The sequence below is a fragment of the Oncorhynchus mykiss genome, chromosome 12, assembly GCF_057628025.1.
Source record: "Oncorhynchus mykiss isolate SJ-2025 chromosome 12, ASM5762802v1, whole genome shotgun sequence".
In the NCBI taxonomy this organism is placed as follows: Eukaryota; Metazoa; Chordata; class Actinopteri; order Salmoniformes; family Salmonidae; genus Oncorhynchus; species Oncorhynchus mykiss.
In genome coordinates this window covers 69,326,936-69,378,660 of record NC_143033.1, presented here as the reverse complement: position 1 = coordinate 69,378,660, position 51,725 = coordinate 69,326,936, and the positions used below count along the sequence as shown (strand labels likewise).

At 41.9% G+C, this 51,725-nt stretch overlaps 3 protein-coding genes and 1 long non-coding RNA gene across 4 annotated transcripts; all 4 read left to right on the top strand.

The window, feature by feature from the left end:
• Positions 1-2,143: 2,143 nt before the first annotated feature.
• LOC118937892 (interferon a3-like) lies at positions 2,144-6,669 on the top strand. Its single transcript, XM_036939663.2, has 9 exons — positions 2,144-2,804; positions 3,000-3,071; positions 3,160-3,296; positions 3,426-3,515; positions 3,621-5,373; positions 5,532-5,603; positions 5,765-5,914; positions 6,054-6,152; positions 6,267-6,669. The coding sequence occupies exons 5-9, from the start codon at positions 5,224-5,226 to the stop codon at positions 6,354-6,356; spliced, it is 561 nt and encodes a 186-aa protein (XP_036795558.1). The 5' UTR covers positions 2,144-2,804; positions 3,000-3,071; positions 3,160-3,296; positions 3,426-3,515; positions 3,621-5,223; the 3' UTR covers positions 6,357-6,669.
• Positions 6,670-23,004: 16,335 nt separating this feature from the next.
• On the top strand, positions 23,005-24,598 carry LOC118951915 (interferon a3-like). Its single transcript, XM_036973858.2, has 5 exons — positions 23,005-23,300; positions 23,452-23,523; positions 23,983-24,135; positions 24,277-24,375; positions 24,493-24,598. The coding sequence occupies exons 1-5, from the start codon at positions 23,151-23,153 to the stop codon at positions 24,577-24,579; spliced, it is 561 nt and encodes a 186-aa protein (XP_036829753.2). The 5' UTR covers positions 23,005-23,150; the 3' UTR covers positions 24,580-24,598.
• A 2,901-nt stretch (positions 24,599-27,499) lies between these two features.
• Positions 27,500-31,721, top strand: LOC118937713 (uncharacterized). Its single transcript, XR_016485204.1, has 2 exons — positions 27,500-29,666; positions 29,992-31,721. It is a non-coding gene; the product is annotated as an uncharacterized LOC118937713 (long non-coding RNA).
• Positions 31,722-44,807: 13,086 nt separating this feature from the next.
• On the top strand, positions 44,808-46,388 carry LOC110538059 (interferon a3). The gene is made up of 5 exons (XM_021624617.3): positions 44,808-45,361; positions 45,520-45,591; positions 45,753-45,902; positions 46,035-46,133; positions 46,248-46,388. The coding sequence occupies exons 1-5, from the start codon at positions 45,212-45,214 to the stop codon at positions 46,335-46,337; spliced, it is 561 nt and encodes a 186-aa protein (XP_021480292.3). The 5' UTR covers positions 44,808-45,211; the 3' UTR covers positions 46,338-46,388.
• The last annotated feature ends 5,337 nt before the right edge of the window (positions 46,389-51,725 follow it).

Sequence of the window (51,725 nt, the reverse complement as noted above, 5' to 3'; positions counted from 1 at the left end):
AAGGAAGGCCAGAGAACACATACTTGGACTAGCTAAGGAGCAACACCAGACTGGAGGAGGAAGATGTATCTGCAGTGTAGGACAGGCACCTCCGGAGGACCCACCTTTCATCCGGTCGACCCAAATCCATAAGGTGAAGACTGTGTGTGTGTGTGTGTGTGTGTGTGTGTGTGTGTATGTATATATATATATATATACAATGTTGTTGGAGAAGAAAGGATGATGTTTTTTTTTAATCACACTGATGAATCATAAGTGGTTTGAATGATTTATATTACACAGATGTAGGACATTGAAATAAATGAGGCACACACCCATCTTTTAAACCCCCTGTGACAACGATTATGAAGCACTTGACTAACAAACCAATGGTTTAGCAGTGGAGAGATGTAAAATTCCCTATTTCTACATACAGTAGATTCCATCTATAGATTTGTAAGTCAGACAAGGCACAGCGGTGGGTTGAATTCCATTAGGGGGGAAAGGGCAGGTGGAAATGGCAGTCCTGTCCAGAAACAACCCCTACCCACTACAAACATATAGATCTGAAAGGCTTGGATAGGTAATTAACGTTAATTAATTAATTAATTGGATCGGTACAAGCAATGTTCCCTCAAATCTGAGCACAGCTTCCCTTGGGCTGCCGAGCAGAAGAAATATAAGCCTGCTCAGAGAAGTACTAGATTGAACATCACTCAACCTTCTAGAATTTTCCCTTTTAGTGACCTCTATTAACGTTTCACTCTACTGTGGGAATGCTCGAATCAACGGACTATGCAGAATCTAGACTGTCCGTTGCCTTTAATCTGAGTGCCTTTATAAACTGTCAAGTTGAGAAGCCACTTTCAATGTAACATACCGAAACAAAACGAACTATGCAAGACTTAGTATGCAAAACTAACTGTGCAATATATTTTCTTGTAGGCAGAGCGCATTGGAGTATGAATCTATTGTATTGACAGGCACGACGCAGGACCATACACTACGCAGACCAGTGCACCATAACCAATCAGAGCTGCATTAGACATATTTGCAAAAAGCCATTGCCATACATGGCTCTGAGCCATTCACTTTGAACTAGGGAAAATGCGCTTGCTTTGATATCGACGTGAGAGCTGCATGTAGCCACCTGTGTACATTTGTTCATATTCTTTGCTAGTTATTGAGCGATTATCCCAGTTTTAGCCAATGTCTGGTCAACAATGGGGGAGTAGTTGCTTCCTACAAGAGCACACAATGTGTGCATTTCTATCCATCTTTGAAAAGCCAGTCAGGTTCAGAGATTTTTGTATTCCTTAAAGGGGCAGTGTTGCATTTTGTTGCATTTTGAATGCGTCTTGAATAAGCTAAGTAGCCAATAGGTGGAGGGTAGCATAATGTGCATATTTCTCTCTAATAATGGTATGGGAATAATAATGCATTTTATTTTTTATGTAACAACACAACATTTTCAGTCACCTCCTTGTCTGATGGACAAGTGGATTAACCTTAACCTAAAGCCTTGCATGCTTTTTTCAAAATGTAGGCCTACTTTGAACACCACCCATTGGCTGCTATTAACAGAACATGCAATAAGCATGTAATAATGTTGAGTGAGCTAGCCTTGCACGCAAACAATGTTGTACCTGCTGGGAAAGATAGATGACGAAATGCAGTAATATGTAAAAACGTTGGTTTTCGAAAGTGAAAGCAATTATGGTGTGTAATCACCGATGTCATCATCTGCCGAGACAGAGGCTGGCCCACGGTCATGGCTATAAGGGTTCCTAATTGTCAAATTAATGTACAACGTTTTGGGGGGCATTTTACCTATCCCTAACTCTTTTCCTAAATTGAACCTAAAAATCCTAACCTGCTACGTTAATTATCCTAACCTGCTGCGTAATTTCGGTTAAACCTGCTAAGAAAAATCAAAATTGACGTTAACGTTAACTTGGCCAAAGCTGGATCCCTTCTAGTCATGACCCTGTCCCACGTGCAGTCATACAAAATAACAAAGGACTTTAATCTGTATAGTAGCTCGCTGACAGTGAGCACTGAGCAGTCATTGTTCATGTTATTTTATTTGGCCTATAGAAACTGTAAGGAAAACACCTTCATGGCATTGTATCTAGCTCTTAACAATAGATTTACCTTTTTATACTCCAATGTCACTCTGTTTTACAATAAATAATGAAATGCCATGGATGCTACATGTAGTATATTAAGATAACTGCATTGGAGCAGCTGTGTGGAGTCCAACTATTATAATCATGTTCTTCTTTCTGAAACAGAGTAGCTATGCAAATAGTTACACGTTCCATCCCTTGAGAGAAGGGATGTTAAAAAAGTATGCTTTTAAACGCTTATACTGTAGGCTATCAACCCTACTCAATAAATATAAAATTGAAGTACAAAATGGATAGGCTACTGTGTTGAAAATACATTGCGTGATGCACAATGTGTATATACACACAGAAGACAAGAACGCAAAATGTCGTCAACAGCTTTGCAAGGTGGAGGAATGGAATTTTCAATGCTCTTTCACTTTCCCCAGTTGAACTTTCCTTGTTTAACAAATTACCTCATCCATGGCATATCAATGGGGGAGGCTATGAAGGTAGGGTAGGTAGCCGAACGTTTAGAAGCAGTGTTCAGGGATTTATCAACTCACCGGACACATGGCCACTCTTAATGTCTCCTTTGTGGTACATCTTCTGTGTGTTATTGTTATTTACCCGGTTGTTTATGCTAAATGCAGTGACCAAAAAGAGCAAATGCATTATCTTCATCAAACTCGCCAGACCCTCAATGATCTTTCCATGGTAGGTCAATTTATGTAACCTGTTACAAAGTGACCTTATAGGCAGACATATTTAGAAATATGGGTCTGAATATAGGCTTTAGCATACTGTGATATCACAATTTATTTATTCTAGATGACAATTGATTATTGGAGCTTAATTCATTCATATATTTTGTTATTTTATTGAGATATGTGTATTATGTGTGTGGTATAGGAGAGGAGACCAAGAGGCTATATCCCAGAGGAGGAAATGATAATGGTCCAAAGTCCAACGCTTTCAAAAGAGGTGATGCTCAGGAGATCATGAGTGTCTACAATTTCTGTGTTAGTCACGTTCAATCGCATGGTTACACGAAGTGTTATTCTGATTACAGGAGGGGGAAAGGTTTAGACACGAGACTTGCGTTTCAACTAGCCAGCGAGCTCTTCCAACAAAACCTAACTCTTGTGAGTTAATCTCAGGGAGCTCCAAGACCTTCTCGCTCGACAATATATGACCTATTCGGAATGTGTACGTTCTTGGTTATGTTTCATTTGTTAACTGTAACTTGTTGCACAAGAATTTTTTTATTTCTACTATTATTATTCAAGTAATCACATGGATATTGATTTGAATGTTGTTTGTTGTTTACTATTTCAGGTCAGAGACATGCTACTGCGTCAAAACATTCCAATTGGTGATATGGTTAAGAACTACTTCAAACAGCTGGACGACTTTTTTTCACCTGAGGTAAAGCATCTTATAGGTTGCATTTTACTGAGAGGGCTGGAGTGGGCCTAGCCTATACCTATGGTGTATAATGTATTATTTTCACTTAAGCGTTTTTCATTTCAGCGCTTCAGCTTGTGCTCGTGGGAGGTCGTGCGAGCTGAAATGTGGAGCATCCCGAGGGATTTTTACAAAGAAATAAAAAATGCCAAGAACACACGTGTGATTTTGATGATTAAATTAAATGTACCACTGTAAGCTTCATATGTTTATGTTATTTATCCGTGATGCAAATTATTTCCATGTAGGCTAGGCTATTTAAATTAAGATACAAACACGCCTTACATTGGTTGAAATTGTGCTAGCAATTTTGTAAAATTCAATGGTGTGAAGCAACCTTGAAATACAACGACTTTTTCGTTTAAATGTTATACTAAATGAGATGTTATTCCTACTAACAATTGCATATCAACATCATCTTCAATGAAAAACAATAAACTCCTTTACAATACTCTGAATTCCAGCCATACTTTCCCGCCCTTTCAGACATCATCATATCACTGTAAAACATTGTTGATTCAGATAGTTATTACTTCTAGCAAGTGCATGATATCCAGTAAATATGTAACATAATTATAACTCCACATTCTGAATGTTAGTTCAATGGAGTATAGCAATCGCTAACCGTGCTGTTACTCTTCAGTCTCTACAGTGGAAAGATAATAGATGCAGAGGTAACATAAACTCACATATCTGGATAAAAGTCCAATAAAAACACATGAATACGGAATACTTTGACAAATGATCTACGTGATAGACATATTTTACTCACAAGTGCGTGTAGGCCCAGATTCAAAAGCACCCGAAATACAGTCTCCAATTTAAGCACTAATGTCAAGGTAAGCAGTATTGTCAAGGTCTATACTGCCTGTGCACTGCATAGGCTACCAGTGTCTTATTCTGAAAACCGGGTGCAGAAAGGAGCTCGTCTACGAAATTAAATAAGACCACTAAAACCCGTTTCTAAAACGAAATATAGTAATGTTGAATGTGTAGTTGATATAACCCATACAACGTTGATCTGTATCTTTAAAAAGGAAGTCGAGGTCCAGAAACCACGTTCACCCTTTAAGCAAGTGGTTCCAACGTAGTTGGATACCATAGTTTCCGTGTGTAAATGAAAAGGTGATGCGTTTGCGAAGACGAGATTTAAACACAAGGGTTTCCGAAGTGAAAGGACAACGAAATGTTTGAAAAGAAATGCATATTAATTTACGCTGTCGTCTGACTAAAATGGATTCACAAGTAAATGTTTTTAATCTAAAACATGTTCCTGGTTGGTAATCCAATATTTCAAAATAAAATAACAAATCAGTCAAGAATTGAACAAGTCTTCGAGAGATGCACCTGTCCTTTCCGTGCGTTGTCTCCAGGCCGAAAAATATACTGTCAGGTATGAAAGCGCCTGTCTACCGGGACTTCCACCTTTCACTTTCGGAACACCTTTCAAAATCTTTGTATAAAATATCGACACAGATTGCAGCATGACAGAACTCTGGATTTCGAGAAGAGGGTCGATCAGGAAGGACACTTTATCTCTTTGTCCTTTGAGGAAAACGTATTTTTTTCCGGAATTATACAAAGTATAGGCTGTCTTTCGGAAGTCTGCCTAATTTTGCACCTCGGTTGATAGCGAACAGTCAGCGAACTACAGTACACCTACGATAAAATGGGTTCAATAAGCTTTTGGATGTGCTTGATCCTGACGATTTGCACCTGGCATAAAACCTTCGGATGCACTTGGATGAGGACACTTCCTAAGTCTCGGAGCATGTTCCAAGTGTTCAGCAACAACACCATAACGGTGCTTCGGGAAATGGTAGGATACTGTAATGTTTATTAACTTGTTCCTGGTCATTGAGCAGTTGTCATCTATTCAACATTTAATGTGCTGCTGTGTTTCATTTGATTCAGTTACTCGTTTATGTATACAATAATAATATTGCAATCATTTGATTCTATTTTTTGCCATCTCAGGGTCATGTGGTCTCTCGAGAACCTCATATTACTTTCCCTTACGAGGAATACAGACATGTCGATCATTTCAAGGTAAGACATATGCATAGCCTACACTATTTCAAAAGGGTTTTGGTTCAACGTTTTTTCTCATAGTGTAGGCCATATAATTAGGTATTAACGAATATGCTAAATTTGCTATACTTTTCTGATATTCATAAGGCATGTACTAAAACAAATCACTCTTCTTCTAGGATGACGACAAGATTGTCTTCATTTCGCAAACTCTGAACGCTATAGAGAAATTGTACAGAAGTGATAACTATGATTCTTTCTGGGACCAGGAAGTAGTTGACGAGTTTATGATTGACCTGCATCGCCAGACCTTGGAGCTGGACCAATGTGTAAGTCTATGTGATTTGTGATTTTCTATTAACATTAATGCCAAAAGGCAAACATTATCCTATATTTTTTAGATTGCCGTATAATGTGATTTAAACGAATCATAACATAACATTAATGACTTATATTTTGTTCCAACAGGTAAAGGCTATAAGAGCTACACTACCAACATCTGACAAAGGAGTGAACAAAAATATGAGCCTTCACTTCAAATTCCTGAAGAATTACTTGAAACGCGAGGTATGTCAATTTGTCTTACCAAGAGAGTGCATTCACCAAATAAGGATATATTCATATGTGATGACACAACATGTGTCTATTCTAAAATATTACATGTGTGTTTCGTTCATGCAGGAATACAGCGCAAGCGGCTGGGAAGGCATAAGGAACGTGGTGCTGAAACACATGCTAAGACTAGTCACAATAATATTGACTAACCAATGAGCCTCGTGTGTGTGTAGAGATTATTTATTTATACTTCTATTTTTTCAACTATTTATTTACACGGTTATTTTTATATATGTTTTATTTATTTATTATGTGAATTCACAACTCGCGAAGTAAAACACATTTTATACTGAATAATGTATTATGTGCTAGGTATTTTTAGGCTATAGAAAATGTAACAACGTTTTCATGCATTGACTTTTGTATTTATGAAGACCATTGCATACTGTATTTATTATTGCAACAATATTGGAAACGTTCGTTATTGTAACGATTAAATACATTTGAAATAAACTAATGTGACCTCTAACAGCTGAAATATATTTTTAATCTAACATATTTACATATGGGCCTAATAAAAAGGTCCTTAGATAGGCCTGATAATGTCACACAGTGTTGTTGTGTCTTAACTTGAAGACTGATGATATCACACAACCCGTGCATAATGGCTGGGAAACCCTTTAAATGCGTCCACAGTGGAGGCAAGATAAGAAGACATTTCAGCACCATGGCAAACAAACAGACAGGAACGGACATGATTACAGCAATCCTGAATGAATCGTGAATAATGATTAGTGAGAAAGTTAAAGACGCACAAATATCATACCCCCAAGACCTGTTAACAGCATTACAGTAACTGCCGAGGTTTGCATTTTTTTGGAGATGGGGTATGATATTTCAAATCAAATCAAACTTTATTTGTCACATGCACCGAATACAACAAGTGTTGAACTTACCGTGAAATGCTTACTTACAAGTCCTTACCAACAGTGCAGTTCAAGAAGAGTTAAGAAAATAGTTACCAAATAAACAAGTAACAAATAATTCAAAGCAACACAATAAAAATAACAATAACTAGGAAATTTACAGGGGTACCGGTTCTGAGTCAGTGTGCCGGGGGTACAGGTTAGTTGAAGTAATTTGTACATGTAGGTAGGGGTGAAGTGACTATGCATAGATATTAAACAGCGAGTAGCAGCAGTGTACAAAACAAATGGAGGAGTGGGTGTCAATGTTCTGGCCATTTGATTAATTGTTCAGCAGTCTCATGGCTTGGGGGTAAAAGCTGTTAAGGAGCCTTTTGGTCCTAGACTTGGCGCTCTGGTACCGCTTGCAGTGCGGTAGCAGTGAAAACAGTCGATGACTTGAGCGACTGGCGTCTCGGACAATTTCATAGGCTTTCCTCTGATACTGTCTATTATTATATAGTTCTCGAAAGGCAGAAAGCTTTGCCCCAGTGATGTTCTGGGCCGTACCAACTACCTTCTGTAGCGTCTTACGGTTAGATAAAGACCAGTTGCCATACCAGGCGGTGATGCAAACGGTCAGAATGCTCTCGATAGTGCAGCTGTAGAAATGATTGAGGATCTGGGGACACATGCCAAATCCTTTCAGTCTCCTTAGGGAGAAAAGGTTTTGTCGTGGCCTCTTCACGACTGTCTTTGTGTATTTGAACCATGATAGTTTTCTGGTGATCTGGACACCAAGGAATTTGAAACTCTCGACCCGCTCCAATACAGCACCATAGATGTTAATGGGGGCCTGTTTGGCCCGTGTCAGTGATTGGGTGCAGAGATTAGCGGAGTCAGGCGCAGGACACAGGTTTGAGCAACACAACTGAGTTTACTCACAAAAATTCTAGCAATATTTCAAATAGGAAAATACATACAAACTAACACCTACAACAACCACTAAGACACCAACAATCATGGACAGAACAGAAATGTATGCCAGAGGGATAAATAAGGAACCTGATATGGGAATTGAAACTAGGTGTGTGTAATACAGACAAAAGAAAAAGAAAATGAAACATGGATCGGTGGTAACTAGAAAGCCGGTGACGTCGACCGCTGAACACCATCGGAAAAAGGAGAGTTGCCGGTTTCGGCAGAAGTCGTGACAGTACCGCCCCCAGACTCTAGATGTGAATTGGGGACCCCAATCAGAAACTATATCCTCAGGCGCCCCGTAGTGCCGGATTACGTGGGTGAACAGGGCCTCCGCAGTTTGTAGAGCCATTGGGAGACCGGGCAAAGGAAGGAGGCGGCAGGACTTAGAAAACCGATCCACAATGACCAGGATCGTGGTGTTTCCCCGCGGCGGGGGAAGATCCGTCATGAAATCCACCGATAGGTGTGACCGCGGTCGGTGTGGAATGGGAAGGGGTTGTAATTTCCCTCGGGGCAGATGTCTAGGTGCCTTGCACTGTGCGCATACCGAACAAGAGAAAACATAAACCCTCACGTCCTTAGCTGAAGTGGGCCACCAGTACTTCCCAGCAAGGCAGCACCCCGTCCGACCAATGCCAGGAATACCAGAGGAGGGTGACACGTGAGCCCAACAGATCAAACGATCGAAGACATCAAACGGAACGTACAGACGCCCAGCTGGACACTCAGGGGAATGGGCTCTGCATGTGACTTCCGCTCGATGTCTGCGTCCACCTCAACAGCCAACAGCTCCCGGTCCCCCACATCATAGTTTCGCTCCGCCGGGCTGAGCTTCTTCGAAAAGAAGGGGCGGAGCTTTGGTGGCGTACCCGAGCGCTGAGACAGCTCAGCTCCTATCCCAGCCTCGGACGCGTCCACCTTTACTATGAATGCCAAGGAGGGATCAGGATGAGGCAGTACGGGAGCCGAAGTAAACAGAGCCTTCAGGTGACCAAAAGCCCTGTCCGCCCCAGCTGACCACTGCAGTTGCACCGGTCCCCCCTTCCACAAGGAGGTAATGTGAGCCACTACCTGACCAAAACCCCTGATAAACCTCCGGTAGTAGTTGGCAAACCCTAAGAACTGCAGCACCTCCTTTACCGTGGTTGGAGTCGGCCAATTACGCATGGCTGAAATGCGGTTATTTTCCATCTCCACCCCTGACGTGGAAAAGAGGTACCCTAGGAAGGAGACGGACTGTTGGAAGAACAGACATTTCTCCGCCTTGACGTATAGGTCATGTTCCAACAGTCGACCAAGCACCCTGCGCACAAGGGACACATGCTTGGCGCGAGTAGCAGAGTATATTAGAATGTCATCTATATACACCACTACACCCTGTCCGTGCAGGTCCCTGAAAATCTCATCCACAAAGGATTGGAAGACTGATGGAGCATTCATTAACCCATACGGCATGACGAGGTACTCATAGTGCCCAGAAGTGGTACTAAGTGCCGTCTTCCACTCATCCCCCTCCCCCCGGATACGCACCAGGTTGTAAGCGCTCCCGAGATCCAATTTTGTGAAGAAGCGCGCCCCGTGCAATGACTCTGTCATACTGGCGATGAGAGGTGCTGTAACTGTATTTTACCGTAATCTGATTTAAACCTCGATAGTCAATACACGGGCGTAAACCTCCATCCTTCTTCTTCACAAAAAATAAACTCGAGGAGGCAGGTGAAGTGGAAGGCCGAATGTATCCCTGTCCCAGAGATTCAGCGACATATGTTTTCATAGCCGCCGTCTCCTCCTGTGACAGAGGATACACGTCACTCCTGGAAGTGCAGCACCTACCAGGAGATTTATCGCACAATCCCCTGTCGATGGGGTGGTAATTGAGTCGCCCTCTTTTTACAGAAGGCGAGTGCCAAATTGGCATATTCGGGGGGAATGTGCATGGTGGAAACCTGGTTTGGACTTTCCACCATAGTGGCACCTAAGGAAACACCTACACACCTCCCTGAACACTGACAGGCCAATCCCTTGAGAGCCCTCTGTTGCCACGAAATAATAGGATCATGAGAGGCCAACCAGGGAAGGCCCAACACAACAGGAAACGCAGGAGAGTCCTCGTTTCTCCTCGTGACCCCCCTGTGTTCCCATAGCAATGGGAGCTGTGACCTCCTTAATTAGCCACAACCCCAAATGACGACTATCTAAGGCATGTACAGGTAAGGGAACATCAACAGGAACAATAGGGATCCCTAATCTATGTGCCAAGGAGAGGTCAATAAAGTTCCTAGCTGCGCCTGAATCTACTAGCGCCTTATGCTGGGAATGAGGGGAAAACTCGTAGTCATCCAGAGTCGGGCCTTCCCTTCCGCAGATGGTGTTGGCCCACTCCAGGTCTTTTCCAGTCAGGCAGGAGATGAAGGAGCTCACGTCCCAAAGGGGCCGGCTGAACAGCTGTCAGGTAGAGCTCCAGCTGGAGTAGGAACCCCTGGCACCCGGCAGCTGTTCCGTGATACACTCCGGGGGCGAGAACCCAGGTGTGTGTAATACAGACAAAACAAAATGAAAATGAAACATGGATCGGTGGTGATTAGAAAGCCGGTGACCACACTGCCAGTTCTCTGACCTCCTCCTTAGACTGGTCGTTGTGGGTGATCAGGCCAACCACTTTGTGTCGTCAGCAAACTTAATGATGGTGTTGGAGTCGTTTTTGGCCACGCAGTTATTGGGTGAACAGGGAGTACAGGAGGGGACTAAGTACACACCCCTGAGGGGCCCCAGTGTTGAGGATCAGCGTGACAGTTTTGTTGCCTACCCTTACCACCTGGGGGCGGCCCATCAGGAAGTCCAGGATCCAGTTGCGGAGGGAGATGTTTAATCTCAGGGTCCTTAGCTTAGTGATGAGTTCCTGGGAAATCAGTATGTCTTTCTCGTCAGACTTGTTAAAGAAAAAAGCTTCTTCCAGTTCGTTGTGAGTAATCGCTGTTCTGATGTCCAGTAGATATTTCCGGTCGTAAGAGATGGTAGGGAGAGGGAGAGGGAGAGGTGTGGTGCCAAGACAAGTAAAAAAATAAATGACAAACAACGCAAAAAAACAATCTATTTGTGCATCTGGGTAGGCATATAACGTGAACGTCTAGCAAACGAAAGGCAGCGAGTTTGTATCTCATCACAGACAACCTTATCATTTTAAGTAACGTTGTAATGGTAAGAGTTTATTTTGTCCTTGTGGTATAATATTTTAGCTTCTGTAACTTTCTCACTTATTATTCAAAGATTCATACACGATTATCAAAAATTATTGTAGAATCCACATAAATGTAGAAGTGCTTAGAAGCATATTCTTCTTTTGTTTACAGTAAAAGTGACTCCAAAATGACACAAAACATGATCTACCATTAATTTCTATTGGACACAAAATAAATCTGAAACTTAACCAAAACAAACAGCAGATGCATCCAACTAGTTTGTAGAGTCGCAAACTGGATTTAGTCATTGGGAGCTATCAAAATGGGACCAAATACGTGTTACTACTTCAATACACATATAAGTTAATTTCTCCCAATACTTTTGGTCCCCTAAAATGGAGGGGGTATCTACAAAAAGTGTTGTAATTTCAGAAAATATGTCAGATCTCCCCAAGGAGATGTGGGTGTGGAGTCAGGCGCAGGAAAAACAAGTTCCGAAAGAAAAGGGCGTTTCATTTAACAAGTTCAAAATAACAGGACTCCGGACTACAACAGTAGCCACAAACCATACTAAAACACCTGTTAAAAAATGAACAAGAGAAAACGCAACCCAAAACTTACTGACAGTCAAACAAAAACAATCCCGCACATAACCCAAAGGAAATGGCGAGATTAAATATCCCCTCTAATTAACCAAAATGAAACCAGGTGAAACACAAAACAAACATAACCAAAAGAAAAGGAAAAAAAAAAGGATCGGTGGCAGCTAGTAGACCGGTGACGACGACCTGCCGAGCGCCGCCCGAACAGAGAGAGGAGCCACCTTTGGTGGACGTTGACGCAGGCCTCGAGGACGACCCAGAGGGCGAGGTGCAGGGCTATCAGGATGGAGGCGGTGGAACTCACCCAGCAGAGATGGGTCCAAGATGCCCCCCACCGGTACCCAACACCTCTCCTCCGGACCGTAAACACGCACTGAAACGGCGACAGGTCCGTGGAGGAGTGGCGAAGTGAATTCTGGAACGAACCTCGCCCATTCTCCAGGCCGGTCCTGTCAATACGACCGCAGAAACCTGCCCAGATCCTGGTTCACTCTCTCCACCTGCCCATTACTCTCAGGGTGAAAACCAGATGTCAGGCTGATCGAGACCCCCAGACGCTTCATGAACGCCTTCCAAACCCGGGAAGTGAACTGGGGACCCCGATCAGAAACTATATCCTCAGGCACCCCGTAGTGCCGGAAGACTTCTGTAAACAGGGCCTCGCAGTCTGTAGGACCTTAGGGACACCGGGCAAAGGGAGGAGACAGCAGGACTTATAGAACAGATCCACAATGACCAAGATCGTAGTGTTCCCCTGTGACGTAGGAAGATCACTAAGAAAGTCCACAGACAGGTGTGACCGAGGCTGCTGTGGAACGGGGAGGGGCTGTAACTTCCCTCTAGGCAGGTGTCTAGCAGCCTTACACTGAGCGCACACCGAACAGGAGGAAACATAAACCCTTACATCCTTAGCCAAGGTGGGCCACCAGAACTTCCCCCTAAGAGCACGCACTGTCCTCTCGATCCCCGGATGACCAGAGGAGAGTAGCGTGTGGGCCCACTTGATCAATCTATCACAAACACCAAGCAGGACGTACCTCCGACGCGCTGGACACTGTGGTGGAGGAGGTTCTAAACGAGACGCCCGCTCGATGTCCACGTCCACCTCCCATAATACCGGTTACACCAGACAAGAAGCCGGAAGTATGGGGGTGGGATCGATGGGCCGCTCCTCGGGTATCATAGAGATGGGACAGTGCGTCGGCCTTCGCGTTACGGGAACCTGGTCTGTATGAGATAGTGAAGTGAAATCTAGTAAAAAAAAACATTGCCCACCTTGCCTGACGAGGATACATTCTCCTCGCCACTCAGATGTACTCCAGATTACAGTGGTCAGTCCAGATGAGAAAAGAGTGTTTCGCACCCTCAAGCCAATGTCTCCACACCTTCAGAGCTTTTACAACAGCCAGCAACTCCCGATCCCCCACATCATAGTTTTTCTCTGCCGGACTGAGCTTCCTCGAAAATAAAGTGCAGGGGCGAAGCTTCGGGGGCGTGCCCGAGCGCTGTGATAGCATGGTGCCAACACCAGCCTCGGACGCGTCTACCTCCAATATGAATGGCAAAGAGGGGTCCGGATACACCAATACGGGAGCATCGGTAAACAATGACTTCAGACGACCAAAAGCTCTGTCCGCCTCCGCCGACAACTGCAAGCGCACCGGCGCCCCCTTCAGCAGTGAGGTAATGGGAGCAGCAACCTGCCCAAAAGCCCGGATAAACCTCCTGTAGTAATTGGCAAACCCTAAAAAACGCTGCACCTCGGAGTCGCACGGCCGCAATGCGGTCACACTCCATCACCACCCCAGATGTGGAAATGCGATACCCCAGGAAAGAGACAGGCTTGTTTGGAGAACATACATTCCTCGGCCTTGACGTACAGGTCATGCTCCAACAGTCGTCCAAGTTCCTTGTGCACCAGAGACACATGCGCGGAGAATGTGGCGGAATAGATCGGTATGTCATCGATGTAAACCACTACACCCTGCCCTTGCAGGTCCCTGAGAATCTCGCCAACAAAGGATTGGAAAATGGCTGGTGCTTTTTTCAACCCATACGGCATGACGAGGTACTCATAATGGCCAGATGTGGTACTAAACGTGGTTTTCCACTAATCTCACTCCTGGATTCGCACAAAGTTATACGCGCGCCTAAGATCCAGTTTTGTGAAGAAGCGTGCTCCGTGGAATGACTCCACCGCCATGGCGATGATAGGTAGCCGGTAACTGAACCCCACTGTGATGCAATTTATACCTCTATAGTCAATGCACGGACGCAGGCCTCCCTCCTTCATCTTCACAAAAAAGAAAGTCGAGGAGACAGGTGATGTGGAGGGCCGAATGTACCCCTGTCCCAGATATTCGATTTTTCTCAGGATTTCACCTGCAATATCAGTTCTGTTATACTCACAGACAATATTTTTACAGATTTTGAAACTTTTGAGTGTTTTCTATCCTAAGCTGTCAATTATATGCATATTCTATCATCTGGTCCTGAAAAATAGGTGGTTTAGTTTGGGAACGTTATTTTTCCAAAAATAAAAATAGTGCCCCCTAGTTTCAAGAGGTAAACAAGTTCAAAATAACAGGACCCCGGACTACAACAGCAGCCACAAACCCTACTAAGACAGTCCAGGGAAAAAAACACCTGTTCAAAAATGAACAAGAGAAAACGCAACCTAAAACTAACTGACAGTCAAACGAAAACAATCCCGCACAAAAACCCAAAGGAAATGGAGAGATTAAATATCCCCCTAGTTAACCAAAATGAAACCAGGTGAAACACAAAACAGACATAACCAAAAGAAAAGAAAAAAGGATCAGTGGCAGCTAGTAGACCGGCGACGACGACCACCAAGCGCCGCCCAAACAGGGAGAGGAGCCACCTTCGGTGAAAGTCGTGACAAAATACCCTCAAATTAAAGCTGACAGACTGCCCATTAACCTCATAGTCATGGATCATTTCAAATCCAAAGTGCAAGAGTACAGAGCCAAAACAACCAAACGTGTCACTGTCCCAATCCCTTTGGAGCTCATGGTGTTTGTTAAATTTCTCAAGCTCAGTCAATTTGGTTGGGAATAATTGATAGATAGCAGTATTCATACCTTGTCTCTAACTTGACCAATGAGGAACACTAAACATCTCTTGGAAAGCCATTCTGGTGTGTCTTTTGCGTTAAAATGTGTGTAATTGTCCCACTGAAAAATGTAGCGATAACCGAGTGTTAGGTCTTCAAAGGACTAAGGCATGTTTCCCTCTACTTTTTCCTCTTGGCTTTACTCCTTTCATATTTATTTTGATCCTGACAAACTCCCCAGTCCCTGCTGGTGACAAGTCTACACATAACATGATGCAGCCACTGTAAAACGTGAAAATACAGACAGCAAGTGCATCGGTGATGTTGTACCCACAGCGTTTATTAAAACATTCCCCAACCAGAAACCGTGGATTGATGGCAGCATACACGCAAAACTGAAAGCGCAAACCACTGCTTTTAATCAGGGCAAGGTGACCGGAAACATGACCGAATACAAAAGGGTATCTATTCCCTCCACAAGGCAATCAAACAAGCTAAGCGTCAGTATAGAGACAAAGTAGAGTCGTAATTCAACGGCTCAGACGAGAGGTATGTGGCAGAGTCTACAGTCAATCACGGATTACAAAATGAAAACCAGCCACGTCGTGGACCAGGATGTCTTGCTCCCAGACAGACTAAACAACTTCTTTGCTCACTTTGAAGACAATACAGTGCCACTGACACGGCCCGCTACCAAAACCGGCGGACTCTACTTCACTGAAACCAACGTGATTAAAATATTTAAACATGTTAATCCTCACAAGGCTGCAGGCCCAGACGACATCCCCAGCCGCGTCCTCAGAGCATGCGCAGACCAGCTGGCTGGTGTGTTTACGGAAATATTCAATCAATCCTTATCCCAGTCTGCTGTTCCCAAATGCTTCAAGAGGGCCACCAATTTGCATGTTCCCAAGAAAGCTAAGGTAACTGAGCTAAACGACTACCTCCCCGTAGCACTCACTTCCGTCATCATGAAGTGCTTTGAAAGACTATTCAAGGACCATATCACCTATACCCTACCTGACACCCTAGACCCAAGCCAATTTGCTTACAGCCCCAATAGCTCCACAGAAGATGCAATCGCAACCACACTGCACACTGCTCTACCCCATCTGGACATGAGGAATACTTATGTGAGAATGCTGTTATAGACAAAAGCTCAGCATTTAACACCATAGTACCCTCCAAACTCATCATCAAGCTCGAGACCCTAGGTCTCGACCCCGTCCTGTGCAACTGGGTACTGGACTTCCTGACGGGCCGCCCCCAGGTGGTGAGGGTAGGTAAAAACATCTCCACCCCGCTGATCCTCAACACTGAGACCCCACAAGGGTGAGTTCTGAGCCCTCTCCTGTACTCCCTGTTCATCCACAACTGGGTGGCCATGCACGCCTCCAACTCATTCATCAAGATTGCAGACGAGACTACAGTGTTAGGCTTGATTACCAACAACGACGAGACGGCCTACAGGAAAAAAGATCATCAAGGACAACAACCACCCGAGACACTGCCTGTTCACCCCGCTATCATCCAGAAGGCGAGGTAAGTACAGGTGCATCAAAGCAGGGACCGAGAGACTGAAAAACAGATTCTATCTCAAGGTCATCAGACTGTAAAACAGCCACCACAAACATTGAGTGGCTGCTGCCAACATACTGATTCAACTCCAGCCACTTTAATAATGTAAAAATTGATGTACAAAATGTATCACTAGCCACTTTAAACAATGCCACTTCATATAATGTTAACATACACTACATTACTCATCTCATATGTATATACTGTACTCGATACCATCTACTGCATCTTGCCTATGCCGTTCTGTACCATCTCTCATCCATATATTTTTATGTACATATTTTTTCATTCCTTTACAGTGTGTGTATAAGGTAGTTGTTGTGAAATTGTTAGGTTAGATTACTCGTTGGTTATTACTGCATTGTAGGAACTAGAAGCACAAGCATTTCGCTACACTCACATTAACATCTGCTAACCATGTGTATGTGACAAATACAATTTAATTTGATTTGATTTGAGTTTCACTCTGTGATGTATTGTGTTGGATTTGCCACAGCATGTTTTATTTAGTTACAAAAGTTAATAAATTTGCCATGTTGTCTTTGCCATGTTGCAACCCGATTGGATGTTTTAGAATGAGTTATTTTTGAATACAGTGCCTTGCGAAAGAATTCGGCCCACTTGAACTTTGCAACCTTTTGCCACATTTCAGGCTTCAAACAAAAATATATAAAACTGTATTTTTTTTGTGAAGAATCAACAACAAGTGGGACACAATCATGAAGTGGAACGACATTTATTGGATATTTCAAACTTTTTTAACAAATCAAAAACTGAAAAATTGGGCGTGCAAAATTATTCAGCCCCTTTACTTTCAGTGCAGCAAACTCTCTCCAGAAGTTCAGTGAGGATCTCTGAATGATCCAATGTTGACCTAATTGACTAATGATGATAAATACAATCCACCTGTGTGTAATCAAGTCTCCGTATAAATGCACCTGCACTGTGATAGTCTCAGAGGTCCGTCAAAAGCGCAGAGAGCATCATGAAGAACAAGGAACACACCAGGCAGGTCCGAGATACTGTTGTGAAGAAGTTTAAAGCCGGATTTGGATACAAAAAGATTTCTCAAGTTTTAAACATCCCAAGGAGCACTGTGCAAGCGATAATATTGAAATGGAAGGAGTATCAGACCACTGCAAATCTACCAAGACCTGGCCGTCCCTCTAAACTTTCAGCTCATACAAGGAGAAGACTGATCAGAGATGCAGCCAAGAGGCCCATGATCACTCTGGATGAACTGCAGAGATCTACAGCTGAGGTGGGAGACTCTGTCTTATAGGACAACAATCAGTCGTATATTGCACAAATCTGGCCTTTATGGAAGAGTGGCAAGAAGAAAGCCATTTCTTAAAGATATCCATAAAAAGTGTCGTTTAAAGTTTGCCACAAGCCACCTGGGAGACACACCAAACATGTGGAAGAAGGTGCTCTGGTCAGATGAAACCAAAATTGAACTTTTTGGCAACAATGCAAAATGTTATGTTTGGCGTAAAGCAACACAGCTCATGACCCTGAACACACCATCCCCACTGTCAAACATGGTGGTGGCAGCATCATGGTTTGGGCCTGCTTTTCTTCAGCAGGGACAGGGAAGATGGTTAAAATTGATGGGAAGATGGATGGAGCCAAATACAGGACCATTCTGGAAGAAAACTTCATGGAGTCTGCAAAAGACCTGAGACTGGGACGGAGATTTGTCTTCCAACAAGACAATGATCCAAAACATAAAGCAAAATCTACAATGGAATGGTTCAAAAATAAACATATCCAGGTGTTAGAATGGCCAAGTCAAAGTCCAAACCTGAATCCAATCGAGAATCTGTGGAAAAAACTGAAAACTGCTGTTCACAAATGCTCTCCATCCAACCTCACTGAGCTCGAGCTGTTTTGCAAGGAGGAATGGGAAAACATTTCAGTCTCTCGATGTGCAAAACTGATGGAGACATACCCCAAGCGACTTACAGCTGTAATCGCAGCAAAAGGTGGCGCTACAAAGTATTAACTTAAGGGGGCTGAATAATTTTGCACGCCCAATTTTTCAGTTTTTGATTTGTTAAAAAAGTTTGAAATATCCAATAAATGTCGTTCCACTTCATGATTGTGTCCCACTTGTTGTTGATTCTTCACAAAAAAATACAGTTTTATATCTTCATGTTTGAAGCCTGAAATGTGGCAAAAGGTTGCAAAGTTCAAGGGGGCCGAATACTTTCGCAAGGCACTGTAGGTTTACTTCTTTTCACTTTGTCATTCAGGCCTGTAATGTGGAGTGAATGCAATGGTGTTGATCCCAAGCAGAGTTTTCTATCTGCTCAGCCAATACACACTGTAGCTATTTTAAAATCATCTTTAGCCTCATAGTGACATTCCTGAGTTTCCATTCACTCCCACCACTCATTTAGGAAGGATGTTGAGATATTTGCAGTTTCTGGTTGCAATTATACACAATCCAGAGATAAATTACCATACTTGACCTTACTCAAAATATTCAGGGGGTTGGGATTATTTATTAAACTCACCTGATCTATGCCTGTCTAAAATATCTTGCAGACATGCTTTAAAAGCTCATTTGTGGATCTGAGGTTTAATCATTGTTTGATATTCACACTCCACTATCCTTTGACATTACAGAGACAGGGGAAGTTGCTCTCAAATCCTAAGAACCACTACTTTTGCAAACAGTTGGACCACATTCATGAAATAAATAATAACAAATAATTATCATTCAATTGTGTGAATAATATCTCTGGCTGTCATTTGGCGCTTTTGGCGGCCATCCATGGTTCCTGAAGTCTCCACATTCGTCGCCGCCTGCACTGTGTGTGCACAAAATAAGACTCTGCGGTAAGCTCCGGATGGCCTTCTTCAACCACTCCCTGTTCCTCACCGCCCCTCGTCCCATATCTCTCTGGACATTGTTACTGGGCTTTCTCTATCAGATGGCATTACCACGATCCTGACGTTGGTGGATAGGTCTTCTATCCACCCATTTTATTCCCCTTCCCAAGTTACCCTCAGCCAAGGAGATGGCTCAGCTCATGGTGCAGCACTTCTTCCGTATCCATGGACTTCCGGTCGACATGGTCTCCGATCGTGGTCCTCAGTTCTGGAAGGCATTCTGCACCCTCATTTGGTCTCCGGACAGCCTGTCCTCTGGTTTTCACCCCTAATCTAATGGTCAGTCGGAGAGAGCCAGTGAGGACTTGGAGACGGCTCTTCATTGCCTCGTCTCCGCCAACCCCACCACCTGGAGCCAGCAACTTGTGTGGGTGGAATATGCCCGTAACACCCTTCCCTAATCGCCCTTCAAGTGTTACTTGGGATATCAGCCCCCGCTCTTTCCTGAGCAAGAGGAAGAAGTTAGCATACCCTCTGCCCCGATGTTCGTCTGCCGCTGTTGCCGTACCTGGAAGAGAGCCCGGAGTACCTGGAAGACCACATCTAGGTATAGGCGACAGGCGGATCGCCTACGGACCGCTGATCCCCGCTATCGGCTCGTGCGGAAGGTATATTTTTCCACTCAGGACCAGCCCCTCCCGGTGGAGTCTCGTGAACTTTACCCTCATTTCATTGGCCATTTCCACATCTCTAAAATCCTTAGCCCCTCTGCTGTCCGTCTCCTGTTGCCCCGCACCCTCCGTATACATTCCACTTTTCATGTGTCTAGGACTAAACCTCTGTCTCACAGCCCATTGTCTCCTGTTTCCAGGATTACGTATCTTTGCCTGCGTTGACCTACCATTGCCTAACATCCTGTATCTGCCTGAATCTGATTTGAATTACGAATTTTTGCCTGCCTTGGCTTACCTTTTGCCTGCCTCTTGTAATATAATAAACTCTGAGACTTGTACTATCCGCCTCCTGTGTCTGCATCTTGGTCTTAGTCTGAGCCGTTAGCAGTGTTGTAATGTTAGAGTTATGTTTAAAATCCAATTTTAAGAATATAAATTGTAGAAATGGGTTACGACTTTGTGGTGTTTGTGTGTGGTCAGGGGGAGACCCAGCTGTATCCTAGAGGAGCATGGATATTGGTCCAAGTTCCAACGTTGTCATTATAGGTGATGCTTAAATAACCAATATGAAGATCATGCGTGGCTATAAAATATTCAGTGTTAGTCTTTGATTGAATTGGATACACTGTGTGTTATTCTTTTTATTACCGGTGGGAGAAAAGCTATGCACACTGAGAATTGCGTTTCAACTTGTAACGTTCTGGGTGTCGTGAGTGGGAAGTCAGGCGCAGGAAACAGATAGTTCAATATAGTGCTCTTTTAATGCACACACGATGAACAACGGCCACCCACGAAACACTGGGTGCTCAAAACAAATGCCCAAGACACTGGGGACGAAAACTGTCCCGCAAACTACACGAACATAAACCAACACGTTCGTCTACACCAAACACAAAGGTTACAATAATTAATCCCGCACAAAGAAACGCGCGGGCCGGCTGACTAATAAAGCCCAACTAATTACAACAAACTCAAAACAGGTGTAACCAATAAACACATAAGGAGGGGGGGGAAAGAATCAGCGGCAGCTAGTAGGCCGGCGACGACGAGCGCCGAGCGCCACCCGAACGGGAAGGGGAGCCACCTTCGGTCGGAGTCGTGACACAACTGGCAGGTCAACTCTTTCAACAAAACTTGACACAATGGAACACTATCACATTAGGGGAGCTGCAGGTCCTTCTTGCTCGACAAAATATGACCTATTCGGAATGTGGAGGTTCTTGGTGATGTTGTATTTGTTCATTGCATTGCACAGTAGGCTATTACCTTATTAATCATATTATCCGTGTAATTCATTGTATTAATATTATTCACAAGGAAATTCATATTCAAGTTATTTGTTATGTTTACTATTTTTCCCGGGTTAGAAACATGAGTGTGCATCTTAACCCTCGCATTGGAGACAAGGTGAAGAACTACTTCAAACAGCTGGATGACTTTATTTCACATGAGGTAAAACATCTCCTATGTTTACTTTTTTGTTTGTTTTTGGGTCCCTATACCTATGATGTAACCCTGTGTGTGCCATGTTTAATTTTAAAATAAAATAAAATATATTCGTTTCCTGCTTTTTCTTTCAGAAATCAGTTCGTGCGCAGAGAGTTGAAATAGAGGGCATCCTGAGACATTCTCAGAAGAATTTAACAAAAATGCCAAGAATGTACGTGTCATGGTAGCATGTTGTAGTTACATTTTGCATAAGTTTATTAAAACATGTTTTATAAGTAATAGTGTTCTTTATAAGTAAAAAGTTCTAGATACAACCAAAAAGGGTTTTATTGATTGTTTCATATATATCACCCCTGAAGGTTCTATATAGAACCCTTTTCTAGAGTGTGTATAATATTTGAATAAACACACGCACACACAGCTTATATTTGTTAGAAATGTGCTAGTAATTTTGTAAAGATGTGTGACCTGAATGAACCGATTAATGAAGACGAATTTCTCAATGAAATGTTACCATAATACCATACCAACATCATCTTCAATGAAAAACAACAAACGCCTTTACAATACACTTTTAAAAAAGACATCAAATAATTGTGGCATTTTATCACTGTTAAAAATGGTTTATTCATGTAGTTATTAATAATATAAAGTATATACTGCAACATAATCATTATTATATTTTGAATGTTAGTTCAATGGAGAGTACCAATCGCTCTTAAAACAAAGCCTATACTCTTCAGTCGCTGGGGAGGAAAGGTAATAGATGCAGAGTTCCCATCAACTTACATAACCGGAGGAATAAATAAAATATGTATTTACAAGCCCATTAAAGACAAGACTATTGAATACAGAGACAGATTATCTACGTGAAAGAAGTATCATACGCACACATTCCTAATGGCCCAGATTCAAAAGCCCCCGCAATATAGGCTCAAATGTAAGCAGTATTCCCAAGGTCAGTACTGCCTGTGCACTTCATAGGCTACCAGTGTCTTTTTCTGAAAACCGGGAGCATATAGAATATATATCAAAATATTTCAGACCACCCAAACCTGTTTCTAAAACGAAATAAAGTAATGTTGAGTGTCTAATTCATACAACCCATACAAGGTTGATCTGTATCTTTACATAGACAGTTGGGGTCCACAAACCACAATTACCCTATAAGCAGGTGGTTACAACGTAGTTGACACCAAAGTTTCTGTGTGCAACTGAAAAGGTGTTGCGTTTTCAAACATTAAATACTTTGGTTTTCGAAGTGAAAGGCCAAACTAAATGTGTTCTATATGGTGATATTTATTTCGGCCATAGTCGAATCACATGTTTATTTTTTTCATCAAAATAATCCTGGTTGAAAGGTCAAAATTTCGTGATAAAATAGCAAATAGCTCAAGATGTAACAATTAGTCGAGCGATGCACCTGTCCTTTCGATGCATTTTCTCCACACGTACAACAACACTTAGGTATGAAAGTGTAAGGGAACTTCCACCTTTCACTTTTGGAACACCTTGCAGACTCGTTGAATAAAGGATCGACACAGGTTGGAGCATGGGAGAACTTGGGTGGCAGAACTGGTATTGATCAGTCAGGAAGAACACGTTATATCTTTATCCGTTGCGGACAACTTACTTTTGTCGGAATTATAGGAAGTAGTCTATCTTTCGGAAGTGCACCAACGTTGATTGCGGACAGACCGAGAACTACAGTAGACCTACGCTAAAATGGGTTCAATCAGCTTTTGGATGTGCTTGGTCATGACGATTTGCACCTGGAATAAAACCATCGGATGCACATGGATGAAGACACTGCCTCGGTCTCCGAGCATGTTCCAAGTGTTCAGCAACAACACCATAACGATGCTTCAGAAAATGGTAGAAAATGTTTAATCACTTGTTCCTGGTCATTGAGCTCTTGTCATCTTTTCAACATTTCATGAGCTGCTGTGTTTCATTGAAATTACCTGACTCCTTTTTGTACAATAATAATAATGCAATATTTTGTTTATATTTTTTGGCATCTCAGGGTCATGAAGTCTCTCGAGGACCTCAGATCACTTTCCCTGACAAACAATACAGACAAGTCAATAATTTCAAGGTAAGAAATATGCATAAAAAATGTTTTGTTCTATCCATAACTCTTTTTTTTCTAAGAGTGGATTAAACACTATTCAGACCCCTTCACCTTTTCAACATTTTGTTATGTTACAGACCACTTCTAAAATGGATTACAAATAAATAAAAAATCATCATCAATGTACACACAATATCCCAAAATGAAGAAGCAAAAAACAGTTTTTGTTTTTCATAAATTAGCAAAAATGTCGAAAAACATGTTTTGGCTTGGTCGTTATGGGTTATTGTGTATAGATTGATGAATGAAATCATATTTATTACATTTTAACGTAACAAAATCTACAGATAGTGAAGTGTTCTGAACACTTTCCGAATGCAAAGTATATAATTAGGTTATAACGAATTTACAATTTGCTATAATTTTTCGATATTTGCCATCAATTCATAAGGCATATACTAATACAAATCACTCTTCTTCTAGGCTGACGAACAGATTGCCTTCATTTCGCATACTCTGAACGCTATAAAGAAATTGTACAGCAGTGGTAAATATGAGTCCACCGCCTGGGACCAGAAAGGAGTTGACAAGTTTATGAATGACCTCTATCGCCAGACCTCGGAGCTGGACCAATGCGTATGTCATTTGTGATTTTCGCCTCTTTAACAGTAATGCAAAAAGGAAAACATTATACTATCCTTCTTGATTATAATATAAGTAGCTACATGTTAATCAAAACATAATATTAAATGAATGATTTGTATTTTGTTCTAACAGGTAAAGGCTATGAAAACTAGACTGTCAAAATCTGTCAACAGAGTGAACAAAAAGATGAGCCTTCACTTCAAGTTCCTGAAGCATTTCTTGAAACGCGAGGTATGTTGATCCAGTTGTCTTACAAAGAGAGTACATTCACCAAATCTGGATGTTTTTATGTGATGATACAATATGTGTCTATTCTAAAAAATTAACAAGTGTATTTCGTTTATGCAGGATTACAGCGCGAGCGGCTGGGAAGACATAAGGACAGTGGTGCTGGCACACCTACAAAGACTAGACACAACATTAAGTAGCAAATGAGCGTTATGTGTGTGTTGTGTAGATATTTGTTATTTATACATCTATTTATCTATTCATATATCTAACTATATCTTTTTACATGTTTACTTATTTTTTTTTAAACGTATTTATTTATTGTGTAGTCATGTATTCACAACTCCGAGGAGTAAATCTTTTTTTTATTCTGAATAGTTATGTGATTGACTTAGGCTATACATAGCCTAATGTATCAATGTTTCCGTGCATTTTTTTTTTATTCATGAAGGCCATTGCATACTGTATTTATTATTGCAACCTGATAGGAAATGTTTGTTATTGTAATAATGAAATATATTAAAATTAAATAAATGTGTCCTCTACAGCTGTAATCTTTTTTAATCAAATAAATTGTAATTTATCGCATACACACATTTAGCAGATATTTTAACGGCTGTAGCTATATGCTTGTTTTTCTAGCTCTACCACTGCAGTAATATCTGACAATACAAAACAATACACACACATCTAAAAGAAAATGAATGGACATAAGAAACATAGAAATATGTCGGAGTCCGGAGTATATATACACAGTACCAGTCAAAAGTTTGGACACACCTCAGGGTTTTTCTTTATCTTTACTATTTTCTACATTGTATAATAATAGTGAAGACATAAACACTATGAAATAACACATATGGAATCATGTAGTAACCAAAACATTGTTAAACAAATCCAAATATATGTTATATTTGAGATTATTCAAAGTACCCACCCAGCTTTGATGTCTGCTTTGCACACTCTTGGCATTCTCTGAACCAGCTTCAGGAGGTAGTCACCTGGAATGCATTTCAATTAACAGGTGTGCCTTGTTAAAAGTAAATTTGTGGAATTTCTTTCCTTCTTAATGCGTTTTAGCCAATCAGTTGTGTTGTGACAAGGTAGGGGTGGTATACAAAAGATAGCACTATTTGCTAAAATACCAAGGCCATATTTCTGTCAGGAACAGCTCAAATAAGCAAGGAGAAGTGACAGTCCATCATTACTTTAAGACATGAATGTCAGTCAATGCGGGAAATTTCTAGAACATTGAATGTTTCTTTAAGTGCAGTTGCAAAATCCATCAAGCACTATGATGAAACTGGCTCTCACGAGGACAGCCACAGGAAAGGAAGACAGAGTTTATTAAGACCCTGATGGAACAGGTGTTTTCGAACTGGGTTGGAAAAAAGCCTGCACCTTCTCCTGCTGGTCTCCAGGGCCGTGCAGACAGTTTTGGTGACCACTTCCCTACAGTATAATATACTATGATCTTTACAGTTAAACAGACTTTGAAAATTATTTGAATTAATCCCAATATCAGACTTCCCAATCCCAATCCCAGACTTTGAATTAATCCCAATATTATTTAGAAAAAGGGAGAAATGAACCAATGCCAAGTTTTGACCTTGCAGAGTCAAAAACGTGCACAGCACTATGACACACACACACACACACACACACACACACACACACACACACACACACACACACACACACACACACACACACACACACACACACACACACACACACACACACACACACACAAAGAAAATAGAAAGTTCCAACAAATCATGTTGTCGTTGCTTGTCAACATTGCATACATAGCAGACAACAGTAAATTGAAAGTTGGTTACGTCATTGTGAAAATGAAAGTTGGGAGATGTGGGTATTGACGCTGACGTTTCCCATTCACTTTTCCGTTGTAGCGCAACAGCAGAGGACTACGGAACAATATTTCGGACTAACTTTGATCGAAAACCACTAAATGAATGTCTTATATGGCTACATTTCTTAAGAAGTTTGGGTTTTCGCCTTCGACGATATTATCATACTTTTTTTTCGTTTCAAGCGAAGTTATTAGCAGTTGAAAGCAAAGCTCGCGAATAGCCTATAGTCGCTAGTAATAGTCAAGCCGATATCTATCTATTTAAAGCTGATTTCAAGGAGAATGTGAATAGATTTTCTTGTTTTTTTTTTCGGAAGTCACCGCCTCCGGTAGGTTGATCGGTGGGAAATTCTCCATACAGTTTTCCCTTTCCCAATTCCACATAAAACTACTTAACACAATTAATATGTTCAAACTTATCTGGAACACTAACAGCGAAACAAATAGCTGTTTACAATGTATACAATGCAGAGCTGGACTTGTATTTTTCTTATTATTTGCAGTATGCAGAGCGTGTGTCATTGCTTTGACTGGAGCCGACACCACTACGGTCACTTCAGCGCAGAATACCTTTCCCTGCTGGACCAGATGGTGAGTTATTAGCACACTGTAAGAGGAGACTGAATGCATGTATTAAGGACAGCAAAACAACCAACCAAGTAAAATAGTCATATGTTTCATGTTTAGCATCTGTGTTAGAAAACTGTTAGCCTATATTTGAATATACATACTAAAAGGGCGCTAAGGCTATAATGACAGAGATATCAAGAGACGCTATCTACATTAGGCCTACTGTACTTGCAGTATAAGCTATACTTTATGTCTGTCTTGATTGCTCTTGAAGTACACGTGACTTAACACCCTATATTGATTGTTTTCCAGGGAGGAGATATAACAAAGCAGAATGCCCCAGTCTTTTTCCCAACATCACTTTACAGACACATAGATGATGCCGAGGTAAAGGCTAGAATTTTTACTAATCATGTTCTGATATGCTTTGGTTTTGCGGTCTTGACCCAATGTTATATTGATGCCATAACGGAAGCCTATACTGTTTATAATCTTCTTTTTATATCTTCCTGTGTAGGTTGAGGACAAAGTCAGATTCCGGAACGAGGCCATCTATAAAATCACAAAACTGTTTGATGGGAATATGAAGTCCGTCACCTGGAACAAGAAAAACCTGGACGATTTCCTCAAATTTCTAGAAAACCAATTTGAGAACCTTAATTCCTGCGTAAGTAACGGGTCTATTTAAAGTATAATCCCTGTTCAGGTCAGGGTTCTCCAATCCCGTTTATGTCGAGGTACCCTCCTGTAAGTTTTCGCTCCAACCCCAGTTGTAACTAACCTGGTTAAGTTGATCAACTACCTAATTAATCAGGTGTGGTAGATTAGGGTTGGAGTGAAAACCTAAAGGAATGCAGTTCTCCAGGAACAGGGTTGGAGAGCCCTGGTTTAGCTGTAGCCTACTAACTCTACAAGTGGAGAAATTGACATGTAAAGTACACATATGTTCAACTTTTTCCACATTTTGTTACCTTACAGACTTTTTCTAAAATTGATCAAATTGATTTTTCCCCTCTTCAGCTTATACACAATACCCCATAATGACAAAGCAAAAACCGTGTTTTAGATATTTTGTCAAACATAATAACAATACAAAACTGAAATATCACATTTACGTAGGTATTCAGACCCTTTACTCAGAACTTTGTTGAAGCACCTTTGGAAGTGATTACAGGCTTGAGTCTTCTTGGCTATCATGCTACAAGCTTGGCACATCTGTATTTGAGGAGTTTCTGCCATTCTTCTCTGCAGATCCTCTCAAGTTCTATTCGGTTGGATAGGGAGCGTCGCTGCACAGCTATTTTCAGGTCACTCTAGAGATGTTCGATCATTTTAGCGTAAGTCCGGGCTCTTGCTGGGACACTCAAGGACATTCAGAGACTTGTCCCAAAGCAACTTCTGCGTTGTCTTGGCTGTATGCTTAGGGTCGTTGTCCTGATGGAAGGTGAACCCTCGCCCCAGTCTGAGGTCCTGTATGCTCTGGAGCAGGTTTTCATCAAGGATATCTCTGTTCTTTGCTCTGTTCATCTTTCCCTTGATCCTGACTAGTCGCCCAGTCCCTGCCAATGAAAAACATCCACAGCATGATGCTGCCACCACCATGCTTAACCGTAGGGATGGTGCAAGGTTTCCTCCAGACGTAATGCTTGGCATTCAGGCCAAATATATTTCATAAGACCAGAGACACTTGTTTCTCATGGTCTGAGAGTCCTTTTGTCAGGGAGGTGCCTTTTGGCAAACTCCAATCCGGCTGCAATGTGCCTTTTACTGAGGAGTGTCATCCGTCTGGTCATTCTACCAGAGATGGTTGTCTTTCTGGAAGGCTCTCCTATCCCCACAGTAGAAATCTGAAGCTCTGTCAGAGTGACCATCGGGTTCTTCGTCACCTCCCTGACCAAGGCCTTTCTCCCCCGATTGCTCAGTTGTGCCAGGCGGCCAGCTCTGGGAAGAGTCTTGGTGGTTACAAAGTTCTTCAATTTAAGAATGATGGAGCCCACTGTTTTCTTGGGGACCTTCAATGCTGCAGAAATGTTTTGGTACCCTACCCCAGATCTGTGCCTCGACACAATCTTGTCTCAGAGCTCTACGGACAATTTCTTCAACTTCATGTCCTGGTTTTTGCTCTGACATGAACTTTCAACTATAGGACCTTAAATAGCAGGGTGTGACTTTCTAAATCATGTCCAATCAGGTGATTTTACCTCAGGTGGACTCCAATCAAATTGTAGAAACACCTCAAGGCTGATCAGTGGAAACAGGATGCACCTGAGCTGAATTTTGAGTCTCATAGCAAAGGGTCTGAATTCTTATGTAAATAAGGTATTTCTGTTTTTCCATTGTCATTATTGGGTATTGTGTGTAGATTGATGAATCATTTTTTTCTTTAATCCATTTTAGAATAAGGCTGTAACGTAACAACATTTGGAAAAAGGGAAGGGGTATGAATACTTTCCAAACGCACTGGATATGGGTTATTACAGATTTTGAGCCCGTTTGCGACATCACATAAATAATATTGCAGCAATGAGAAATGTAAATGATTGTGGATTATAATTAATGGAAAGTTTTCATGGGCTTCGATGCATTTTTCATTATGGCAAATCAAGTTTGATATTTTAAAGTGGAAATTACAATCTTTAGAATCCTTTTCAAACATTGAATACACATTAAATTTAAATTTCCTGCCGTGCAGAAAAATTCTCAGAAAAAAAGGGATCAAATGAAGATCCTACATCTGTATGATGCTAAAGTATTGTTTCATTTTGTCCGACATGTATCACCTGCCATGAAACCTGAGAGGAGACTGAAACGGTACTTCAAGAAGTTGAATAGGAAGGTTCTGAGAAAAATGGTGAGTTTGATTTCGTATGGAAATGTGTTTAATACATGTAATCATGAATATAAACTAGGGTAAACAGGGGCAGTGTTCTTTAAAAAAAATAGTGAGTACTGGGGACATATGTATTAAGCATCTCAGAAGTGCTGATCTTGTATCAGGTCTCCTCTGTACTTATTTATAGTGATCTTGAAGACAAAACTGATCCTAAATCAGCTCTCCTACTCCGAGAAGCTTAATGCATATGGCACCAGTTCATTCTATGTTGTTCAAGACAATATGGTCACTATTTTGCCAAGAAAGTTCACCCCACTAATATTTGAAATGTTCTGTTTTTCAGAACTACAGTGCTCATCAGGAAAGAGATGAAACGTCATCTGCAAATATTGGATATCCTTATGGCACAATTGTACTGACAATCCAGACTCATTTCAGAAGCTACACCCTTACCAGTTTATAAAGCATGAATACAATCATGTGGGACCCTGTCAGTCTATTTATTATATTTAAATAATAAATTATCGTTTTTTATTTAAATAATTTATTATTTATATTTTGTATTTCCGGCGACAAAAGCCTGCCATGGAAACAGGCGGAGGCAGATGGAGAGATCAGGAGTTACGGCAGAGACGGGAGCACGAGAGCCAACCCCCCCCCCCCAAAAAAAAAATTGGGGAGGGACACAGGTTGGCGAGCGGAGTTGGTCACGGTTCCAGTGCCATGTTTTACGCACTATTTCTTTGTTTTTGGCCGAGTGTGGCTCCCAATCAGCGGCAGCTGTCTATCGTTGTCTCTGATTGGGAATCATACTTATGCAGCCTTTTTTCCCACCTGTGTTTTTGGGGTATTTAGTTTCTGTTCAGTGTCTGCACCTGACAGAACTGTTTCGGTTTTTCACTTTGTTCGAGTGTTTTTTGAGAAATAAAATATGAACACTTACCATGCTGCGCTTTGGTCCGATCCTCATTCTGACGAAAGTCGTGACAGAACTACCCACCACAAAATGACCAAGCAGCATGGCCAGGCGGAGAAGGGATCCTGGGCACGGGAGAGAAGGGAGTTTAGGTCATCGTGGACATGGGAGGAGATCATGGCAGGCGACAAAAGCCTGCCCTGGAAACAGGCGGAGGCAGATGGAGAGATCAGGAGTTACGGCAGAGACGAGAGCACGAGAGGCAACCCCCCCCCCAAAAAAAAAAAATTGGGGAGGGACACAGGTTGGCGAGCGGAGTTGGTCACGGTTCCAGTGCCATGTTTTACGCACCGTGCCTTCAGTGCACAGTCACAGCTCGGTGCGTGCAGTACATGCTCTCCGTACCTGCCCCGTAAAGAGGGGTATCCAGCCAGGAAAGGTGGTGCCGGCTCAGCGCTCCTGGTCTCCAGTGCGCCTCCTCGGGTCAGGATAACCTGCGCCTGCTCTGCGCAAGGTGTTTCCAGTGCACCTGCACAGCCCAGTGCATCCTGTACCAGCGCCTCGAACATGCCGGGCTAAAGTGGGGATTCAGCCAGGAGGGGTTGTGCTTGCTCTAAGCTCCAGACCTCAGTGTGCTTTCACAGCCCAATGCGTCCTGTGCTGGTCCCCTGCACTTGCTGGATTGAAGTGGGTATCCAGCCAGGATGGGTTGTGCTTGCTCCACAAACCAGGCCTCCAGTGTGTCTCTCCAGCCCGGTGAGTCCTGTGCCTGCTCCACGGACCAGGCCTCCGGTGTGTCTCTCCAGCCCGGTGAGTCCTAGTGAGTCCTACTAATGGTCAATAGTGAATTGTAAATTGGAGTTGGGTTTCAGTTCAACATCTGTTCGGATTCTGTGGAATGCCACTCCTGAACTCAGTGCCATATTGTCATAGGTCTGTACATTGAGTCGGGGGCAGGATGTGGCCATTGGCCACGTTGTACTGCAAGGACTTCTGATTGGTCAACCCCAGGCTGGGGAGGGGGGTTATAAAAGGCATCCTGTTCCTATGTTCAGTGGGGAAAAGCTGAGGACAGGGGAGACTGAACATCTGAACATCTACCTCCCAGCATAACATATTGATTTGTCGTCTCACAATAAACCAATTTTCTCCCCTGATTTGCTTTGGAGTTTCCGTTATTGAAGAAAAACATAAATTGCTAACAGATGCTGCCATAGAGTTACATTAGAAGTGCCCATCCAAGAAGGCTCAAGGTCATTGGCCACAGCTAAATGACGTTAAATCAAGATATATCTGCAAAAGCTTTGACTGGACTGATTTAGTCAACATCCAGCGTTCAAAATCTTAGCTCGCAAGCTAGACAAGCAGTCATCATCATGACTCACATTGACAATCTACTGTTAAATCCTTTTCAAGCCTTGTCATATGAAGAGATGCTGTAGATAAAACGTATAAGTGCTCATCTGCCATTAGACATGAACATTACACAACAAGTTGGAAATTGCAAATTCAACAATGAGGTTTGTAAGGAATCAGTGGCTAATTTCAAATAACTAGCCTGCTATTCAGTAAACTTGTGTGTGTGGTCCAAGTATGGGTTTAAGGGTCTCTTTCCAAGATTAAAATTATAAACTTTCAACACCACGGGCCAGAAAAGGTTGAATACATTGGCCTTGCTGTCAATCCAGCATGACTTTTGCAGTGTTCAAAACAATTGGAAACTAGGAACTGGGAAATCTCAGACTTCAGTGAGTTCAAACAACTAGGAATTCTGTAGAGAAAAAGAGCTCCGACAGAGAAAATACGTTTTGAACAGTCATCCAGCTCGGAATTCCAAGTCGGGATCTCTAGAATTCCTACCTGAAGATTACTGACGTCATGATTCGACCAGTTTTTTCTTGAGTTCCCAGTGGTCTTGGAAGCACCATAAATCCAGAGAATGCCAGACTTTGATGACAAGATGTGCCCAAAAGATGGACCGCAGCGCCTCCTTCCTGTTCAAGTGAACGTAGCACGACAAGGTGAGTCCAGAAAAGTTTTGCATGCTGCTGCATAAATTATGTAATATGCCAGGGTGATATGTATACTAGTAGCCCATATGCCTCACCCTAATAAGTTTGTCCATTTCCTGTTCTGATCTGACGTGGTGGTGCATATGTAGCCTATAGCCTGTTGTAGAGAAATGTAATCATTGAATATTGTAAGAGCTTTCAATGTCTCCTCACATTCCCTTCTTTTTTATACTACGGTTCTGACTTGGTGCACAGGGAGAATACTGTAAGCATGGCCCATGTTCTGAATTCTGTCACTGTACATTTCAAAAGTGAATGTTGAAAGTTGATGTCTTCATCAAAATTATGGATTGCCTCTTATCCGCTCATAGTCCCCTTATGCCGTAGTTTGCACATCTCAATTATCAGTAGAAATCACATTTGTTTAGGCAAGTCAGCCATATTAGCTATGTTATTTTAAGGCAGTAAATGAGGCTGAATGATCTGTTTCCCTGCTAGACAAGGCTCCGCTGATAGCCAGGTGTAGCAGCGTCATGGATTCACTCCATGGTGCTGAAAAGAGAGCTCTGCTGTTGGGACAGCTTTATGTAGGACCTAGCAGTTTGTCGGCACCATTTGTCATCGTTATTGTGCAAATATTGTACTCTTTAGTGTTATGTTGTATTCCTTTTGCTGACATGCATAAACATTTTTGGGGGAGTTTGCCCCACCAAGATTTAGATGCTAAAAGCCGACTGTCATGATAACCAGTTTGACATGGTGGAGTGGTCCATGTTGCATATATATGATTGGATGAACATGGAAGGACGCTCCTCTAAAAATCATAAATAACTTCTTATGCGCAGGTGGGATGCTAGCGTCCCACTGGGCAACATCCGGTGAAATTGCAGAGCGCCAAATTCAAAATAGTGAAATACTCAAAATGAACATTCATAAAATGTTACCATCTGAGGACAGCATACCATCTGAGAACAGCCCTCCGCTTACAAAAGCATACAAACATTTTAAAACCAAGTAAAGGAATTACAAAAGTCAGAAATGTCGATAAAATGAATCACTTACCTTTGATGATCTTCATATGTTTGTAGTCACAGGAGTTCATGTTACACATTAAATGTTTGTTTTGTTCGATAAAGTCCCTCTATGTCCCAAAAACTCAGTTTTCTTGGCTCGTTTTGTTCAGTAATCCACTGGCTCAAAGGCAGTCACGACATGCAGACGAAAACATCCTAATAGTACCTGTAAAGTTCGTTGAAACATGTCAAACGATGTTTGTAATTAATCCTCAGGTTGTCTATTGTCTAAATAATTGATATAATTTCAACGGGACAATAGCGTCTTCAATAGAAAGGAAAAACAACGAACGGTGCGCAATCAGTCACGCGCTCAAAACAGCTCTGGTTAATTTAGAGTCCACTGAAAGAATGGTCTAATTCTTCCTCGTATTTCAGAATATGAGCCTGAAACAATGTCTAAAGACTGTTGACATATAGTGGAAGCCGTAGGAACTGCAATTGGGGTCCTATCCAAATACATACTGTATAGGCAGGCATTCAATAGAAAAGTACCCACATCAAAAATATCCCACTTCCTGGATGGATTTTGCTCAGGTTGTCGCCTGCCATGTCACTTCTGTTATACTCACAGACATTATTTTAACAGTTCTGGAAACTTTAGAATGTTTTCTATCCAATACTACCATGCATATGCATATCCCTGCTTCTGGGCCTGAGTAACAGGCAGATTACATTGGGCACCTCATTAATCCAAAATTCAAAATACTGCCCACAACCCAAGAGAGGATAAGCACAACATCAAACGTATTCAGGATTTGGTGAGTGGGCTGACATAAACCATTGATTATTGTTTCCGAGCATGAAATGTAGGCTCATTTCTCAATCTGGACACAATTGACAACTTGCATAACTATATATATTTTTTTTTAAATACCTACAGGGGTCATTTTCGGGTGCAGTGCTTGCAAGAGAATGTGTACATCAACATTCAATAGTAATTTGTTATTTGAAGACACCCATTATCAACAGGTAGGTTAGTCTGTAACTTTTAAAGTAGCCAAAGAATCTCCTCTAACGGAATGATTGTGTAGCACATTGATTTACATTAATTTATTTTTCACAACAGAGAGAGATGATTTTTCATTTTAGGTCAAGTGAGAAAGATGCTGAATTTGCTAAACCTTGTCAGCCTCTGCATTCAAGTTGAAATGTCTTCCCTGATATGGCAATACCACCTACTACATTGAATTGTTTCGCACAGTTGAATGCAGATGATAACTCTACCATTGGAAAGTCTGTTGGGTAGCCACATCTAACGCAGCCAAAGCGTGCAGTTTAACCTCGGTTTCCCCGGGAGCAATCAGTAAGCGGAGTTAGCCATCCCGTCCTTGTCGCCAAATTGCTAGAGAAATTCTATAAGAAGAGTGCAGATTCTTTCAAACAATTTTATAAGATTTGCAAAAATGAAGCAGTCAATAACAACCACTTAATCAATGCATCATTAGGAAAGCCCAACAAGCAGAGATGTCTCTGCTTTAATAGAAAAAGTACATCCTATTTTGTCGAAGTGGCAGTTTAGCAGATTGGTGGAAAGAGAGACGCAACGTGGTGTGTAAAAGCTGAATTAGCTTGTCTTTTCACATTTAGATAGCTGACGTTGCCACCAATGTCTGTTCCTTTCTGTATGTTTCCACACATCTAAGTTCCTGTAGATTGTGGAAACAGTATGTCACATACTGAGGTCGCACCCAAACAACTCTTATTTGTACACACAGACTTACAGACTGAGTAAGATGTGGCTACCCAACAGTTATTGACTTGAATATTCGCATCATTCTTAACTTGGCTAAACAGTATAGTCGTTGTGCGTCCGGAGGCTTCGTAAATTCGCCCTGGCTATCTGCTCCGATTTCAGATCCCTGGCGGAGTGATGCCAGGAAAATATCATCTCCCTCATGGTCAACAAAACAAAGGAGCTGATCGTGGACTTCAGGAGACAGCAGAGGGAGCACGCCCCCATCCACATTGACAGGCCCTCAGTGAAGGTAACCAGCTTCAAGTTCCTCGGAGTACACATCACTGATGTTCCATCCATACCCACAGTGTGGCGAATAAGATTAGCCTGTATCAGCAAAATACTAACATATAACAATGGAAAATTATCTAACCAAAAACAGCATAGTAAGTCTAATTAAACAGTATAGTATGTCATGAATTTTACATTTCCACCACATAATGACGCAGTATAACAGTGGCGAGCAGAACGGCATCTCAGAAATAACCATTTGTGGCTCCTTGTCATGGATGGTCTATTGCAACAGACGACCAAAATGGGTTCTACTCCTACCAGCTATAAACAAGAAGCGGCTCCACTGGGAAAGCAATCACCAAAACTGGACAATTGAGAAGTGGAAAAAGGTTGCTTGGTCCGATGAATCCCGGTTCCTTTTGCATCATGCTGATGGCAGTCAGGATTGGTGTACCTAATTAACTGACCGCTGAGTGTATTTTACATGTTGATTACTGTGAGGGTGGGGGCATCTCTAAATATAATGTCCAAAAATATAAAACAATATTATTATACTTTTTTTTTATTGCTTAATATTGTTATTATTATTATTTGTTTTAAATAAATATTTGACCACTTTCCATAATGTCTGTGTTGTCATTAATTCTTATTAAACAAAGGTCCAAAGTTATGTTTTGATTTAGAGCTTTACACTTTAGTGGGATTCACACTAAAATGTTAAATAGTGCTTCCCTCTGGTTGATATTTGGGGTACATGAAATACTGGGAAAAGAAATTAAATGTATTCCGTAGCTTAACTAAACAGCTTTAGTGAACTAATCATCTGGCAACCACAGCAAGGTGTCAGCAGAAGGAAGGCCAGAGAACACATACTTGGACTAGCTAAGGAGCAACACCAGACTGGAGGAGGAAGATGTATCTGCAGTGTAGGACAGGCACCTCCGGAGGACCCACCTTTCATCCGGTCGACCCAAATCCATAAGGTGAAGACTGTGTGTGTGTGTGTGTGTGTGTATGTGTATATATATATATATACAATGTTGTTGGAGAAGAAAGGATGATGTTTTTTTTTAATCACACTGATGAATCATAAGTGGTTTGAATGATTTATATTACACAGATGTAGGACATTGAAATAAATGAGGCACACACCCATCTTTTAAACCCCCTGTGACAACGATTATGAAGCACTTGACTAACAAACCAATGGTTTAGCAGTGGAGAGATGTAAAATTCCCTATTTCTACATACAGTAGATTCCATCTATAGATTTGTAAGTCAGACAAGGCACAGCGGTGGGTTGAATTCCATTAGGGGGGAAAGGGCAGGTGGAAATGGCAGTCCTGTCCAGAAACAACCCCTACCCACTACAAACATATAGATCTGAAAGGCTTGGATAGGTAATTAACGTTAATTAATTAATTAATTGGATCGGTACAAGCAATGTTCCCTCAAATCTGAGCACAGCTTCCCTTGGGCTGCCGAGCAGAATAAATATAAGCCTGCTCAGAGAAGTACTAGATTGAACATCACTCAACCTTCTAGAATTTTCCCTTTTAGTGACCTCTATTAACGTTTCACTCTACTGTGGGAATGCTCGAATCAACGGACTATGCAGAATCTAGACTGTCCGTTGCCTTTAATCTTACTTCACTGAGTGCCTTTATAAACTGTCAAGTTGAGAAGCCACTTTCAATGTAACATACCGAAACAAAACGAACTATGCAAGACTTAGTATGCAAAACTAACTGTGCAATACATTTTCTTGTAGGCAGAGCGCATTGGAGTATGAATCTATTGTATTGACAGGCACGACGCAGGACCATACACTACGCAGACCAGTGCACCATAACCAATCAGAGCTGCATTAGACATATTTGCAAAAAGCCATTGCCATACATGGCTCTGAGCCATTCACTTTGAACTAGGGAAAATGCGCTTGCTTTGATATCGACGTGAGAGCTGCATGTAGCCACCTGTGTACATTTGTTCATATTCTTTGCTAGTTATTGAGCGATTATCCCATTTTAGCCAATGTCTGGTCAACAATGGGGGAGTAGTTGCTTCCTACAAGAGCACACAATGTGTGCATTTCTATCCATCTTTGAAAAGCCAGTCAGGTTCAGAGATTTTTGTATTCCTTAAAGGGGCAGTGTTGCATTTTGTTGCATTTTGAATGCGTCTTGAATAAGCTAAGTAGCCAATAGGTGGAGGGTAGCATAATGTGCATATTTCTCTCTAATAATGGTATGGGAATAATAATGCATTTTATTTTTTATGTAACAACACAACATTTTCAGTCACCTCCTTGTCTGATGGACAAGTGGATTAACCTTAACCTAAAGCCTTGCATGCTTTTTTCAAAATGTAGGCCTACTTTGAACACCACCCATTGGCTGCTATTAACAGAACATGCAATAAGCATGTAATAATGTTGAGTGAGCTAGCCTTGCACGCAAACAATGTTGTACCTGCTGGGAAAGATAGATGACGAAATGCAGTAATATGTAAAAACGTTGGTTTTCGAAAGTGAAAGCGATTATGGTGTGTAATCACCGATGTCATCATCTGCCGAGACAGAGGCTGGCCCACGGTCATGGCTATAAGGGTTCCTAATTGTCAAATTAATGTACAACGTTTTGGGGGGCATTTTACCTATCCCTAACTCTTTTCCTAAATTGAACCTAATAATCCTAACCTGCTACGTTAATTATCCTAACCCTGCTGCGTAATTTCGGTTAAACCTGCTAAGAAAAATCAAAATGGACGTTAACTTGGCCAAAGCTGGAGCCCTTCAAGTATGACCCTGTCCCACGTGCAGTCATACAAAATAACAAAGGACTTTAATCTGTATAGTAGCTCGCTGACAGTGAGCACTGAGCAGTCATTGTTCATGTTATTTTATTTGGCCTATAGAAACTGTAAGGAAAACACCTTCATGGCATTGTATCTAGCTCTTAACAATACATTTACCTTTTTATACTCCAATGTCACTATGTTTTACAATAAATAATGAAATGCCATGGATGCTATATGTAGTATATTAAGATAACTGCATTGGAGCAGCTGTGTGGAGTCCAACTATTATAATCATGTTCTTCTTTCTGAAACAGAGTAGCTATGCAAATAGTTACACGTTCCATCCCTTGAGAGAAGGGATGTTAAAAAAAGTATGCTTTTAAACGCTTATACTGTAGGCTATCAACCCTACTCAATAAATATAAAATTGAAGTACAAAATGTATAGGCTACTGTGTTGAAAATACATTGCGTGAAGCGCAATGTGTATATACACACAGAAGACAAGAACGCAAAATGTCGTCAACAGCTTTGCAAGGTGGAGGAATGGAATTTTCAATGCTCTTTCACTTTCCCCAGTTGAACTTTCCTTGTTTAACAAATTACCTCATCCATGGCATTTCAATGAGGGAGGCTATGAAGGTAGGGTAGGTAGCCGACCGTTTAGAAGTCGTGTTCAGGGATTTATCAACTCACCGGACACATGGCCACTCTTAATGTCTCCTTTGTGGTACATCTTCTGTGTGTAATTGTTCTTTACCCGGTTGTTTATGCTAAATGCAGTGACCAAAAAGAGCAAATGCATTATCTTCATCAAACTCACCAGACCCTCAATGATCTTTCCATGATAGGTCAATTTATGTAACCTGTTACAAATTGACCTTATAGGCAGACATATTTAGAAATAGGGCTCTGAATATAGGCTTTAGCATACTGTGATATCACAATTTATTTATTCTAGATGAAAATGGATTATTGGAGATTAATTCATTCATATATTTTGTTATTTTATTGAGATATGTGTATTATGTGTGTGGTATAGGAGAGGAGACCAAGAGGCTATATCCCAGAGGTGGAAATGATAATGGTCCAAAGTCCAACGCTTTCAAAATCAAATCAAATCAAATCAAATTTTATTTGTCACATACACATGGTTAGCAGATGTTAATGCGAGTGTAGCGAAATGCTTGTGCTTCTAGTTCCGACAATGCAGTAATAACCAACAAGTAATCTAACTAACAATTCCAAAACTACTGTCTTGTACACAGTGTAAGGGGATAAAGAATATGTACATAAGGATATATGAATGAGTGATGGTACAGAGCAGCATAGGCAAGATACAGTAGATGGTATCGAGTACAGTATGTACAAATGAGATGAGTATGTAAACAAAGTGGCATAGTTTAAAGTGGCTAGTGATACATGTATTACATAAGGATACAGTCGATGATATAGAGTACAGTATATACGTATGCATATGAGATGAATAATGTAGGGTAAGTAACATTATATAAGGTAGCATTGTTTAAAGTGGCTAGTGATATATTTACATCATTTCCCATCAATTCCCATTATTAAAGTGGCTGGAGTTGAGTCAGTGTCAGTGTGTTGGCAGCAGCCACTCAATGTTAGTGGTGGCTGTTTAACAGTCTGATGGCCTTGAGATAGAAGCTGTTTTTCAGTCTCTCGGTCCCAGCTTTGATGCACCTGTACTGACCTCGCCTTCTGGATGATAGCGGGGTGAACAGGCAGTGGCTCGGGTGGTTGATGTCCTTGATGATCTTTATGGCCTTCCTGTGACATCGGGTGGTGTAGGTGTCCTGGAGGGCAGGTAGTTTGCCCCCGGTGATGCGTTGTGCAGACCTCACCACCCTCTGGAGAGCCTTACGGTTGAGGGCGGAGCAGTTGCCGTACCAGGCGGTGATACAGCCCGCCAGGATGCTCTCGATTGTGCATCTGTAGAAGTTTGTGAGTGCTTTTGGTGACAAGCCAAATTTCTTCAGCCTCCTGAGGTTGAAGAGGCGCTGCTGCGCCTTCTTCACAATGCTGTCTGTGTGGGTGGACCAATTCAGTTTGTCTGTGATGTGTATGCCGAGGAACTTAAAACTTGCTACCCTCTCCACTACTGTTCCATCGATGTGGATAGGGGGGTGTTCCCTCTGCTGTTTCCTGAAGTCCACAATCATCTCCTTAGTTTTGTTGACGTTGAGTGTGAGGTTATTTTCCTGACACCACACTCCGAGGGCCCTCACCTCCTCCCTGTAGGCCGTCTCGTCGTTGTTGGTAATCAAGCCTACCACTGTTGTGTCGTCCGCAAACTTGATGATTGAGTTGGAGGCGTGCGTGGCCACGCAGTCGTGGGTGAACAGGGAGTACAGGAGAGGGCTCAGAACGCACCCTTGTGGGGCCCCAGTGTTGAGGATCAGCGGGGAGGAGATGTTGTTGCCCACCCTCACCACCTGGGGGCGGCCCGTCAGGAAGTCCAGTACCCAGTTGCACAGGGCGGGGTCGAGACCCAGGGTCTCGAGCTTGATGACGAGCTTGGAGGGTACTATGGTGTTGAATGCCGAGCTGTAGTCAATGAACAGCATTCTCACATAGGTATTCCTCTTGTCCAGATGGGTTAGGGCAGTGTGCAGTGTGGTTGAGATTGCATCGTCTGTGGACCTATTTGGGCGGTAAGCAAATTGGAGTGGGTCTAGGGTGTCAGGTAGGGTGGAGGTGATATGGTCCTTGACTAGTCTCTCAAAGCACTTCATGATGACGGAAGTGAGTGCTACGGGGCGGTAGTCGTTTAGCTCAGTTACCTTAGCTTTCTTGGGAACAGGAACAATGGTGGCCCTCTTGAAGCATGTGGGAACAGCAGACTGGTATAGGGATTGATTGAATATGTCCGTAAACACACCGGCCAGCTGGTCTGCGCATGCTCTGAGGGCGCGGCTGGGGATGCCGTCTGGGCCTGCAGCCTTGCGAGGGTTAACACGTTTAAATGTCTTACTCACCTCGGCTGCAGTGAAGGAGAGACCGCATGTTTTCGTTGCCGGCCGTGTCAGTGGCACTGTATTGTCCTCAAAGCGGGCAAAAAAGTTGTTTAGTCTGCCTGGGAGCAGGACATCCTGGTCCGTGACTGGGCTGGATTTCTTCCTGTAGTCCGTGATTGACTGTAGACCCTGCCACATGCCTCTTGTGTCTGAGCCGTTGAATTGAGATTCTACTTTGTCTCTGTACTGACGCTTAGCTTGTTTGATAGCCTTGCGGAGGGAATAGCTGCACTGTTTGTATTCGGTCATGTTACCAGACACCTTCCCCTGATTAAAAGCAGTGGTTCGCGCTTTCAGTTTCACACGAATGCTGCCATCAATCCACGGTTTCTGGTTAGGGAATGTTTTAATCGTTGCTATGGGAACGACATCTTCAACGCACGTTCTAATGAACTCACACACCGAATCAGCGTATTCGTCAATGTTGTTGTCTGACGCAATACGAAACATGTCCCAGTCCACGTGGTGGAAGCAGTCTTGGAGTGTGGAGTCAGCTTGGTCGGACCAGCGTTGGACAGACCTCAGCGTGGGAGCCTCTTGTTTTAGTTTCTGTCTGTAGGCAGGGATCAACAAAATGGAGTCGTGGTCAGCTTTTCCGAAAGGGGGGCGGGGCAGGGCCTTATATGCGTCGCGGAAGTTAGAGTAACAATGATCCAAGGTCTTTCCACCCCTGGTTGCGCAATCGATATGCTGATAAAATTTAGGGAGTCTTGTTTTCAGATTAGCCTTGTTAAAATCCCCAGCTACAATGAATGCAGCCTCCGGATGAATGGTTTCCAGTTTGCAAAGAGTTAAATAAAGTTCGTTCAGAGCCATCGATGTGTCTGCTTGGGGGGGGATGTATACGGCTGTGATTATAATCGAAGAGAATTCTCTTGGTAGATAATGCGGTCTACATTTGATTGTGAGGAATTCTAAATCAGGTGAACAGAAGGATTTGAGTTCCTGTATGTTTCTTTCATCACACCATGTCACGTTAGTCATAAGGCATACGCCGCCGCCCCTCTTCTTACCAGAAAGTTGTTTGTTTCTGTCTGCGCGATGTGTGGAGAAACCCGTTGGCTGCACCGCTTCGGATAGAGTCACTCCAGTGAGCCACGTTTCCGTGAAGCAAAGAACGTTACAGTCTCTGATGTCCCTCTGGAATGCTACCCTTGCTCGGATTTCATCAACCTTGTTGTCAAGAGACTGGACATTGGCAAGAAGAATGCTAGGGAGTGGTGCACGATGTGCCCGTCTCCGGAGTCTGACCAGAAGACCGCCTCGTTTCCCTCTTTTTCGGAGTTGTTTTTTTTTTGGGTCGCTGCATGGAATCCACTCAGTTGTGCTGTTTGTAAGGCAGAACACAGGATCCGCGTCGCGAAAAACATATTCTTGGTAGTACTGATGGTGAGTTGATGCTGATCTTATATTCAGTAGTTCTTCTCGACTGTATGTAATGAAACCTAAGATGAGCTGGGGTACTAGTGTAAGAAATAACACGTAAAAAAACAAAAAACTGCATAGTTTCCTAGGAACGCGAAGCGAGGCGGCCATCTCTGTCGGCGCCGGAAGATGTGATGCTCAGGAGATCATGAGTGTCTACAATTTCTGTGTTAGTCAAGTTCAATCGCATGGTTACACGAAGTGTTATTCTGATTACAGGAGGGGGAAAAGGTTTGGACACTGAGACTTGCATTTCAACTAGCCAGCGAGCTCTTCCAACAAAACATAACTCTTGTGAAATGGAATTACATCAATCTCAGGGAGCTCCAAGACCTTCTTGCTCGACAATATATGACCTATTCGGAATGTGTACGTTCTTGGTTATGTTTCATTTGTTAACTGTAACTTGTTGCACACTTTTTTATTTCTACTATTATTATTCAAGTAATCACATGGATATTGATTTTAATGTTGTTTGTTGTTTACTATTTCAGGTCAGAGACATGCTACTGCGTCAAAACATTCCAATTGGTGATATGGTTAAGAACTACTTCAAACAGCTGGACGACTTTCTTTCACCTGAGGTAAAGCATCTTATAGGTTGCATTTTACTGAGAGGGCTGGAGTGGGCCTAGCCTATACCTATGGTGTATAATGTATTCTTTTCACTTAAGTGTTTTTCATTTCAGCGCTACAGCTTGTGCTCGTGGGAGGTCGTGAGAGCTGAAATGTGGAGCATCCCGAGGGATTTTTATAAGAAATCAAAAATGCCAAGAACACACGTGTGAGAGTAGCAGTACTTTTAGTTCATTTCTGCAAAACATGTCATTTTGATGATTAAATTAAATGTACCACTGTAAGCTTCATATGTTTGTTATTTATCCGTGTTGCAAATTATTTCCATATAGGCTATGATATTTAAATTAAGATACAAACACGCCTTACATTGGTTGAAATTGTCCTAGCAATTTTGTAAAATTCTGTGGTGTGATGCAACCTTGAAATACAACGACTTTTTCGTTTAAATGTTATACTAAATTAGATGTTATTCCTACTAACAATTGCATATCAACATCATCTTCAATGAAAAACAATAAACTCCTTTACAATACTCTGAATTCCAGCCATACTTTCCCGCCCTTTCAGACATCATCATATCACTGTAAAACATTGTTGATTCAGATAGTTATTACTTCTAGCAAGTACATATTTACTGGATATCATGCAACATAATTATAACTCGACATTCTGAATGTTAGTTCAATGGAGTATAGCAATCGCTAACCGTGCTGTTACTCTTCAGTCTCTACAGTGGAAAGATAATAGATGCAGAGGTAACATAAACTCACATATCTGGATAAAAGTCCAATAAAAACACACGAATACGGAATACTTTGACAAATGATCTACGTGATAGACATATTTTACTCACAAGTGCGTGTAGGCCCAGATTCAAAAGCACCCGAAATACAGTCTCCAATTTAAGCACTCATGTCAAGGTAAGCAATATTGTCAAGGTATATACTGCCTGTGCACTGCATAGGCTACCAGTGTCTTATTCTGAAAGCCGTGTGCAGAAAGAAGCTGGTCTACGAAATTAAATAAGACCACTAAAACCCGTTTCTAAAACGAAATATAGTAATGTTGAATGTGTAGTTGATGTAACCCATACAACGTTGATCTGTATCTTTAAAAAGGAAGTCGAGGTCCGGAAACCACATTTACCCTTTAAGCAAGTTATTCCAACGTAGTTGGATACCATAGTTTCCATGTGTAAATGAAAAGGTGATGCGTTTGCGAAGACGAGATTTAAACGCAATTGTTTCCGAAGTGAAAGGACAACGAAATGCAAATAAATGCATATTAATTTACGCTGTCGTCTGACTAAAATGAATTCACAAGTAATAAAAAAAAATCTAAAACATGTTCCTGGTTGGTAATCCAATATTTCAAAATAAAATAACAAATCAGTCAAGAATTGAACAAGTCTTCGAGAGATGCACCTGTCCTTTCCGTGCGTTGTCTCCAGGCCGAAAAATATACTGTCAGGTATGAAAGCGCCTGTCTACCGGGACTTCCACCTTTCACTTTCGGAACACCTTTCAAAATCTTTGTATAAAATATCGACACAGATTGCAGCATGACTTGACTCTGGATTTCGAGAAGAGGATCGATCAGGAAGAACACTTTATCCCTTTGTCCTTTGAGGAAAACCTATTTTTTTCCCGTAATTATACAAAGTATAGGCTGTCTTTCGGAAGTCTGCCTAATTTTGCCCCTCGGTTGATAGCGAAGAGACAGAGAACTACAGTAGACCTACGATACAATGGGTTCAATAAACTTTTGGATGTGCTTGATCCTGACGATTTGCACATGGCATAAAACCTTCGGATGCACTTGGATGAGGACACTTCCTCCGTCTCGGAGCATGTTCCAAGTGTTCAGCAACAACACCATAACGGTGCTTCGGGAAATGGTAGGATACTGTAATGTTTATTAACTTGTTCCTGGTCATTGAACAGTTGTCATCTATTCAACATTTAATGTGCTGCTGTGTTTCATTTGATCCAGTTACTTGTTTATGTATACAATAGTAATATTGCAATCGTTTGTTTTTATTTTTTGGCATCTCAGGGTCATGTGGTCTCTCGAGAACCTCAGATCACTTTCCCTTACGAGGAATACAGACATGTCGATCATTTCAAGGTAAGACATATGCATAGCCTACACTATTTAAAAAGGGTTTTGGTTCAACGTTTTTTCTCATAGTGTAGGCCATATAATTAGATATTAACGAATATACAACATTTGCTATACTTTTCTGATATTCATAAGGCATGTACTAATACAAATCACTCTTCTTCTAGGATGACGACAAGATTGTCTTCATTTCGCAAACTCTGAACGCTATTGAGAAATTGTACAGAAGTGATAACTATGATTCTTTCTGGGACCAGAAAGTAGTTGACGAGTTTATGATTGACCTGCATCGCCAGACCTCGGAGCTGGACCAATGTGTAAGTCTATGTGATTTGTGATTTTCTATTAACAATAAAGGCAAACATTATCCTATATTTTTTAGATTGCCGTATAATGTGATTTAAACGAATCATAACATAACATTAATGACTTATATTTTGTTCCAACAGGTAAAGGCTATAAGAGCTACACTACCAAAATCTGACAAAGGAGTGAACAAAAATATGAGCCTTCACTTCAAATTCCTGAATAATTACTTGAAACGCGAGGTATGTCAATTTGTCTTACCAAGAGAGTGCATTCACCAAATAAGGATATATTCATATGTGATGACACAACATGTGTCTATTCTAAAATATTACATGTGTGTTTCGTTCATGCAGGAATACAGCGCAAGCGGCTGGGAAGGCATAAGGAACGTGGTGCTGAAACACATGCTAAGACTAGTCACAATAATATTGACTAACCAATGAGCCTCGTGTGTGTGTAGAGATTATTTATTTATACTTCTATTTTTTCAACTATTTATTTACACGGTTATTTTTATATATGTTTTATTTATTTATTATGTGAATTCACAACTCTGCGAAGTAAAACACATTTTATACTGAATAATGTATTATGTGCTAGGTATTTTTAGGCTATAGAAAATGTAACAACGTTTTCATGCATTGATTTTTGTATTTATGAAGACCATTGCATGCTGTATTTATTATTGCAACAATATTGGAAACGTTCGTTATTGTAACGATTAAATACATTTGAAATAAACTAATGTGACCTCTAACAGCTGAAATATATTTTTAATCTAACATATTTACATATGGTCCTAATAAAAAGGTCCTTAGATAGGCCTGATAATGTCACACAGTGTTGTTGTGTCTTAAAACTTGAAGACTGATGATATCACACAACCCGTGCATAACGGCTGGGAAACCCTTTAAATGCGTCCACAGTGGAGGCAAGATAAGAAGACATTTCAGCACCATGGCAAACAAACAGACAGGATCGGACATGATTACAGCAATCCTGAATGAATCGTGAATAATGATTAGTGAGAAAGTTAAAGACGCACAAATATCATACCCCCAAGACCTGTTAACAGCATTACAGTAACTGCCGAGGTTTGCATTTTTTTGGAGATGGGGTATGATATTTCAAATCAAATCAAACTTTATTTGTCACATGCACCGAATACAACAAGTGTTGACCTTACCGTGAAATGTCACGCCCTGGTCTTAGTATTTTGTGTTTTCTTTATTATTTTGGTCAGGCCAGGGTGTGACATGGGTTTATTTATGTGGTGTGTTTTGTCTTGGGGTTTTCGTAGGTATCGGGATTGTGGCTTAGTGGGGTTCTCTAGCAAAGTCTATGGCTGTCTGGAGTGGTTCTCAATCAGAGGCAGGTGTTTATCGTTGTCTCTGATTGGGAACCATATTTAGGCAGCCATATTCTTTGAGTGTTTCGTGGGTGATTGTTCCTGTCTCTGTGTTTTTTTTTGCACCAGATAGGCTGTATAGGTTTTCACGGTCTGTTTGTTGTTTTTGTATTGTTCGTTTTTTCATCATTATTAAACATGTATGAAAATTACCATGCTGCATTTTGGTCCGACTCTCTTTCAACCGAAGAAAACCGTAACATGAAATGCTTACTTAAAAGTCCTTAACCAACAGTGCAGTTCAAGAAGAGTTAAGAAAATATTTACCAAATAAACAAGTAACAAATAATTCAAAGCAACACAATAAAATAACAATAACTAGGAAATGTACAGGGGGTACCGGTTCTGAGTCAGTGTGCCGGGGGTACAGGTTAGTTGAAGTAATTTGTACATGTAGGTAGGGGTGAAGTGACTATGCATAGATATTAAACAGCGAGTAGCAGCAGTGTACAAAACACATGGAGGAGTGGGTGTCACTGTATTGGCAATTTTATTAATTGTTCAGCAGTCTCATGGCTTGGGGGTAAAAGCTGTTAAGGAGCCTTTTGGTCCTAGACTTGGCGCTCTGGTACCGCTTGCCGTGCGGTAGCAGTGAAAACAGTCGATGACTTGAGTGACTGGAGTCTCAGACAATTTCATAGGCTTTCCTCTGATACTGTCTATTATTATATAGTTCTCGAAAGGCAGAAAGCTTTGCCCCAGAGATGTTCTGGGCCGTACCAACTACCTTCTGTAGCGTCTTACGGTTAGATCAAGACCAGTTGCCATACCAGGCGGTGATGCAACCGGTCAGAATGCTCTCGATAGTGCAGCTGTAGAAATTATTGAGGATCTGGGGAAGCATGCCAAATCCTTTCAGTCTCCTTAGGGAGAAAAGGTTTTGTCGTGCCCTCTTCCAACTGTCTTTGTGTGTTTGAACCATGAAAGTTTTCTGGTGATCTGGACACCAAGGAATTTGAAGCTCTCGACCCGCTCCAATACAGCACCATAGATGTTAATGGGGGCCTGTTTGGCCCGTGTCAGCGATTGGGTGCAGAGATGTAGCGGAGTCAGGCGCAGGACACAGGTTTGAGCAACACAACTGAGTTTACTCACAAAAATTCTAGCAATATTTCAAATAGGAAAATACATACAAACTAACACCTACAACAACCACTAAGACACCAACAATCATGGACAGAACAGAAATGTATGCCAGAGGGTTAAATAAGGAACCTGATATGGCAATTGAAACTAGGTGTGTGTAATACAGACAAAAGAAAAAGAAAATGAAACATGGATCGGTGGTAACTAGAAAGCCGGTGACGTCGACCGCTGAACACCACCGGAAAAAGGAGAGTTGCCGGTTTCGGCAGAAGTCGTGACAGTACCGCCCCAGACTCTAGATGTGAATTGGGGACCCCAATCAGAAACTATATCCTCAGGCACCCCGTAGTGCCGGATTACTTGGGTGAACAGGGCCTCCGCAGTTTGTAGAGCCATAGGGAGACCGGGAAAAGGAAGGAGGCGGCAGGACTTAGAAAACCGATCCACAATGACCAGGATCGTGGTGTTTCCCCGCGACGGGGGAAGATCCGTCACGAAAACCACTGATAGGTGTGACCACGGTCGTTGTGGAATGGGAAGGAGTTGTAATTTCCCTCGGGGCAGATGTCTAGGTGCCTTGCACTGTGCGCATACCGAACAAGAGAAAACATAAACCCTCATGTCCTTAGCTAAAGTGGGCCACCAGTACTTCCCAGCAAGGCAGCACCCTGTCCGACCAATGCCAGGATGACCAGAGGAGGGTGACGTGTGAGCCCAACAGATCAAACGATCGCGGACATCAAACGGAACGTACAGACGCCCAGCTGGACACTCAGGGGGAATGGGCTCTGCATGTGACGCCCGCTCGATGTCCGCGTCCACCTCAACAGCCAACAGCTCCCGGTCCCCCACATCATAGTTTCGCTCCGCCGGGTTGAGCTTCTTCGAAAAGAAGGGGCGGAGCTTTGGTGGCGTACCCGAGCGCTGAGACAGCTCAGCTCCTATCCCAGCCTCGGACGTGTCCACCTCTACTATGAATGCCAAGGAGGGATCAGGATGAGCCAGTACGGGAACCGAGGTAAACAGAGCCTTCAGGTGACCAAAAGCCCTGTCCGCCCCAGCTGACCACTGCAGTTGCACTATCCCCCCTTCCACAAGGAGGTAATGTGAGCCACTACCTGACCAAAACCCCGGATAAACCTCCGGTAGTAGTTGGCAAACTCTAAGAACTGCTGCACCTCCTTTACCGTGGCTGGAGTCGGCCAATTACGCACGGCTGAAATGCGGTTATTTTCCATCTCCACCCCTGACGTGGAAAAGAGGTACCCTAGGAAGGAGACGGACTGTTGGAAGAACAGACATTTCTCCGCCTTGACGTATAGGTCATGTTCCAACAGTCGACCAAGGACCCTGCGCGAGTAGTAGAGTATATTAGAATGTCATCTATATACACCACTACACCCTGTCTGTGCAGGTCCCTGAAAATCTCATTCACAAAGGATTGGAAGACTGATGAAGCATTCATTAACCCATACGGCATGACGAGGTACTCATAGTGCCCAGAAGTGGTACTAAATGCCGTCTTCCACTCATCCCCCTCCCCCCGGATACGCACCAGGTTGTAAGGGAATACCCCCCCCTGAAATGGACAAAAATGAATGGGAAGTCATTGGCATTGGACAAACCATATATACGGTGTCCAATACTACCCAATTCGGCGTTGATTCGTGTAAAGTTGATTGCAAATGCCATATGGCAAATGCCAGTTGTAACACTTCAAAAATCCAACAGGTGGCAAGTGCGCTCCACCTTGGTTTTTCATATTGGAAATGCAACACAAGTCAACATCCAAAAGCAAAAAAAAAAGTGCTTTCTGGACCGTTTTTCGAAATTCTTTCGATTTTTGTGTCAATTACACACGTATAAGAACTGTATCAACATACTTTAGTCATATTTTATTATCATCATTTATTTTATTATTTTTTTACTTGTGCATAAGGCATATGTTTTGTCCATTTGCAATATGATTTAATAGGATGTCAAAAGTCGAAAATGTGAACTTTAAAAAAAAAAGACTCGTTAAAATCACCCTCGTTAAAAAGTGCTTTCTGGACCGTTTTTAGAAATTGTTTGGATTTTAAGTCAATTAATCATGTGTAAGAACTCTATGAATATACTTTTGTAAAATGTTATTATCATAATATTTTTTTTTAAACTTGTGCATAAGGAATATGATTTGTCCATTTGCAATATGATTTCATAGGAAGTCAAAAGTCAAAGTCAAAAGTCACTTTTGTTGGGGCCAAAATGCCAGAATTGACTGGCCTGATGAACTTGGGATGGCCGGGCAGTGATAGTTGTTCCTTTCCATCACGATTTCATCATGTCCATTTGGTGATGTTTTTTTCACTATTCATAGCCAATGTACGTGCATTTGCAATATGTTTCAATGGGAATTTACCATCACGAATTTGGCATGCTCAAAAGTCAAACTATACTTTGCTCAAACTATACTTTTGTCAACTTTTCTTAGAATTTTTTTTTTTTACTTGTGCATAAGGTTTATATGATTTCATAAGAAGTCAAAAGTCACTTTTTCTTTGGCCAAATAACATAAGAAATTTGACGTGCTCAAAAATCTTGCAGAAATGCACAATTGACTGGCCTGATGAACACAGGATGGCCGGGCAGTGATAGTTGTTCCTTTCCATCACGTCCATTTGGTGATGTTTTGTCACTATAGAATCATATTGCAAATGCACGTGCATTTGCAATATGTTTCAATGGGCATTACCATCACGAATTTGGAATGCTCAAAAATCCTGCAGAAATGCAAAATTGACTGGCCTGATGAACTCGGGATGGCCGGGCAGTGATAGTTGTTGCTTTCCATCGCTCATTGTGTTGACTTCATCATGTCCATTTGGTGATGTTTTTTCATTGTTGAATCATATTGCAAGTGCACGTGCATTTGCAATATGTTTCAATGGGCATTTACCATCACGAATTTGGCATGGTCAAAAATCCTGCAGAAATGCAACATTGACTGGCCTGATGAACACAGGATGGCCGGGCATTGATAGTGGGTCTTCTCCATCGCTCGTTGTGTTGATTTCATTATGTCCATTTGTTTATGTTTTCTCACTTTTGCAAAGTCACTGTGCATTTGCAATATGGTTCAATGGGCATGTACTATCACGAATTTGTCATGCTATAAAAATCCTGCAGGAATGTGAAATTGACTGGCCTGATGAACTCGGGATGGCTGGGCAGTGATTCTGGTTCATCTCAATCGCTCGTTAGGGTTGATTTCAGAATGTCACTTTGGTGATGGTACCTCACTGTTTAAACATATTGCAACTGGACAAGAGTCACCAGCAAGTCACCGTCCATCAGT

What these genes read in the sequence shown, in the direction of transcription:
- LOC118937892 (XM_036939663.2), top strand. Translation starts at nt 5,224, where the DNA reads ATGGGTTCAATAAGCTTTTGGATGTGCTTGATCCTGACGATTTGCACC. An exon ending in TAACGGTGCTTCGGGAAATG is followed by an intron (nt 5,374 to 5,531) that starts GTAGGATACTGT and finishes TTGCCATCTCAG; the next exon opens with GGTCATGTGGTCTCTCGAGA. An exon ending in CCTTGGAGCTGGACCAATGT is followed by an intron (nt 5,915 to 6,053) that starts GTAAGTCTATGT and finishes TTGTTCCAACAG; the next exon opens with GTAAAGGCTATAAGAGCTAC.
- LOC118951915 (XM_036973858.2), top strand. Translation starts at nt 23,151, where the DNA reads ATGGGTTCAATCAGCTTTTGGATGTGCTTGGTCATGACGATTTGCACC. An exon ending in TAACGATGCTTCAGAAAATG is followed by an intron (nt 23,301 to 23,451) that starts GTAGAAAATGTT and finishes TTGGCATCTCAG; the next exon opens with GGTCATGAAGTCTCTCGAGG. An exon ending in CCTCGGAGCTGGACCAATGC is followed by an intron (nt 24,136 to 24,276) that starts GTATGTCATTTG and finishes TTGTTCTAACAG; the next exon opens with GTAAAGGCTATGAAAACTAG.
- LOC110538059 (XM_021624617.3), top strand. Translation starts at nt 45,212, where the DNA reads ATGGGTTCAATAAACTTTTGGATGTGCTTGATCCTGACGATTTGCACA. An exon ending in TAACGGTGCTTCGGGAAATG is followed by an intron (nt 45,362 to 45,519) that starts GTAGGATACTGT and finishes TTGGCATCTCAG; the next exon opens with GGTCATGTGGTCTCTCGAGA. An exon ending in GACATGTCGATCATTTCAAG is followed by an intron (nt 45,592 to 45,752) that starts GTAAGACATATG and finishes CTCTTCTTCTAG; the next exon opens with GATGACGACAAGATTGTCTT.